Source organism: Sorex fumeus, unplaced genomic scaffold, assembly GCF_029834395.1.
Source record: "Sorex fumeus unplaced genomic scaffold, SorFum_2.1 ptg000072l, whole genome shotgun sequence".
In the NCBI taxonomy this organism is placed as follows: domain Eukaryota; kingdom Metazoa; phylum Chordata; class Mammalia; order Eulipotyphla; family Soricidae; genus Sorex; species Sorex fumeus.
In genome coordinates, this window is record NW_026606129.1 from 45,525,354 (window position 1) to 45,597,442 (window position 72,089).

Below are 72,089 nucleotides of genomic sequence, written 5' to 3' on the forward strand. Positions count from 1 at the left end.
CTGTAGTGATACCTCTTTTCCAAAGCTGATATTATTCATCTGTTCTTTTTTCTTTCTAAACATGTTTGCCAAATCATTTCCTACAGCAAAATGTACTCTGGAAAGCCGGGTATGCAAGTGCTATTTGGAGAGGGTTTAAATATGCCTGATCCATTGTTGGTGGTTTAACTTACGTCATTGTTCCACCCTGGCAAGATGCTGAGACATTAAGTAAGCAGCAAGGCTGGAGAGTTTAGTCCTTGGGGTCGGGATGCTTTCTTTCTTTAATTTTTTTCTTCCTTCCTTTCTTCCTCCCTTCTTTTTCTTATCTGCTAGCTAAGATTTTATCAACTTTATTAATATCAAATAACCAACAAATTTGGGGCTCATATTTCATTAATTTTTCTTTTTTTCTTGCTTACCAATAATACTCTGGAACTAGACATATTCTAATATACAGTTTATATACATAAACTTTATTTTTCTTAATTGATGCTATAGTATTTTATATTATGGAGTTACCCAAGACTTATTTAATAATGATAAATCTTATTAATTTTATTTATTTATTTAGCTTTTTGGGTCACATCAGTGATGCTCAAGGGTTACTTCTGGCTCTGCACTCAGGAATTACTCCTGACAGTCTGTGGGGGACCATATGGGATGTTGGGGATTGAACTTCAGTTGGCTGCATGCAAGGCAAATGCCCTCCCCACTGTGTTATCTCTCTGGCCCCTATTAATTTATTTTTTATATTAGAAAACTCAAGGAGACTTCCTTTAATATGTCTCTACATGTATATGTGAAAGGTCAGATCTTCAGATGTTAAATAGCGAGGCCAGAAGGTACACTCATTTTATGTGCTTTCAAAAAAAATAAACACCACAATTTACAAAGTTATTGATTGTACAGTTGTTCAATCATTCAATGGTTTACAGTTGTTCAGCATTCAATGTTGCAACACTTATCCTACCAGAATAATATTCCCTACACCAATGTACTCAGTTCCTTCCACCCCCAGCTTGTCTCCTTAGTAAGCATAAACAAATTAACTTCCTATTCCTTGTTACAACAAAATGGTAAATAGAATTATGAAATAAAAGAAATAAAAATTGTTAGGATCCGAGGTTGATAATTTCCCTTCTCCGAACCACACAGAGTCCAGCCAGAAATGCAAAACACAAACAGAGTTTATTCAAGCCAGCTAGCTGGGGTCAAGCTCTCAGGCACTCAGGCCAAAGCAAGACCTTGAGCAAGGAAGAAGCTGAAAGTTTAATTTTCATTTTTCATTTCATCATCCTGTTAATCGTCGATTGCCTCGAGCAGGCCCCAGTAACGTCTCTTTCATCCTAGCCCTGAGATTATATTCACGGCTCTTTAGGAGAATGAGACCCATCATTGTTACTGGTATTTGGCATATTTGGTATGCTACGGGGAGTTTGCCAGACTCTGCCCTGTGGGCAGGCTACATTCGATAGCCTGCAAGTTTGTCCAAAGTAGGAATGAGATAATAAGATGTCATAAAAAAAAGTTCTGATAAGATGTCGCGCGGCCGCATTTGCGGCCACGCGGTTCCGGTATCTGGATTTTATAGTCTCTGAGTCTTGGCCGCTGATGGGATTACACGGTGCCAGGGGGCCAGGTGGTGGGTGTGACCCCCGCCTGCTGGAATTTGGAGGATTTGGATGGAAGATGCTCGACTCCAATCTGAGTAGGCTTGGAGGTCTCGGCCCCGGAACCCGCGTGGCTTTGTCCCTCTGCCAGTACCTTCATGTGTGCGGAGAGTGGTCTCAGCATGGTGGTGGCTGGTCCTGGAAAGTTTAATAGTCAATGCTTAATCATCCTATGTACTCACATGCACTCAGTACAAGAGAGCATTCACAGGGAAAAGGGGTTACAAGAGGATATCAAGACAGCAAATACTACATTGTTCTTGTCACTTTTGCAAGTCCAATGCTCGCAGCCTCCAAAGAGGAATCCAAGGCCAAGCAGCCTGGCAACATGAGCTACAGCCCTTGCACCTAGAGTGATAAGGGGATGTGGGAGAATATCTGCATTCCAAAGCTGAGCTGGATTAGGGATCTGTGAGAGAGGGAAGATTGCTCTATGTAACCCTAAAAGCTAAAAAGCAGCCAAGAGAAGAGATGCGAACCCTTTCCAAACTAGTTTGGACATACAAATCATGGCTCGCCCATTTCCATGGGGCCTGTGCTCCTGCCCGTTCGCAGGTCAGTCTCCAAAGGCTCATTCTAACAGTATGGTTGGGCACCAACCATGTCCAACATTCATTCCCCCCCCCCTTTTCTTTAAATTAAACTGAGGAATCTTCCTCAGCCACAGGGTCATTAGTAGTATTGTCTGAAAACCATAAGCTGTACTATATTTATTTCACTCTTAACAAAGACTACTATCTTGTTCAGGATGCAGAGCCCATGGTCAAGGGCAAAAGTAGGAGTACTAGGGGTCCCAGGTGGGATGGGATCAGGGTGACAAACTGACTTTCCCAGTTCCCTTCTATTACAAGATGCCTGTAGCACAATCTTTACCATTAAACACAATTCAGGAGTACTGGAATTGGCAAGGTAGGAGGGGCACAAGCAAGGGGTTATGGACAAGCAAGCCAAGTATTATTGGGTTGTTGGCATAGGAGCTCTTCTAGCTGACCTATGGTATAATTGCTGGGAGGTCACTCTATCGTTCTGGTTACAATAGGCACGGTAGGTCCCTGAACAAATACATGTCCTAGAGTGGGTCATAACTGGCAGAAATCAAGGTCAGTTTTACCTGTCTCAACATCAGAATGTATCCAGTGCCAAAACTGGGGCAGGTACGGAGCTTGCTCCACAACTGTCACATAGAGCATACAGAAACAGAATAACTCATGCTCTTCCCACGGTTCCTTTAAGTCCTTTTCACCAGTCTTATCTTGAGGGGGTCGTCTCCCGTTAGGACATGCCTCTGGTCAGTGTCATTCTATCTCCAAGGAGAGGCAGCTTTTTTTCTTTTTATTCTGTCCTCCTTCAGATTAGTTGGCGTGGTCAGGATTATAGTATAAGGTCCTCTCCACCGAGGTTCGCCGGTGGCAATCTTATGTCACCTGATTCAGATTAGATCTCCCAATGTGTATGGATGAGGAGTTCAGTCTGGCAGTGTGCTCCAAGCCCTGCGTGGAGCTAGACCTTGCTTGATGCCTGTGAAAACTAGTAATAACTGGAGAAGAGAGAGATCATACATTCTGGCCTACACTTCCTTTTCAAGGCTAAGTTGGAATAGTGGCAGTTGGCTCAAAAGAATTTCAAAGATAATGGAGTGTCTCCATAAAAGGGGGTTCGCATTCACAACAAGGCAATCGAAATGGATTTTCAAGGCAGGAGGGGCTTCCTTAATCTATCCACCTATATCATGTTCCCCTAGAGATTTCACCACCTTAAATCTTTAATGGGAAAATGGTCGAAGTTCCATCTTCTGGAGCTGCTTCCTGCTGACACAGGGACGCTGACTTTGCCTGCACAAGGGGTGAAATCTCAAGCTACTTAGTTTTTAATAAGCCCCCGGCAATGAATTTGAAAAATAAAATTTGTTAGGCTAAGGAATGCTACTTTGAAATGACCAAATGCTGGAGGCAGAAAAACAAATGGCAAATGCTCAAATGCTCAGGGTATAAGAACCAATTATCAATGGCATAGGAAGTCCCATTCTGAGTTATTTCCTTCTTACTGCCCTATTCATTCCTTTCACTATTTCACTGTATTAGTATAGGGGTCAGTAATTTTCAACTTCCCTTTGGAAATCTCACTCCAATTCCCATTTTTCCTCTTCTACAGGGTGCTCTGACTTCTGCTTTACTGGCCAGATAGAAAGTTCAACATTGAGTTTCTCTATAGGCTAATCAGCTTACTTACTAAATTACCCAGTTATTCAATCACCTTTGTAGAACTAGAATCCAATTCATACTAAAGAGGCAGATTACAGAAACATAGTTATCTCTCCTCCTCTATTTTAAGTTTGCCAGACAACTTAACAAATCTGGCTTGCTCCTTTGGATAAGCACAGCAAGATTGGAGAACTCTCCATCTGGGATCCCTCGTTACTTACTGAGAAGTGCTGGGGATTGGTCAAAGACAGAGCAGGACACATGCCAATAAGGGCATTTAATATTTTACATCACATCAGGGCTACCCCAGGCTCAGTCATAGGATATGATAATCAGGTCCCACGATGAACTAAAGGTAGAGCCTTCAGGTTGAACTGGGCTCAGGCCTCTCGCCCTCCGTAGGAATGTCCTGGCAGTCAGGAGTCCATCCCATCCCTTCTTCAGGGCTGGGAGAGACCTCTGCCTCCAGTTTCAGTTTTTGACACTGAGGGTGGGGCTCAGCCTTGCAGACTTCCAGCTTCCTCACTTTTCACGGTATAGACAATGTCCAGTCCTTCCTTGAACCTGCCTGACTTTAGGGTCTCCCCGAGGTTTGTAGGGTACTTGAAACAGCAACTGTTAAATACCTGCTCTTGTCATTTAGACCAATCCCCTGACTCTTTCCCTTGAAGCGGGCTTTTGGGGACCATAGCTGGTTTTCCGTCTGAACCAGGCATAGACCCTACTGCAGAGAGGAAAGGTTTTTGTATAGGTTTATGCAAACAAACTCAATGCCTTAATGCTTCATGGCACTGAGGAGAGAGAAAAGCAAATATTTTACCCAACTGATTTAGTTCGGTGTTGAAAACCTTGATATCCAATTATCTAAGAACACTGTAACAAAATTCTGGATACTAGAACAATTCTGCAGATAATTTAAAGAATTTCTTATAACAATACAGTTTGCTCACAGTTTTCTTTCTTAAAACACAACCTCAAAACTACACACACATTTCTTCACATACTCAAGCCTTCTATACATTCCTTTATGTTCATTTTGTCCTGTTTCTCAAAACTAGTTTCACTTTAACAGGGTTCCTTTCCTTTTTCCCACTAATGATATCTCCATCTATCATCCTTTTTACTCAAAATTCACACTTACATTTCCTTCCTTATAGTCACATCTTACAGGTTTTTTCCTGAACTTAATATAGTTTGATCTACCAAGAAATTTGGAAACAAGTTGCTAATGATTGTCTCAATTACCATGACTAAGCTGTACTCTGCAGAACTTTTTTAAAAGCATTATGTCAGTCCTATAAATATTGAAAAGATTCATAATTAAAGATTTTATAACATAGGATTCCGAATTCTAATTAAAATACTCACAAGATTCATATATTTCATTTACCTACATATTCCTTGAATCTTTGCCCACTTCATCACTTCCAGTGGCTGCGTTTTGTATTTTATCTTATTTTTTTAATGACTCTAACCTCAATTTTATTTTCTTCTTCAGCAAAAGGAAGCTGATCTGGAGCCTCAGCAAGAAAGGCTGATATCTTTAACTTTTATCAAGGCATAATTCTGTTGTTTCAGTAGCTCCTGAAATTTAGGTTACCAACAATCTCAGAAATCAATAAAACAGTGGTAGGGTATGAATTTTGTAACCAATTCCAAAACTTTAGAAACTCACATTTAACCCATTTCTCTTTAATTTTATTTTCATGTACCACATTAATTTCAACTTACATTCTAATAATCCAGTGCAAATACAAATATACTTCAACATACCAGCATAAGAAAACCCTCAAGCAATCATTTTTATAAGAAATAAGAAAAACTTCTTTGGCTTAATTTTAAAGTTCTTAATTATCACAGATCATAAGATTTTTACACCAGATACTTTCACAATTTCACAATTCAAACATGCTTTCAGACACAGAAAGAGATTATTGGTACTTACCAAACTTTTAAGTAGCAGCATTAGAAAATAGTCGGACTGTCAATGTTTATGAAAGCATGAGAGAATTTTGTTTTGATGTAGCCTAATTTTATCTTTGCACTGTTTCAATATACTCTTGTTTTTAACCAGGCAGGAGTCTTTCAACCAGTTCTTGCCAGACCAAGGTGTAAGGGGTTTGCTCCGGATGTCCTCCCAGTCCTGGAAAGAAAACTTTACCCTTAACTTTTCAGAATGTTCCCCAGATTAAAAGTACCTTCTGCCATCCAGCTAACGATGAGGGCTGGTCATTCTGCAGAACACAGTTATCAGTTTACCTCTCTTCACCTCTATCAAGAGTTTGTTGCCTCTGTACCTGAAATCACTGAAATGGTCAGTCACAAGAGAAGGTGGGGTCCACTGACTCTGACCCATGACCAGATGGTAAATTAAGGGACCAACGACATAAAGACTCACTAGACACAGGACAAATGACAGAACAAGAATATAACACTCAGACATCAAACATACAACGGCTGTAAAAGACTAAACTTTGTGCACTTCAGATTCAGATTCCGATTCAGGCACTCCAAAAGTTTCCTTATAGAACAGCACCCACCGTTCTCTGGGCATTTCAGGAGTAGTGGGGACGCCTCCATACTACCGACGAGCGACCTTTGGGCACGTCGCCTAGGTCCTCTGCCAATCTTCCAGATCAGGCCCTTCCGCTAGTCCCCCTGACTAGTGTCCTGCCAGGCCGGTTTTCTATGCAAGAAAGAGCCGGCACAGTCCAGTTTTCCGAAACTGGCAAATCTCTGGTTTTCCGAAACTAGCAAAACTTGGATAAAGTTCCTATATCGTATGTGAAGGGATCTCAACCAGTTGGAGTCACTTTCCTGAAAGTCAAGGTTATTAGTGGGGAGGAGACAAAAGATATCAAAACTGTGATCAAGGCGGCCCACAAACACAATTTCAGAGGAGACACATACATGCTTACACTTGGACTTATCTTTCACTTCTCCAACATTCACACACACTCCCTCCCTTTCCTTACTTGGAATCAGGCTGAAGGGTGTCCACTGAGACTGCCAAGACTTGTTTGGGATGTCTCCACAAATGTCAGTAATGGAGTCTCCAGGATTAATTCTGGTATCCAAACCGTGCCTAGGTGCCAGAAAAGGAGCTAGTTCTCCCAAACCAGAAAAGGAGCTAGTCTTCCCAAATGAGGACCTCGTCCTCCCAGAAGAGAGCGGCCAACCTCTCTCACCATGGTCACAGAAGAGAAGCTAGTCCTCCCAAACCAGAAGAGGAGCTAGTCTTCCCAAATGACCCAGTGGCTGGCTTGTGGGTCCTAGAAAGGTTGGGGGGGGGAGATTAATGATCCCAGATGAGCCCTGAGATGTTAGGGTCTGAGGTTAATAATTTCCCCTCTCCAAACTACACAAAGAGTCCAGCCAGTAATGCAAAACACAAGCAGAGTTTATTCAAGCCAGCTAGCTGGGGTCAAGTTCTCAGGCATGTAGGCCAAAGCAAGACCCTGAGCAAGGAAGAAGCTGAAAGTTTAATAGTCAATGCTTAATCATCCTATGTGCTCAAATGCACTCAGTACAAAGAAAGCATTCACAGGAAAAAGGGGTTACAAGAGGATATCAAGACAGAAAATACTACGTTGTTCTTGTCACTTTTGCAAGTCCAATGCTCGCAGCCTCCGAAGAGGAATCCAAGGCCAAGCAGCCTGGCAACATGAGCTACAGCCCTTGCACCTAGAGTGATAAGGGGATGTGGGAGAATATCTGCATTCCAAAGCTGAACTGGGTTAGGGATCTGTGAGAGAGAGAAGATTGCTCTATGTAACACTAAAAGCTAAAAAGCAGCCAAGAGAAGAGATGCGAACCCTTTCCAAACCAGTTTGGACACACAAGTCATGGCGCACCCATTTCCATGGGGCCTGTGCTCCTGCCCATTTGCCGGTCAGTCTCCAAAGGCTCATCCTAACAATTCAGTTGGGCACCAACCATGCCCAACAAAATAGATTTGTGATACCTGTTGTATCTCAAAATGGTGTTGCTAAGGTCATTAAGGATTTACTGAGCTGGCTAGCCTTCTGTTTGTTTTTCTTATTGAGCGTGGTGGGCATTTATGCAAGTTTCCCATCCAATTTTCTGTACTCCTACTGAACTGTCAGTAACTGTGAGATTTGGAGGTGTCATATGTGTAGTCACTTGCCCCAGGAGCTGTGAAACTGGGATTATTCAGTTTAAATCATTGGCAGTTTAAAGAGGTTCAGTTGTGGAGCTAGGCCATTTATGAGGATACATGTGTGTTTTTGTGGAGTGTAGGTGGGCGTGGAGGGGGGGGGGGCGGCAGCTGCTGAGCTTTCCAGCAGGGAGGAGAAAGCAGCTTATCCCCATTCTGAGACAGCTCCAGAGTTCTCAGCCTGGAGATCAGTCTACTAAGGATGATTTGTGGCTGGAACAATTCGCAGCTTCATGGTTTTCTCTTAATTTTAAACAGGTAACTCCGAAACTTTTTCCAAATGATGGTTTTCACTTGTTACTCCTGGCAACCAAAAGAAACAATGATCCAGGTTCTTGCAAATTCTCAGTACAACAAGCCATCCTTATTTATGTCATTATGGTTCCAATCTGCATTCTCTTGATCACAGAGGAGTGTGAACATCTTGTGTCTGATTTTAGCTCAAGAAGTTTCTCCTCCTGGAAGAATTTTAAATCATTTTCTTCTTTATATATATCGAAGATATTATACCTTGGTTTCTTAATATGCCCCACATAGATTTCCCTAGTTTGTTCCATATTTTTACATTGGTTTATCCTTTTTTCATTTTCACATTTACATTTATTTAAATTACTCTATTCCTTTACAGCCTGATATTTATAGCTCACTGAAAAAGACATCTTACCTGGTGCTGAGAATTCAGCAGACACACGTTGGTTTGTGAGTATAGCTTGTGTCTGGATAACAGGAAAGTCCCCCACCTGATGAAACTCTCAGTGGGCCTCAGACTACTTCCCATTTTCTACCATATACACCATAAAAACAACTTGGAACCATATGATGTCAGAAGGGACCTTGGGAATGATCTTGCTCAAATTCTCTTTTCTATAGATGAAGAATACGAAATCTAGACCTTGGAACCCAATATGGCAGCCATAACCACATTTGCTTTTTAGATTTACATTTTAAGGTCTAAGTCACACTAGTTGATTTTGAAAATGCTCCATAGCTACATGTGGCTCATGGGCACTAGACTGGACAACAGAAGTTTAGAATAGTTTTAGTGGGCAGGGCAGTCTTAAAGGGCAGTTTGCTGGCTACTTAAAGGACAATCTGCTAATCAGAGGTAGGAACATAGTCATTACTAGGAACCAGTTAGAAATGGAGAATCCCTATTAATTACTTAATAATCAGGTCCTATCCAGGCCTGCAGAGTTGGAGTCTGCAATTTAACAAGATCCAAAGGACATTGGTCTGTTGTTTGGTCTGAGAACCCCTAATCATATGATTTTCTTTCCTAGCTGATTGATGTCCAGGTTCTCTCTCTCTCTCTCTCTCTCTCTCTCTCTCTCTCTCTCTCTCTCTGCCCCCCCCTCCCCCCTCAGTGGTGGAAGGTGACACAGTTGGCTATGCTCAGAGATTACTCCTGGCTCAGGGATCACTCCTGGTGTTCTGGTGCGGCTTGGGCGGTGCTAGGGATTGAATTTTGGTCAGGCATGTATAAGGCAAAGACCTTATCCATTGTTCTCTTTCTGTCCTGCAGGTCCTTCTATTAATTATACTACCATTTTATCAGCATTTATCCTCCTATCTCTGTAATCCTTGTTTCTTTCTGTTTAATTACAGCACTTATAAACATTTATAGGCCTCCCAGACCATTGAAACTTTTAGAAAACATTCTGTGCTGTCACTCTCAATTTTATTTTTAGATGCAATACAATTGGCTTGTGATAAATGTTAAGACTATTACAATAACTTTTATGTTGGCAGTATTTTCACCTGGAGAATTACTGTTTGTAGGGGCTGAAGAGCAGCAGGTTAGAAACTAAAACCAAAACTTTGAAATCTGTGAGATACCAGTTACCAACTTGTGTGGTATAATTGGGCTTGGTAATGTAAAGGCAGAACTTATTTCTTTGGATGGAGGCTGCAGAGAAGAATATGAGAGCAGGTTAGGCACTTGTATTCCTGTGTCATACCTGGCAGTTTGCTTGGAGAGCTCAAAAACAGGCTTAAATGAACTATCACCATAGCACTACTCAATCAATGTAACTGGTTAATAAGACACTAAAAGGAAGTGAATTTGGAAACAGATCTCTCTCTCTCTCTCTCTCGATCCCACTAGAAAAGGACAGTGGTGAGAGAGAAGGCAGAGATTGGGGTTGTGAGAGGTGTAGTCCTTCAGGTGGAAGTTGCAACAGCTAACACTGGCCTCTGTCTCCTAGGAAGAAGGGCCAGGAGGGTGTGTAGCATTCAGGACAGGGCTGCAGGGCTCCTGCACTTCTGGCAGCAAACAAGGACTGGGCAGATAGATGGTTGATTTCAGCTTGAACTTCTTTCCAATAGACAGGAATATCTCTTCCGCAGATAGCAAGGTGAAATCCAGGCCAGAGTTACCCCTGAACTGGGGAAGATCTGGAAGCTTTGAAACCCTATGAACTGTTAGGGAGTGATAGTACAGCAGGTAGGCTGTTGGTTTTGCACGCTGCTGACCTGTGGTTCAATCCCTTGTACTCCATAAGGTCCACCTGGAGTATCCCTGAGCACTGCTGGGTGTGACACAAAAAGCAGGAATAAAAAAAAACACCAAAATCCCTAACAACCCCTCTCTGAACTGTTGTCATCAACTTCTCTCTCTCTCTTTTTCTCTCTCTCTCTCACTCTCTCCTCCACCCACCCCCCCCCCACACACACACCTTCCCTGTCTTCCTTTCTCTCTCCTTGACTGCACAAGAGCAAGGTCCAAAACTTCTCTGAGGACTTACGCATGTCAGTAGGGCTTTCAGAAGGATCAGCAGAAACTGCTGCTGCATCCTTGGGTTTTGTTACTGGATTTAGTACCACTGGACAGTGCTTGTACCACAGCACAAGCACCAGTGTAGCTAACACAGACAGAGGTGCTGGCAGAGCAGATCTGATCTAAGAAGTGGAAAGCCGGGAGAGTCAGTTTCCATAGATATACAAGGAGTCTCTGGCAACATCATGAATTTCTGGAAAAATGTTTTGTTTATAAGTTTTTTGTTTTGTTTTTTTCCTGAGATTATTGAACTAGACCAAATACATATTTGTTTTTGCCCTTTCCGAGGACATATGCATGACTTCCCCCTACCATTCTCCCCCCCCCCCCATCCCTTCTTATTCATAAAAGACCAACATCCTGAACTCACAAAGTGATTGTCAGGATAGTCAATATGGTGCATGTAAAGGCCATTGCAATTATACAAAGGTGAGAATCTGCCTGCCAGATGGGGGCTAAGAGTTTGTATTTTCAAGATCTCGGATGAGACTGACAGACACAGAAGTTAGGAAAGGAGCGCCACGAACATAGGTATCTACAATCAAACACAGAGATATTTTTTTTGCGTCGTTTACTATAAAGGCAGGCTCCTGATTTCAATGCATAGTTTCTTCGCACCCAGAACAGAATGAAGCAGAGAATCTAAGAACATGGAAAGTTGGGGGACTGATGACAAAATCAGGTAATGTGTGCCGGTTTAAGAGAGCTGGGGAAAGGTTGGGGTGTTAACACTGACGTGAGTGACTCCCTCTCGATACCCAAACACTGAGTCGCCACGCACAGTGCGGGGTGAGGGAGGGGCGGCCACGGGTCATCACTACTGCCCAACGCGTCAGCGATTATTGATTGACTGAAGGGTCCCAGGAGTCGCCGGCTCCCTCGGCCACCTGAGGTCATTACCGCCTCTATCGTAGAGCTTCTCCGCTCTTCCAGAGCAAAGTCGCGCACCCACGCCTCGGGGACGTGCCCAGGCTCGGCACCTGACCGTCCACCGCAGCCGCGGATGCCAGTGCAGAATCCTTATGCAAATGAGCCAAGACCTCACCAGCTCCTCACCTGACCCACCCGCGCGAGGCGACGCGTGCGCAGCGCGGCCGGCGCGGCGGGGCCGAGGGGGGCGGGGCCGGCCGGTCGGCTTCGCGCAGGCGCGTGGCGGCGCCGCCGGGCGGTGCGATTGGGTGAGCGAGCGACGCCAGCGCCGGCGGCGGCGGCCTTAAGGGAGGCGGCGGCGGCCCGGGACAGTCCAGTCGGCCTGTCAGCCGGCTCGGAGGCGGCCTCCGGCTTTCGCGCCGGCACGACGGCCATGGCGGCGGAGGAGGAGAAGGTGGATCCCGCCGACACCTGCGAGAGGTGAGTGTGGCCGGGGCGGCGTGGGGGGCGCGGGCGCGAGCTGCGGGCGCGGGGCCGGCTCCGGGCCGGGCGGAGCGCTCCGAGGGAGGACTCGCAGCCCGGCGGCCGGAGGAGAAGCGCCGGCTCCGCTCTGACCCCGGTCGCCGCCGAGGGGCTCGGGGTGACGCGACACCCGCACCCGGCGGGAGTAGGGGGTACATGACCGGGGGGAGGGAGCTGTCCAGTCCGCGACCTCGGTTCGGCCCCCGCGGCCCGCGCAGCCCCGCGGTTCCCGAGCCCGGCTGCGAGTCGCGGCTCAGCGCGCTCGGCCCCCCCCCCACCCCGGGTCCCTTCGGAGCGGGGCTGCCGCGGCCCGTCCGGCGCCGGGCGGGGAAGGAAAGTGCAGCCGGGGGAGACCCGGTCCCGGAGGCCGGAGAAAGGGGGCGGCGCTTGCCTCGCCCCCAGCCGGCCGCCGCCGAGCCCCGAGTCAGCCCTGGAAGCCGGCTCTGAGGAGGGGGCGCCTCGCGCCGGTGGGCGAGGAGGTCGCCCCCAACCTCAGGGCGCTCTGAGACGTGCCTGGTTTCATTTTTATTTTATTTTCACAAGACCTTCCTTTGCTGACAGGGGATTCTGGGGTTCCCCGGACAAGGGCTGTGGAGAGTGTGTGTGTGTGTGTGTGTGTGTAAGTGTCCCTAGTCCATTTGGTTGGTTAAAAGTGGGGAAAAAGAAATGAAAATTGCCGGGAACATTCCGTAGTTCTTTATAAGGGCGGGGGGGGGGGGGAGGGAAAGAGAGAGAGACAGACAGATAGACACGCCTGCTGTGACTGTTTGCAAGTGTCTCTAGTCCAGTTGGTTGGTTAAAAGTGGGGGCGGGAGGGAGGGATGAAAATCGCCGCGAACATGCCGTAGTTCCGAAGGCTGGTCGTTGGAAAGTACACCTGCACCGGGCTTCTTAACCTGTCCAGGTTTACTGCCTCTCTCGGGCTGTCGCTGACTTGCTCACCGCAGTGTTGGAAGATGCTACCGAGCCCCACCGGAAGACAGGGTTGCTTGAAAAGATGCCTGCCAGACAGGACAGGACAGGACGCGTTGTGAAATAATTAGACACCAGATTTTGCCCTTTTGTTTTTATTTTCCTATGATGAAATGAGTGTCTTGTTGATGGACTTCTTAACAGGAAGTGAGATGCAGAAGTTATAATAATCTCGGGGCAGTGTATTCCCAGCTCATTTGTCACAAACTTTGTGGCTCCTTTCGGGGACTCTTGTTAGGTGTTTGCTTTTTTGGTGTCCTTCTTGTTGTGGCGCTCTGAGGTTCCAGGGCCCAGCTGTGAAAGGAATTTGGATCAAGTTCCAGGACGAAGGTGAGCTTCCTTGGACTGCTGACAGTAAACTTGAGCAGCATCTCGCGCCCAGATTTGTGTAGCCTTTTGAACTGTAGCAAGTGCTACCTGCTCTTTCTGGGTATTTACTTCCTAAAAATACTGGGATTGAAAGTAAGGTTGACCCTGTGTACTAGGTATTACTCTTCCCATTTATCAGCTGGAACAGCAAAGGAGAACTGTTGACTCCTGCCAGTGAGTGGCTAGACCAGATTGGCACCTCCTGCCTCCACCCACTAAAGGTATCTGGATTTAATCTGAAGAGTTTTATTCTAATTTTTGCTTTGGGATGGGGACTCGTGCGAAGTTAGGTGCCTTTGCTTTCTGTACTGACTCTTCATTATTTAGACCTTACAGTAGCACATAGTTTACTCAAAAAAACCTTAGAACCAAGTAAATTATGGGAAAATATAAGTCTTGAATTAAGTTCCCAATTCATAAGTCATTTTAGGCTTAGATGGAGAGATGAGATTCACAACAAAAGCATGATTAAAAGTCACTGGAAAGTTTTTGGGAACACGTGGATTTTGTTTTTTCCTTATTTTGTTTGTTTCCTAATGAAGAGGATAGGCATGCTTGGGAACCATTTGGCTTTCAACATCATCCCTCTTCGGTGCAATACAGTTGAAAAAGTTGAATGTAGTAAGAATGGCATCTCTGAACTGCTGTAAGGTTGTCTGAGAGAAAAGTATCAGTTCAGTTTAAAAGGAAAGGTGTATTGCAGAGTACTCCATAAAATAGGTCGTTTTCAGAGGCTAAAGCAATAGTACAGTGGTAGGATGTTTGCCTGGGATGTGGCTGACCTGAATGCGATCCATGGCATCCCATATGATCCCCAGAGCCCTCCAGGAGTGATCCCTGAACTCAGAGCCAGGAGTAACTCCTGAAAACCACTGAGTGTAGCCTCCAAAAAAAAAAAAATTGGTGGTTTGTGGTTGTATATTTGAATTAGCTTTTATGGGCAAGCTGTTGTAATTTTCCAGGGATTTTGCCAATTGTTGACAGCTTGAAATCAGCCAGGAGAGTAAGTTTTTACACTGTCCTCCCGTTGTTCATCGATTTGTTCTAGAGGGCCCAGTAACGTCTCCATTTTGAGACTTGTTGTTACTGTGTTTGGCATGTTGAATACATCACGGGCAGCTTGCCAGGCTTTGCTGTGCGGGCAAGATACTCTCAGTAGCTTGCCAGGCTCTCAAAGAGGGCGGAGGGGCAGAGGAATCGAATCCGGCTGGACCGGACTGGCTGCGCGCAAGGCAAACACCCTACCACTATACCATGAGAATCATAAGTGGTCTAAGGGAGATATTTTTCCACCTTTCGGCCTCTGTGGGGTTCCCATTACCCTACTGTGTTTACTTTAGAATTTGTCTAGTTCTGTCTTACAGAGAAGAAAGTGAATTTCTCTATCATAACCTTAAATACTGGTATAAGTCCTCCCTGTTTTTCCATCTCTTCTTTCTAAACCTTTGCCACTTGACAAAAATCAGAGAACTCCACTTTGTACTTTCGTTGGACTTTTACTATTCTCGGTGTTTTTCTTAAATCATTCTCAGTTTTTGACACTGTAATCTATGTCTTGTTTATTTATTTATGTTGTGCTGGAGGGTCAAGTTTTTCATATTTAAGCAGTCAACAACATGACCGTCAAAACTCTTTTAACAGGAAGCTCTTAGGATATTTTGCTTCTTATGTTACTTGAAATTTATAGTCACTTTATTGTTAGGCTCTTTTCTTTTTTCCTTTTCTTCATAATTTTACCTTTCCTTCCTTTCCTTTCTTCCCCCGCCCCTTACTTCTTAAACTTAATGTGTGTGGATAGGCCTAAAATCTTTCTGCATATTCAGTATCACTTGAGTGATGTTTTTAACAGTGTGTCAAATGTTGTGTGCCAAGTTTCTCAAATGTACCATGATCAGGATCTTTTTACCCCTTTATCAGTTATCAACTTTCCATTCCCACTGCCACTAAGAGCCACCTGATCCAGTCCCTGAGCCCTCTTCCATATTATTGAAGGTGTTCCTAACACAGCCAGATCCCAATATAGTTGATGTCACTAGTTACTTTTATATCCACAAGTACCCTCTGATTTGTAGCATAGCCACACACAGTGACCTTATTATATGACCTCATCCTAACTTCAAAGTCCTTTGCAGGGAACATGTTTCTTGTCTATCTTTGGAGGCTTATTTTCTCTCTGTGCACTGGGCACTGGCCAAACTGTATCTTTATTGTTCCCTATATGTTCCTTGTTCACTTCTGTTTCCCCTAGCTTGATTTCCTCCGACACAGAACAGAATAGGATCTCTCTTTTTGAAAGTCCTGTGGTATTTTCAACTTGCTTTATGGCATTTACACTTACGTATTTACACTATTGTAGTATAGTTGTTTGTTTTGCCATCTCATTGAGGATAAAGCTTTTGCATTAATCAAATATCTGTTAGGGTGTAATAGGACTTTAGAAGGTTAAGGTTTACACATATACCTTAATGAAGAGTTTTACAAACCAAAAGGAGGGCTTTAATAAAAGTTTATTGAATTCAAAACTTTATTGAGTTCGTCATAAGTGTATGCTATCACATTAATGTAAAAAAAACTCCTAAGTGTATTATTCATGTTACAGTGTGTGTCTAATTTTTTTCATCCTGTTATTCAAGTATCAGGAGATAAATTCATAAGGAATTTAGAGTTTGCATTTGACTAAGAGGATAATTGGGATCATAAACTTAAATTTTTATGAGTATGTTAGGAATAAGATTTTATTTATTGACCTTATATGTGCCAACCCATGCTTTACTCTTTTACCTATTCTCCAAAATTCTAATCAAAGATGAGCAAATATAGATTTCAGTCCTGTGACAAAGAACTCAACAAGGTTCTAAGGCCCTACAGATATCTTACTTAATCTTAATAAAAACAATACTGGATAATAATTTTCCCAGTGACAGATATCCATGAGTCTTTAAAGGTTTGATCGCTTGTCATAATAACTGTTCAGATACATTGTCAGATTCTTTTAGTCAAATCTTGTGGTTCTAAAATTTCCCACTCTTGATTATGAATCTTAAAAATTGCAGTGAACAATGATTTTATTAAAAAGTATTACTCAATTTGAAACCAAGGGTTTTATAACTATTGGATGATTTTCTTTTTTGTAGAATTCACATGAAATATCACTTGGATTTGTTAAACTATGTAAATCTAATTCATCATGTAACTTCTTTATGTTCAGTGATGTTATGTTTGACTCAGAATCATTTATTTACTCTCTGAGGGAATGCAGGGAACAATGAGGAAAAATATTACCAGCACATTAAATTTACAACACTGATTCTCAAACTCTGTGACTTTTAAAATTACAGGTTAGAAATTTAAAAGAAAAGTTAAAAAGAATGCTAATTATTGTGTTAAGTGTTTTAGAATGTCTGTGTTGTCATTTAATCTAATGGTTAGTGGTAATTTAGATCATTTAAATATCATTTATTTAAAATTAAATGACATTTTAGTCGCTAAGATTGTGGTTGTATGAGGCATAGTTTTTAAAATGTCCTTCTAAGCATAGAATTTTAGTTCCCAAGAAAAAAAGACTACCCAAATGTTATAATTTCTATTTTGGAAATTTTTAGTCATTGGCTGGTTGAGGAATTGTTTCAGAGGAATGTGTATAATCACACTTTCAATACATTTGAATAATTATAAGAGCCAAAACTTCATAGTTTTTCTCAGTGGGATATGATACTGTGCTTAGAGTAGTGTATAGAGAGCATTAATAAACAAAAATTTTCACTCAATAATACTAGTATAGGAATGGATACCATTTGAAGCAAAATTGTAATATAAAATGAAATCCTCTTTACTTATAACCTAATTAGAATTTTTTTTAAAGTGGCCAACAGTATGTGGAAATTGGCCAGACTTCTGTATATTTTCTTCAGAATACTTTGAAACCTTTTTCACGGTTTCACAATATTTATAGATTGTGCAATTTAGATTTAGTAATGCTATAGATAGTCAGATGTCTTAGAGAACAAAACAGAAATGTCAGAAAACTTAAATGTTGATGCCATAGGATATAATGACAATGTCAATGATACCTTAACAAACAAACAAAAAACCCAAGCTCCAGATTCTTAAAAATCAAATTCTTAATTTAATAATATACTAAGTACATCATATTTGGCTTTCATTAAATTGTCACTTCTAATGTAGTCTTACAACTTGTCTTAGAAGTCTTCTTACTAAAAAGATTATTTCCTTGGGTTGGAGAGATAGTACACTGTGGAAGATGCTTGCTTTTCATGTTGCTGACCTATGTTTGAATACAGCACCACTCAAAGGCCCTCTGAACACTGCCAGAGCCAGGAGTAAACCCTGAGCACCACTGGGTGTGACTGGGAAAAAAAAAACAAAAAACAAAAAATCCCTGACTCTGGGATAGTGGTAAAATTTCTTTAATTTGGTACACTAATACGTAATATTGTTGGTAAAGCCTTTGCTCAACAGTGTTCTATAGAAAACCTTTTGTGCGTATTAGTATGCCTTTGTGTTGTCATAGGTAAATACAACCCCTATGGTGAATGGCTTTTGTTTATATTTTTGATTGGTATTTCTGAAGTTAACACCTCAATTACAGAGATGGGGTTAATTATCTGCTAAAATAAAAGAAAGAAATCAAGTTTTACTTTTCTGTTTATTTTCCAAAGTTGTGAAGGGACAATCTTGTTTTCAGTTTTTCAGCTAGATCACATGAATTTAATTTTTACTCTGGATTTTGTAATCTCAGAAGAATAGAAGAATGGACTATATATCTGCTCAGCATCAGTTTTATGGCCTTGATTTTTCATGTCTTCAGTTCCAGTATTCCATTTATTAAGCCTAGAAATGCAGAATAGCATAATAGCAGAATAGCATAACACATAGGAAGTCTTGTGGAATGTTCATAGACCCCTGTAATGATATTGATTTATTCTCAAGACTGAGATGTGGTTGGATCATTGTGTTGGAGCAGGGCTGCTTAACACATTGATGCCCACACTGCAGTTTGTGTCACTTTAACCATATTCTTCAAGTATGAGCCACCTGTAGTGAGTGCCAGCATTAATGTATTAAACTTTTCCCATTCACTCTTGGTTTTTGCCCTAGAAATTTGGGGGTCAGGGGTGTGGACCTCACCCAGTTGTACCCAGACCTTAACTCCTAGCTCTGTGCTCAAGAATCACTCCTGGCAGGGCCTGGGGTACCAGATGTAGTGCTAAGGATCAAACCGAGGTCAGGATCAACCCTTACTGCTGTACCATCTCTGTGGTCCTGCCCAGACATTTTTACACAGCCTCAGGTACATAAGATAAATATACAAATGAAATATTTTCTGAAAATAAATAATGTATTTTTATTTCATAACAAAATTTCTTGACTTCCACATTGTGCTACATAATCTCATATTGGGTCATGACCCACCATTAAGTAAGATAAATTTCAGAGTTGAAGCAATAGAGGTGGCAAATCTGTGTGCGTATTCTTGAATAATGGATAATCAATTAAAAGGTGGAAATAATAGACCCCTGCTTTTCACTCCTTAGAAATATTTACTTTTGAACTTATTAAGTATACTTATTAACTATAGCATTCAATCCTGTCAAATATTTCTAAGGAAGGAGTAGAAGCTAGTTTCTCTAAAATACTTTATCATCTGATTAAAATTGAACATATATCTGAGCTTAGAAAAGTGAATTCTATAGTTTATTTTAGGGTGAGAATAAAGTATTTTATTGTGCCTTGATGAATGTTATTTTTTAGTTTAAATATACTTTAGAAGAACTTTTTCTAAAAAGTTCCTACTTTGATGAAAAAGCCGGTTGTGAAAACGTGAAGAGTGTTAGGGACTCTTGTGGTTGAACTCTAATTTTAATACCTAGATTTGAAAACATAAAGATGTGATTTTGCTTCTTTTCTTTGAGTTAATAAGCTCAACACTAGGAAGTGTAAAAGCATGCACAAGAAAGCCGTGTCCTTTGAAAGCTGATTTTTTGTAGTAAGAGATTGGTATAATTCAGGCTGCTATAAACATTTTTTCCAATATATAGTGTATAAACTGTAGATAATTAGAAACTGAATTACTTTGAATGCATCCAAAAAAAAAAAAGAAATCAACAACTGAAAGATTGCATTCATGTTTTCTTTGCTCCAACATTCTGTGATGTCATTTGGAGCAATAGTAGATTATAGTTCATTTCACTTTAATTTTCTTTTTTTGTACTGACCTCTGATTCTCTCTGGCAAAGAGCTTGCTATGATTTGAGGGATATTTGTTTAAGAAAAGTAATGAGATTGAGTTGTCAGAAACTCCTATTGGTACTAGTTCATATTTTTGTAGCCAAACATAGATCTCAACGATCGTTTCTGGTCAAGGACAAAAGAGTTTCAGCACAATAATAGTTTGATTTTTTTTATTAACCCTTAACACTTTAAGATTCTTTTAATTGCTTGTTGCCTTTTTTGACAGTTGTAAAATTTATTGCTGAAGTCTTGAATTGGTTTTTTTTTTTTTTGGTAATTCATAAGTAGGTTCGTTTATTTACAAGTTGACTTATATTAATGACTTATTTTGTTATGCTTACACTTCAATAATAAGCTGTGTGTAATGTTTATGAGGAATGCCTAAAGGCCTTGTCATCGTATCCTGTCAATGACTGACAGTAAAGAACATTATAATAGAGCTTCATTATAATTCAGACTCTTGTGTACCATTGTTTCCACATTCATTTTTTCATGTGCTAGTCATAGTCACCACAGTATAACTGTATCCTTTAAACACCTGATGTAACATACCTTCAAAAAATTTTACTAGTTTTTTTTGGGGCCGCACCTGATGATGCTCAGGGCTTACTCCTGGCTCTGTGCTTAGAGATCAGTCCTGGTGCTTGGGGGACCATATGTGGTACCAAGAGACAACCCTGGCCTGACATGTACAAGGCAAGAGCCTTCCTCACTGTCCTATTGCTCTGCCATCACCCCTACCCTATCTTTATTGTACTGTACTTTAGTACTTTCTTTTTGTGTTTGTATACCTACACATACATACATAGATACATATAGACATATATAATGTTGTTGAACATATGGGTAAATTCTTATGTATAAAAATATAGACAAGAAGGTTTATTAGCACAGAAGAGCATAATATGCTTATGACTTTATAGTGTACATTTATATGAAAAAAATGGGTTACTATACTTCTGTTAGCCTTCCCATATTGTTTGTACTGTTTATTATACTTTTCTTGATTCACTCCTTTGTATTGATACTCATCCACTTGTTTGGGGTATTCAGTCCCTTGTCCTACCCAAATCCTATCTCCTAGTTTCTGTTAAAGCATAATTAGTACTCAATGTGTTCTCTCCCTATAGAAATGAGTGTCATCTACCATCTTTCATTCACTTATGGTGTGTTTTATGACAGAGATCTTCAGTCCATAATTATCAAGGTTCCAACTAGTTAGTGTGTTGGCATTGGCAGTATAGAGTGGCTTTTAGCATGTGTTTTGCATTCACTGTGCTCACATTGCAGAAGGATAGATAGATTTGCAAGCAAATTAATCATAGCAGTAGTAACTGTATGTGTAACAAGGGCAAGAGGAGTGATTAATGACCTCTGCCCTTGGCATCAAAATTAGGAACAGTATCTCAGAATAAGTGAGGCAAGACATTCTGGGCAAAGGGAAGAGCTTTGTAAAGTTATGGAAGCATAAAGTAGTATGAAGTTTGAGGAGTTAAGAAAAGTGCTATGTATAAAAGATAAGATGGGGACAGGGTAAGCTATGAATGGATTATAAAATAAATACCTATGCGGGTTTAAGGACTGTAACTTTACAGTATAGACAATAACATAATAATTCTTCAGATATTTAAAGGAAGGTAGTCACCTGAGAAAATGATCTTTGAAAGCACTCAAAAATGATCTCATTTCTCTGCTTAATTTCTTTTGCTAGCTCTATGCTTTTTGGAGCTGGTTTAACATTTTTGGACCTCAGTTTTCACATCTATGAAATGAGGATCACTTAAACTGACAATTCTGTGGATTGTGAGTTTAGCAGATATTATTTTTTGCATGCCTGTTAAGTGTAATCCCGAGGGAAATTCTACATGGGAGAGAACTATATATTAATAAAATGAACCCACAAAGCTTAGGAAAGTTGGAGACTTGCATCCATCCAAAACTTAGCACATTTCCCGACTCGGACCTATTCTTGATTATTTTTAGAGGCACCTAACATAAAACTGGGAATAAAATCTTGAGTATAATCTAATAATTATATGGTTATATCAGCAAAATGTTTGATATAAGAGTTATAATGAAGCATGAAAAGAAGAGGACTATGTTCCAAATATACTTAGGATCAGGAAGTAAAGGGGCGGGAAATACATAACTAGAGAGCTAGTAGTAGCCTTACCTTTGAGACAAGGAGTGATACAAAATTATAATTCTTGTTAATTTCGATCTTTGAATTCCTTCTGAACCTTAATTTAAAGCTCTTGTTTTAATGTCACATAATTGTTATTGAATCACTTATTATCATCAATTGTTATCAACCACTGTGTATTGAATGTTTCTGCATTTGATGAGAAGGAGCAGTGTGGGGTGAGGGGCTGAGAGATTCCTAAGAGGTGCTTGGAGAGCTTGGGGGCCACTTCCAGTTTATCCACACATTTTACCTAGGAATTTCTTGTTTTACATTTTGTAATGTTAACCCCAAAGAATAATGGTCACCAAAGGTACACACAATAGCACACAAACAACTCAATTAATAAATGGCTTAGTGCCTGGAAGACAGCTCAAAGGGCTGGCACACATGCTTACTCTGTGGAGACTTGAAGTTCAATCTCTAGTACTGTGAAATCCTCTGAGTGTGCCCCACTAGCCCTGCCCTGCTGGACCCAAGCAGAATCGCATTGCTGATGCATAGCTAGTCTGAACATTTTCAAAAGTGCCCCCAGAGCACTGTTTGGGATCCCTGTCTCCCCCGTCCCCCAATAAAATAAGAAAAAAATGGGCAGAAGTTCTGAATAGACTTTTTTCAAAGAAGCGATATGTACATATGATCAACAGGCATACAAAAATAATGTTCTTTATCACTTGTTAGCACTGTCACTGTCCTCCCACTGTTCATCGATTTGCTCGAGCAGGCCCAGTAACGTCTCCATTGTGAGACTTGTTGTTACTGTGGTTGGCATATCGAATATGTCACAGATAACTTGCCAGGCTTTACTGGAGAGATACTTTGTGCGGGAGAGATACTCTCCATAGCTTGCTGGGCTTTCCAAGAAGAGCGGAGGGATCAAACCTGGTCCGGTCGGGTTGGCTGTGTGCAAGACAAATGCCGGACCTGCTGTGCTATTGCTCCAGCCCATCACTTATTAAGAAAATGTAAATCAAAACCACAATGAAATATCTCAAACTTGTGAAAATGGCTTTTATAAAAAAGAAAAGAAATTTAGATGTGTTGGTGAGAACATTTCTGGATATTTACTCAGAGAATATTAAAGCACTATTTTGAAGTGATGTGTGCACTCCAGTGATTATTATTTTCAGTAACCAAGATATAGAAATAACCATTATGCCCATTGATGAGGGATGGATAAAGACCATATGGGGAATATATATGAGTATATATACATATTTGCATATACAATATTATATTGTTCAGCTATAAAAAACATAAAAGTTTCCATTGGTAACAACATGATGGACCTAGAAGGTGATATGCTAAGTGAAAAGCTTAGTGATAGGCTAAGTGGAAAATATGTATTATTTAACTCATATGGGGATGATAAAAAGAATAACCAAACCAAACAAAACAAAAAAGTAAACTCTATGATTAGAATAACCAGAGGCCCAAAGTGGGTGAAGGGGAGACAAAAAAAGGTAGAGAGAATCAGTTTATGCTGGTAGTGGATGGTACTAGAATCTGCCTTCTTCGTGGCAGTCAAATTATAATACTGTGCTCCTGAAGCCTATATAATGTTTGAAACAAATGTTACTTTAATAATTAGAAAAAATTCAAAACAATTGTGAAATGATCCTGGGTGGACCCTAAATGCAATCACTAATGTCTTAAGTGAAAAGCAGTGAGGACTTACACTCAGAAGAGAAAAGGGCAATCTTTCATAATTCCAGGTTCCATGCTGCCACAGAGTAAGGGATATCAGCAGCCATCTGCACCTAGAATAGACAACCACTGGATTTTGGTAGTATGGTCCTACTGACACCTTGATTTCAGCTCAGTAATGCGGATTTCAAGACATCTGATCTTTAGAATTACAATAGGGTAAATTTCTTTTGTTTTACGCAATCAGTTTTGTGGCATTTTGTTCAAGTGACCACTGGAATCAATGTGCTTACTATCTCAGAATATTCTTTGTGCATTCCTGGTACTCGTACTCTTTCCTGCGTGCACCACCATTCTTCTGTTTGAATAATCCTGTTCACCGATGAAGCTCAAGCTCAGAATCAACTTCTCAATTTGTTATTAAAATGTGATTATCACTTTGGCTTTGGCTAGCACCTAGATCATTTTTTTTTCATGGTGAGAACATTTAAGCTCTAGTCTACATTTTTGAAATGTGTAATACAGGAATTTTAAAAATAGGTGCCACTGCTTTTGATGCTTGGGTCTAGCAGTGAGCACTGATCAGAAGGTCCAGCCTCACTGCTGAGGAGGCACACCAGAGCCACATCTGGGGGTGCTCAAGTGTCTTGAGGTGCCAGGGATCAAACTGAGACCTTCACACATCTGCTGCTTGAACTATATCCCTCAATATAGTCTTACTGATCATATTTGTTATGCTGTGCATTGATCACTTGACTTCCCGTTAATGGGCGATTTGCTCGAGCAGGCGCCAGTAACATCTCCATTTGTCCCTGTTGCGTGCTAGTGTAGCCCAGTGGTGTCTGTTCGCTCTAGAAACACAAAGAGCCTCAAACCGATCGTTCATGATCTTGATGAAGAAGTCTGACCATCTGGTAGGTGGGCGGCCAAGCGGTATTTTGACGTCCCGTGGAATCCAGCTGGTAACAGCTCTAGTCCAGCAGTCGTTTCTAAATCTCATTACGTGACCAGCCCATCTGATTTTTGACACCTTGGCAAACGAGACAGCCTCCCTGAGTCTTGATATTCTACGAAGGTCTGAACTCCGGATTCTCTCTCTCATTTGAGTGAAACGTGATATTCCAAGCATAGCTCTTTCAATTCCTCTTTGGGAGACCTGAATAGTGAATAGCGTTCTCATCCTGTTTGCATAGGGCCCAGGTCTCTGAGGCATATGTTAATGCAGGAAGAACAATGGAATCAAAGAGATGTGCCCTGGAGCCTGAGGTTCTTCGCTCTGTTAGCTATTTCTTTGACGCTCTTGAAGGCGTTCCAAGCCGCTCTCTTCCTCCTGCGCAGCTCGGGTGCCAGGTCATTTGTCATGTTGACTTCTGGACCTAGGTACACATAGCTGTTGCATTCAGAGATGGTCATTTCGTTGAGAGCAATGGGGTGTCAGGAACGAGGCTGTTTCTCATAAACATTGTCTTCGTAAAATTCAGCTGTAGTCCGACCTTTCCACACTCATGGTCAAAATCGGCCAGCATTTGTGCTGCTTGGCTAATGTTTGGTGTTACTAAATGTCATCAGCAAAGCGGAGGTGGTGTAGTTGCCGACCATTTATCTTCACTCCCATTCCTTCCCATTCCAGTCGTTGCATGATGTTCTCGAGGGTGGCACTGAAGAGTTTCGGTGAAATGGTATCACCCTGCTGAACCCCTCTGTGCATTAAATCTCCAGAAATTTATCATCTTCTAGGTTGTATCTTAAGCCTATTTTATTTAAAAATATGTTTTTGCCTTGCCTCCTTGTCTCCGTCTCTGTTTCCAAACATTGGCTCAGGTCAAAGCCTCTTTTCTTATCCTTCAATAGTTAATCTCTTTTTTACCTCTGTCTAATTCATGTCTTTTTCATCAAAGTCTCTCTTGAAATAATACGGTTTTTGTGCTGTCAAGTGTCTGCTGACCCTCATCCTGATCTTCGATGATTGTGATAATTCTGGGTTTGCAATGAAGGCTCACTTTCTCCTTGGTTGGCAAAATACCAATAGTGGCCTCACCCCACTTTCTCACCTGTTTCTTCGAGCCTGCTTCCTTGTTCTTTGTTCAGCTATGTTCTGCTGGATGTTTGACTCATTCTTTATTTTTACTCTTGACTGGAATTCAAAGCTTTACCATTGGGGTCTGTTCACTATTCTTACCAAAAGATTTGACCCTTTGGAAAAAAAAAAGATGACATTTTAATAAGATTTTCTTCTCTCAGTCCTCAGAGCAGGTAAGGTAAAGGTAAAGGCCCTCCCGTTGATCGTCGATTTGCTCGAGCGGGCCCAGTAACGTCTCCATTGGAGACTTTGTTGTTACTGTGTCTGGCATATCGAATACTCTCGGTAGCTTGCCGGGCTCTCCGAGAGGGGCGGAGAAATCGAACTCGGGTCGGCCATGTTGGCCGCTTGTAAGGCGAAAGCCCTACCCGCTGTGCTATCGCTCTTAAAAATGAACATACAGTATTTCATTGCATAATTGCTACAGATTTTTTTTTGCAAAGAAATTGCTTGTTACCATTTCATGAAACTTTTTAAAACTTCTTAAACAGTTTACTGAGTAAACAGGGTATAATGATTATGCAGTTGAATATGGGAACTTGTGATCTTTACCTTTTATTGGTATTTTATTCTTCTGTGCTAAGATAAAAGACTTGTCTTTGCACTGATTGATGAGGATGCATTTTTTTTGCTTGTTTGTTCTGTACAAATTAAGTCTTTATTATTTGAATCTTGCCAGCCATGAAGGTAAGATGGACTTAGATTATCTAGTTGTAAGTCACAGTCTAAAGACATTTGTGTATACTAGTAGCACTGCTTCCCGTTGTTCGTCGGTTTGCTCAAGCGGGCCCAGTAACATCTTCAATGTGAGACTTGTTGTTACTGTGTTTGGCGTATTGAATACGTCATAGGTAACTTGCCAGGCTTTGCCGTGCAGGTGAGATACTCTCGGTAGCTTGCCAGGGTCTCCGAGACAGGCAGAGGAATCGAACCTAAGTTGGCCAGGTAGGCCGTGTGCAAGGCAAACACCCTCCCCACTCTGCTATCGCTCTAGAATTGTAACACAATGCCTTGTCCAGTTCGGTGAATTTTATTACATATAGACGACTTCACTAACACACAGAAATTTTCCTTGTCCATTTTTCTTTTTCAAATACAATAGTTGGAAATTGAGTAAGACCTGTTAACTGTTTATATTTTATGTTTGACACTCTAGGTCAGGATGGCTAACTGGTTGGCTTCCCACATGGTGCCCTACATCTACATCACATCTTAAAGAAGCCGAGGAGAAAATTTTAAAATGTAAGGCTGTCTTCTTGTAAGCTAATTTTACTAAGATTTTCTTAGAAATTGGAGATGAGTTCCGCGGTGTATTATTTGTTAGCACAATCTTTTTTTTTTTTCTTTTCCTTGTCATCAGCAAGTGTACAACTATGTGGGGCAGGAGTTCTCAAACTTTTGGTCATGGGTTCTTTTTATACTCTTAGAATTAGTAAGGAAACTAAGAAATTTGTTCAAATGTTTCCACTGTCAACGTTTACCATAATAGAAATGTAAACTCGTCATTTAAGATATATTAATTTTAAATAATAGAAATAATTCTACAATGGATTTCAGTTAATGACAAGTTTTCTAAAATTAACTGCTTTCCAAGCAAAAATGTGGAAAGAAGTGGAGGATCTTTTTTAGTATGTTTGTAAATGTTTTCACTGCCTGGCTTAGTAGTCTCATATAGGATTCTTATATCTGCTTCTCTGTTCACATGATTGGTGATCACATACGTTGTGGTTTCTGAAAAACTCCATTGTATATCCATCAGCAAATGACAGTGAAAAGGGTAGTGAAAAGGATAGTAAAAATATTTTAAATAAAGTATTTCATTTAAAATATTAGTATTTGGTTTGGGGGGGTCACACTCTGCAGTATTCAAGGCTTAATCCTGGTGTGCTCAGGGCTCACCCCCGGCAGTGCTCAGGAGATGATCTTGTGGTGCCAGGGATCAAACTCAGATCAGACACATGCAAGGCAAGTGCCTTACCCACCTGACTCTATCTCTGTTCCCAAGTCTTAGAATTATTATGAAAATATTTTTGGTTTTATGGACTACCTAAAATGGTTTTAGGAACTCTGCAGATATCTCTAGACCATGTCTTGAGAACAGGCTTTCATTCCCAAACAGGCAGTCTTAGATAGCGGAACAAGTACTATACCAGAACCAGGTAACCTGATGTGAACTCAGATTTTTCACTTAGGTCATTACAGAATCTTGGACAAGTTACTTTTCTACATATTCTGTTTTATTTACTTATTTTTAACCTATAGAATGAGGTGGTCAGATGACCCCTAGAATTCCCTTTGGTACTAGTATTTTAGGATTTTTTAATTCTATATCTGTAGTGGTGTAGAAACTTAAGTTGCTAAGAAGCACTGAAATTTACTTACTTGTATGTGAGATTATTCTCAGGTATCTTTGGGTATACTTCTTTTTATGTAGTGAAGCTAAGCAAATTTTCTTTTATGTTTTTATTAGGTGTTCCCTGCATATACAAAAAAGAACCTGTTTGTATATCTAATGGAAATAAAATATGGACACTGAAGTTCTCTCATAATGTTTCAAATAAGACTCCTCTTGTCCTTCTCCATGGTTTTGGAGGAGGTCTCGGATTATGGGCACTGAATTTTGAAGATCTTTGCACCAATAGACCTGTCTATGCTTTTGACCTTTTGGGCTTTGGACGAAGTAGTAGACCCAGGTTTGACAGTGACGCTGAAGAAGTAGAGAACCAATTTGTAGAATCCATTGAAGAATGGAGATGTGCCCTAGGATTGGACAAACTGATCTTACTTGGACACAACCTAGGTGGGTTCTTGGCTGCTGCTTACGCACTGAAGTATCCATCAAGGTAAGAATGACAATGACAGAAATGAGGCAACCCAGTGCTGCTCTCTATTTACCATCTTTGGTGGTTGTTGCTGTCTGAATTTCATGAAACAGACAGATTTTTAGAGGAGCTTATAACTGATGGACAGTATTTAATAGCCTAAATGATGATGTTAGATTTTTCTGTTTCACATTCTATACATTGTAGACAGTTTTAAACAGGACTCTTACTTGTTAGACCTAGAGTGTATACAATTTAAAGCCTAGATAAAAATCATTGTGGTGCTTTTATTATTCCTATCATTAGTCATATGATACTATCAAACTTTCTCTAATCTTTCCTAGGTTATTGTAAGTTGTAATGAGAGACCAGAAGTTAGAAATTTAAAAAAGTAGGCATCAGTGCTCTTTGTGGCTTAGAGCAAATAACCCCCTAAGATTTATTTTCCTTATTATTTATGAACTATTGAAACCAATATCTGCCCGATGTATTTTATGTTTTTTAAAATTTTACTAAACCATAACCTTTATTATTATAGAATTATTTTTCAGTGGCACTGAATTAATACGTGCTTGCTTCAAAATCTTTGTTGTATCTCCTCCTTTATTTGCTTATGATTTTTTCCTATTATTTACATGGCTTTTCTGAGGGAAGGTCATGTTTGAGTATTAAGAAAATAGAAGAAAAGTTTATTTTATTTTTGCTTTTTTTTTGGAAACACAAAAGATAGTATTGGCAATTCTTGGCCACTCAGGCCAACAATTCAGTGCAAGCCTGAGGATGTGGTGCTGCTCAAGTCCTGCAGTGCCAGTGTCTACCTGGGCCTATCTGACCAGATCTGCTGGTGCTCAGGACCTTCAGGGATGCTCCCAGCAATGCTCAGGGGACCATTTGGTGCTGGGAAATGGTTGGCTGCAAGCAACCCCTAAACTATCTCTCTGACCCCTGTACTGATTTTTAAATCCAGAATTGCAACTGACTTTCACACTGAGGTACACCTGGACAATGATCATTTCTGCAGTGAATATAAGAAGTGCCTGTTAGCTTGTGCCCCATTATGTAAATCCAGATTGTGGAGTTGTGTTGTGAACACAATTTAATGTGATGCAGCCCTGTGTGTCTGAGGACTTCTTTCTCTAGTACAATCACCCACCCCCTCTCCATTTTTTCCTCCTTTGAGACTCTTTACCTAAACATTAGTATTTACAGTGACTTTTTTTGGTGCTTAGTTCCACATCTTAGCAGACCATGAGAATCTTGTCAACTTGCAAACATTTTCTTTCAAAAGAAATGCAAACTTTTACTAGTTGGCCCTTGGGGATTACTATCTTTTATTGTCCCCTGTTCTCAGCCACAAATCCTAGCTGTATTTCTAGGGAAAGGAAGAAAATATCACTAGTATAATACAATTGAGTTGTGGGAGGTTGGCTTCTTTTATTTCTTAAGTGTTTTATGTATCTTTTTTTGTGTTATTTGTTCTTGGGTCACTGTATCTGTGGGATCCTTTAGTTAAGACATCTTTTATAAATCCTAACCTTTGTATGACTATTAAGTATTTTGTCACTTGATAAGATAGTCTTGTAAGACCAGGTTGTGAAATACTCTTAGGAAATAAGGGAGTTCAGGGATTCTAATGGGGAATAATCACTTAAACCAACTATAGAGCTAGAGAGATAGCTCAAAGAATAGAGCACATTTTTTTTGCTTACAGTAGCTCTGGGTTGGATTCCCGGCATCTCATGGTGCCCCAAGTACTTCTAGGAGTGGCCCACCAACACTAAGTCAGGAATGGCCACAGAGTCCCACCCAGTGTGACTTCAAACCAAAAATATAAAACAGAAACCATCTATAAAAGAGTTGAACTACTTATGTGGGGGGTCTCAGTATAAGTATCTGAAACAAAGCCAGTGACCCTAATTAGGATGCTGTATTTTAAAAATGTTTTCTGAATGGTTATGCCTGATTTTTTAAATAAAATTACTGGGTCAGGACTAAGTGCCACTAAGTGGCTCTGTTACCAATAGATGAATATGAGAATACTTGACATAATTAACATGTTTAAGTTGGCTGATTTGCTAGCAAATACTGACTGGAACTCTGGAATGTGTTTGATATTCAAGCCTATATTCTTCGCTGCATAAAACCTAAATTTAAGTCAATTTCAAAATAATGAATTTCCGGTGAGATAATACAGAGATAATACATAATAAGGTACTCACCTTGCATGTGGCCAACCCAGATTCAATCCCCAGCACTCCATATGGTCCCTCGAGCACCACCAGTAGTAATTCCTGAGAGCAGAGCCAGGAGTAATCCTTGGCTGGGTGTGGCCTGAACCCTCCCCCAACACCCCTGCCCCCAAATAATGAACTTTCTGAATTTTCAAATATCCCAAATCCTGAGCGAACTCAGAGTGCTTGGCACATTATAGGTGCCCAGTAAATATTTTTCGATAAATCTGAAAAAAAAATTGTTCATTAAACCCACTTGTCATCTTATAACTTTATGTTCTGTTTTCTTCTTTCATTTTCCACTTTACATAAATATAATCAAGAAATGAGAATTGGTTATGCTATATTTTTCTAATATCTTTATGTGAGAAAAACAGGTTTCAGATATGTACATATGAACAGGAAAAAGTTTTTACATAATTCTTTAGACCATTTAGTTTACATCTTAAGTGAGTCATTAAAAAAAGTTGCAGTAGAAATAAAACTAGGATCATTTTGGGTGTGTGTGTAAGAAAAATAAAGTAAAGTAAAGGCCCTCCCGTTGATCATCGATTTGCTCGAGCGGGCCCAGTAACGTCTCCATTGGAGACTTTGTTGTTACTGTGTCTGGCATATCGAATACTCTCAGTAGCTTGCCGGGCTCTCCGAGAGGGGCGGAGGAATCGAACTCGGGTCGGCCATGTTGGCCGCTTGTAAGGCAAACGCCCTACCCGCTGTGCTGTATATGTTGGTGAAAAAATTTTAACATGCATAACATCTGCATGTTTTGAAAACTACATATAGATGAAAAAGTACCCCAGTGTAGCATGAAGTATGGGAATTCCCAGCAAGAGTTTGCACTGTCTTTGGTCTCTTCTTTTCTCTGTTATTTTCTTCCTTTGCTTTTCAGGATAGCTTTTCTCAAACTACTTTTCTTTTAATGGAGAGAAAAGTGATAAAATAATAAAATGCCCTGTTGGTTCCTGTTAGTGCCTTTGTTGCAGATGGCTCTCACTGCCCATATTCAGAGTATTATTGATGCTCTTCATTTTTGTTCATTACCCACCTTGGAGAAACTTTTTCTGCTCAAATGGTGAATTCATTAAATGTACATAGATGATCTGATGTTATGGTTAATGAAACTGTCCATTCAGCTCACTGTTCCAGACATTATTAGAATAGAACACTATTGATTACTGCAAGTCATATATTCAGTGAGATTTAACATCAGCAGTTTCTCCAAGTTGTACTCAATACTAGGTAGTAAAGATGCTTCTCAGTATAGCTGTGTATGTGATATGGAATGTTTTACCTGATCCAGAGAGATACCTTTGTTTTATACATACTTTTCTGGTACAGTTAGTCTGTGTGTTACTAGCTAAGCAGTTAAGGGATTACTACAGTTAAATGTCTCTTACCCAACTTCTTCTTTAAGTACCTTTTTTTTTTTGCCCCAAAGTATTTTTTAGAGTAAGTTTAGGTTTATAGCAAAATTAGGAGGTGCAGAGATTTCCCATGTAATTTCTGCCATGCACAGAAAATCTCCCCCACAAGTCCCTTTTGTGAGGGCGGGGCAGTGCTCAGGGGCTACTCTTGGCACTTTACTTGGCCTCATTGCTGACAGTGCTGAGATATGACCAAACCTGGACCTCCCCCAGGCAAAGTATGTGCACCAGTCCTTTGGGCCCACAATACTTTTTTTTTTAAATAATGCTATCATAGGAACAAAATGTATCTTTGAATTTCAGAAAGTTTTGGGGTTGGAAGGGTGGTGAAAGGAGACAGGGAAAATTGGCCCCCCAGAGAGCAAATGAGATTCTATTCATTTCTTTCACTCACTATATTTTTTCTGGTCTGTCTCTCTTTCTCCTAATGGATTTGGAGAATGTTACTTTTTTCTTTGCTCCCTCAAGTATAACATATGAAATCTTTCTTCTCTCCTTTTTGTGTCTCTTTCTCCCTCACCCCATACCTATTTCTGTCCTTATTTTTGTAATCAGTCCTGTAATTTCATTCTTTATTTTTAATAGAACAGTTTGAGATGAGTGAAAGATGCCTAGATTCATGTGTTAATTTTGTAAGCATTTTTATTTGTAACAACAGAGAACAAATCCAACTGATAATATTTTTCAAGTTTTTGGTACAAGTCAACCTGATGCTTCATCTCTGTGAGCGGCAAGGTGCCTCTCCGTAAAATGTGTTTGAGAGCCTAACTTGTGGCAGCGATCCAATATTTAACCAGATTCTTGACACTGACTAAAATTCAGTAAATGTGATATTTTATGTAAAAGTGTCTGGGTGAGTCCTCCATTTGAAATGTCAGTGATGAAACACTCTAATATGTTCTAGCCTATTGTGTGTGTTTAAATTATATTTAGAACTTTTTTATACATTACTGGGGGAAGAGTTACAAATTAAATGCTACACAAGCAATATTACCACTGTAAAGAACTCTGTGAAAGAAAAGGTGGGCAGTGCTGTGAGAACTCCATGAGAATCTCACCCTCTCTCTCAGGATCCTGTGGCCTATAAAAGAGAAGTACAGCTAGAGCTGAGGTTGAGATCTTGAAGGGTAGTAGCAGTAGAGCATTGTACAGACGCTACAAAGACCCTGGGCTAGGTAGATGTGTGGGTCATCCTAGAAAGGCTGGTATTGGTGTGGCTGGTGGGTAGAGATATCATTAGTTGGTTAGTTAGCAGATTCCTCCATATGGGACCACTTCCCCCATGCACCTTTTTCTCAGAATGACCTTAGCTTATTTCAGTTCCCTTCCTACAGTGTGTAATTAGAGATGCTACCTGTGATGAATGTGCTGCATTAGAAACAGTAGGGCCGTCGTTCACTGTGGAGGCTTGGATGGCCTGTAAAGCCATTTTCATGGGTCTCTCTGTCTAATTGGTAAAGTAAAGGCCCTCCCGTTGATCGTCGATTTGCTCGAGCGGGCCCAGTAACGTCTCCATTGGAGACTTTGTTGTTACTGTGTCTGACATATCGAATACTCTCGGTAGCTTGCCGGGCTCTCCAGTTCCTGTGTGCGATAGCACAGCGGGTAGGGCATCTGCCTTGCATGCAGCCAACATGGCCGACCCGAGTTCGATTCCTCCGCCCCTCTCGGAGAGCCCGGCAAGCTACCGAGAGTATTCGATATGCCAGACACAGTAACAACAAAGTCTCCAATGGAGACGTTACTGGGCCCGCTCGAGCAAATCGATGATCAACGGGAGGGCCTTTACTTTACTTTACTTTACTCTGTCTAATTGATTGCCTTACGGTGGGAATAAAGGGAGAGAAGAGTAAGTCATCAGTAATACCTAAGGATGATGTCTCCTTTTATCTCTGTTCTCACTTTTTTTCTTTCAATTTTCTTTTTCTGCTGTACTAGGGACCTGAATCGAAACCGATGTGTTGTATAGGTATTTGTAAACTAAAAGAAAATACTACAGAACATTTTACTTGGAGTTTTGCAAAAAGATCTATATCAAGTTAAAATGTAATAGGTTAAAACTGGCCCTTCTCCATTAAAAGGTTTTTTAGATCATCTAACCTTTCCTGACGAAACAGAGATGCACTATTTCCTGTCTGCCCCTCTTGAGAAGAAAGACTGTTGTGTAGTTGCAAGCATTTAGTTTGTTTTCCTTTGGATCTGTCCCATTATCCCCTCTAGTGGTTGGGAACCAATGGAAAATATGTTGGGATAACTTCATTATGGGAATGCCATTGACTCAGATGGGGGCAGGGAGAATTCTTTCTGGTCCTTTCTTTTTTTTTTTCTTCTTGTTTCCAGTTCTGTAAATAGATCCTAAAGACTCCATTGCAAATATATAGTTCTGGATATGATAATATATATATTTTTTCACTTTTTGAGTCACACTTAGTGATGCTCAGGAGTTACTCTCCTGACTCTGCACTCAGGAATTACTATGGACTGTGTGTGGGTGGTGTGGGATGCCATGGATCGAACCCAGGTTGACTGTGTGCAAGGCAAATTTTTTAAACTATTGCTCCGGCTCCTGATAATAACTCTTTTATTGTTTCTACACATCAGAGCCTGGCAAGCTCCCCGTGGAGTACTTAATATGCCAAAAACAGTAACAATAACGGGTCTCATTCCCCTGACTCTGAAAGAACCTCCAATATGGCAGCTTTGGAAAATGCAAGTAAGGAGAGGCTGCTAAAATCTCAGGGCTGGGACAAATGGAGATGTTACTGGCGCTCACTCAAGTAAATCCATGAACAACAGGATGACAGTGATACAGTGATTGTTTCCATGTCACAGCTGACGTGTGTTGGAGCAGGTGTTTTCTATTGCATTGTTCAGGCACTAATCTGTTCACCATCTCTAAACTCAAGGCCAGGGAAAACAGGGCCTAGGAGGACTGGTCAGTAGTTGGAATCTTACAAGTGTATGTGGGGCAGAGGGTAGATAAGATATAGAAGGGACCAGTATGACAATAATAGTGGAAATGATCACACTGGGCAAAACTGAGTGTTAAAAGAAGGAAAATAGGTAAAGGAATATACATGATAATCTTTCAGTATCTATATTGCAAACCAATTGCATATGCCCAAAAGAGTGTCAGGGAGAGACTGGGGAGGAGGAGAAGAAAAGTGTTTGCCATATAGGTAGCCTGGGGTGGGGTGGGGGGGATGATGGGAGGAAAACTATTGACACTGATGCTGGGAAATGTACACTGATGGAGGAGTGGGTGTTGGAACACTGTATGACTGAAACCTAATCATGAATAGGTTTGTATGAGTCTATCTCACAGTGATTCAATAAAAAAAATCTTTAAAAAAATAAAAGACCCACTCTCATGACTAGCTTGGAAAAGAATGGAAAATATCTTTGTGTTTAGAACTGATGGGCTGACAAAGATATCAGATGCTGTCTGGCTTAGCTCATTTTTTAACTCTGGATATGAACTGACACTCAAATAAAGTGATTCTATGTGGAATATTAGAGGGTAGGGTCTGGAACATAAAAACTAAATCATATCAAATTAGGAAAGAAATCTTTCCATTAGAAAAAGAGCCAGAAAGATAGTCTGAGAATTGCAGGTACAGGAGGACAATAACCCTTGAGCAAAATCTTTAATCAGTCTTTCCTTGCCACTCTCATGCTTCCAGCCAGTTTTCCCATGCTCCCAGGGATCAATTCCATTCCAGTCATCTTCCTATTTTTGTTACAAAAACTAGCTAACATTTGTTGGATAATTATTATTTGATAGCCATCCACCTTAGACTTTGCATGGTCTCAGAAATTCTCAGATATATTGGGTCTACTGCCCGCTTTTCAAAAAATAAAAAAGTGCTCACTGGAAATCTACTTTAATGGAACAGAGTCCTTTCAAATTGTACCTGAGGCTACTATCATCCCTATGGATCATTCTAGAACCCACCAGGGGGTGGTCCTTCCCACTTTGGGGAATATTGGTTTGTCTCACCTTATTCTGAGCTTTTTTACCGCTGCTAGAAGCAAATGCTATATAATTTAGACATTGTTACAGAGCTTTGAGATGTTTTTAAACCTTGACTATAACCATCAATAAGAATCTTGTGTTTCAAGCAATGATATTCTCTGGAACATTATGTTTATTATATGATAATTTTTCTATTCCAAATTATACAATGTTATTAAAACCAGACTCCCTGGCTCTCTAAATGATTTTACTACCCACTAAAGAGTAATGGCCTGTAAGATTAATGAAAGAAATAGCAGTGATATTCTGATGTCATCTGGAGGACCAGAAAAATCCAGACTATACCCTTTTTTTTCCTTCTTCATTTTTTTTTTTTGCTTTTTGGTCCACACCCAGTGATGCTCAGGGGTTACTCCTGGCTCTGCACTCAGGAATTACTCCTGGCAGCGCTTGGGGGACCATATGGGATGCCAGAAATCAAACCTAGGTCGACTGCGCGCAAGGCAAACGTCCTACCTGCTCTACTATTGCTCCGCCCCCCAGATGTTAGTAACTCTTATGCTTACTTTATAATTATGCTTCTTTAAAAAATTGAACATCGTTATAGACATTGTCTGAAAGGAAATGTGAAAAAGCAAAATACTCTGAATGTTTAGTGAATATCTGTCATGTGATAAATATCAGGGTAGACTAAAGATACAGGTTTAAGGACAACTGTGGAGCATTTTACAAACTCTTAAAAAAAAAGACCTAAAAAGTTACATCCTCTAGAATATGTATTTTTGCCTGACTTGTTAAATTGGCATTTTTACCTAAAGGAACATATTTTGAAGATCTGTGTTAAATACAGTGAGCCAAAAACTGAGCGAAACAAACCATCATTTAACTAGAGGTAGATGAGAGTCTTTTGTCTTGTCTCTCAGGTTTTTCTTTGTCATATTCCTTGTGTTAGCAGGTCAGTAAAACCCTGGAACATGCTTGTCAAGTTTCCATGACAAATTTGTAATGCAATATCATAATCTTTTAGGACAGCATATGTTTTAATAAAGAGTTTACTTTTTTCTTTTTAGATGGGGAGTTAATAGACTGTTACTTCCTATTTCCTGTGTTATTTCCTAACATAAATCTTTGCTGCTTCCAACTGGGTAGTGGTTTCATTCATTCCTTTCATTTCTCTTTGACTTACCTCCTCATCACTGAATCTCAGATGTCACTGTGGGTTATAATGAGGGGAATTTAGGAGGCAATCAGAATGATCAGACTGTCCTCTGTTCAGAACACAGAGCCAATTTCCTGCCTTCCCCCTTTATACTCTTAGAAAATATTCTTACAAAACTTGTCATCTATAGGGTTTAGAGGTATTTCAGAGCTGTAGAACGTGTACCTTGTATGCATGAATCCGACATTCAGTCACTGGCATTGCAGGCACCTCTGAGCACTGCTGTACATCACCCTGGTGGCCCTGCCCGCCATACTCTGAACTCTCAGGCCTGCACTGAATATGTCGAACTTTGTATCACTGGGAGTGCCCTCAGGACCCTTAGCACAAGTTTTAAACCATGAGACAAGTAATTCCTTACAGATTCATAGTTACAGCCTACAAATCTTGATGCTATGAAATGTAGAATATAGCATTGGGACTGGACTAGAATTAATGAAAGTTAAACTTTATCTTTACTAAAATGCTTGTCATGTTGGTCAGCCTATTATTCATCTTACTGGCATGTATTAGTAGAGTGACTTTGGGAAGTAAGGGTCTAGCCCCAGTTTTTAATCAATATTGTTTCCCAGAGTGGATCATTTAGTGCATCTCATCCTCTATATCTCTGTGATGAAAGATTGGGATGAGTGTTTTCCAGGGGCCCATCAAGTTCTGGTTCAAGGGTCTATTTGAGAAATTTCAGTCAAAGTCAAGGACTCATTACAAATTCATCCTTACTTGTGTTGACATAAGAAAGTTTTTACTATCAGGACTAATATCCACTGATGTTCATGTTTAATTTTCTTTTCTGTTTTGGTTAGGACTTAGGAGATCTTAGAATCAGGACAGAAAGCTCATAGGTGATTTTTGCTGAAATGTATTGGTTGTCTTGGTTACAGCTGAATCTTGTGTGTGGCAGAAATGCATTTTTGCTTTGTTTTGGATATATCTGATACTTCTTGTAGTTATGTTTTGCTCTCATCATAGATAGGTTTCATAGAATGAGAAAATCAAAACTCTTAGTTGATAAATGGGGGTGTATCATGATATGGGTAGGAAAATGTGTTCCTGTTTATGAAACTCAAACCCCACTTTAAGGTGCTTACTTTCAGCCTGTATTATTTAAACATTATATTCAGTTTGTAAAACAGTTCATTAAAAGTCCTTTCTCACCCTTAATTGTAATGTCTCAATTATTTTGTTGTTGTTGCCCTTGTTTTGTCAATGAGAGCAGTTACCGGAAGGAATAGAAGAGGAACTTGTTTACATAGCTGCTCTGGCTCTGCTGAAATCAGCTGTTCTTTCTTTTGTGGTTCTTTAAAAAATTTTTTTATTAAAGTATTGTGAGTTACAATAATTTTTTAATAATTGGTTTACAAAAGAAAATTATGTTGCCCAAAGTTATTTTATGAATATAATACTAACTTGCAATCATTTCTGCAGAGCTAACCTTGAAATACATGAACTTTGATTTTTTTCCTGATCTGCCATCTCTGTATTCTGCAGAGCATAATTTAAATACCACCTTTTTCTTATTTCTCAAGAATAGTCACAGTTGTTATACACCCTTCCTTCACATTTTGTGATCCACATTTAGATGTAATAAAAGTGAAATCCTTATTTTATCATGCTCTTCTCAAATCCTACTAAATTTTAAAAGCTTTCCCATAAGAGTATGCTGTAACCTGATCAACTATTACTCTTCTTTAATGTTTTAAAAATGGTTTTCTCTGGTGCCAGAGAGATAGTACAGTGGGTAGGGTGCTTGCCTTGCGCATAACTGATAATGTTTGATCCCCAGCATTCCATGTGGCCTTCTGTGTACCACCAGAAGTCATTCATTTCTGAGTGCAGAATCAGGAGTGAGTTCCGAGCATTGCTGGGTGTGCCCCACCTCACCCATGATTCCATGATTTGTTCTAACTTTATCTTATAAATCAATCATGCTTGTACTTTTATTTGTTAAGTGAATTTGCCAAATGAACTGAAATCTGTTGTTCTCCCAACAGAGTTAATCATCTCATTTTAGTGGAACCTTGGGGTTTTCCTGAGCGACCAGACCTTGCTGATCAAGAGAGACCAATTCCAGTTTGGATCAGAGCCCTGGGTGCAGCATTAACTCCTTTTAATCCTTTAGCTGGCCTCAGGATTGCAGGACCCTTTGGTGAGTGCTTATGTCAATATCCTAGGAAAGCAGAACGTTTATAGCAGAGTACTTACTGATCACTACTGTTAGTCAAAATCATAAAAATGCATACAGAAAACTGAACTTTACTTTTTCTCTGCTTCATCTAAATAGTAGCAGTCCACACACAAAAATGAATGATATCAGACTTTTGGCCTTAAGAGGAGTTTCAGTATGTAGGATTCTGAAATAAAAAAAAAATATGGATCCTGCTTGATCAGAGTTATACGTGTATCTACTGTGGAAAAAGTAGGAAAAGTGATTAGGAGACATTGAAGGGAGGAGCAAGGATGCCTGGGGGACCTTTACAGCCATGTTCTCAGTCTCCCATTACTGCTTGTATGTGGTGATGGTGGGGCTAGGTGATGGAGAATATCAACTGCCTCATAAAAATTCTTTCTGGAGTTGTTTAATTTCTTCAGAGAGAGAAAGGAGGGGTCATTAAAATAGTGAGACCTTGATAGAATAATGAGTAGCGATATTAGAAAGGGAAACTGGCCAGACCTTGTGACCCCAGAGGGAAAAACAGTAACCAGACAGGCTGTCACGTCTTTCCTTGGGATGGAGTGGGGAGGAGTGTGGTGTCTTATCCTTGCCATTCATCTCAGGAGTAGGTCTTTGGGTGCCTTAGCAGGGAATATTGCTAGAATTGCAAGTATAAACACCTACAGAAATATTTCTATATTGTACTTCATTAAGTTGCATAACGTGGTGTTATTGTAAAAGAAATACAATTACAGGGGGTTTTTTTGGTCTGATCTGCTTTATTCACCTGCACTATTTAGTAGAATTAATTATGCTACCAAAATAAGTCTTAGAATACTAAGTTATATGTAGTCTCCTAAAGCAAGTAAGTCAGTCTATACAATACTCTTTTAATTCTTACTTTAGTTTTAGGGAGCATAAAGTGAACAGCTTTTAGGATATTTGCTTCTATATACCTAAAACATGTGCTGAACACATACATGTAGGTGTGTGTATATAACACCCATTATATAAGCAGACACTAAAACTTTCTGTGTTAGTATGTAAGTTTACTATGATTTAAAGTACATGTATAATTTAAAACAATCATTTCCTATTAAATAGGTTTAAGTCTAGTACAACGTTTAAGGCCTGATTTTAAACGGAAGTATTCTTCGATGTTTGAAGATGACACTGTGACAGAATATATCTACCACTGTAATGTACAGACTCCAAGGTAAGAGTTAAAATTCTAAATTTACTTTGATTTAACTTTAGACTCTTCTCTTTTTAAAGTAAGTGAGTAGTCCCAGTCTTTATCAGTAGTTAAATGACTAAATATAATACTTTCTAATGTATTCATTTGTTCGTGGAGTCCCTACTGAATCACAGTGTAAAACATTGTATTTGATTCTGACATGAGATTGAACTATCAGGCTTTCTTCTTTTAAAGTGCTTCTGGATGAACAAAGGGGAATGCCCTGCCACAAAGGCAGGGTGGGATGGGGGGCATAGAGGGTGGGAGGGGTATTGGGATCAGTGGTGGTGGAAAATGGGCACTGGTGGAGGGATAGGTACTCCATCATTGTATAATTGAAACCCAAGCACAAAAATTTGTAAGTCTACAACTGTACCTCAAGGTGTTTCACTAATAAAATAAATAAATAAATAAAAATAAATAAAGTGCTTCTGGATAAATTGAGCAAGTCTTGATTTCTTGGTCATCTGTAGGAGGTGGTCAGAGTTAAGAGATAAAGAACTTCAAATTAAACCGCATTCTCAAGCTGAGTATAAATGTTCTCTATGGGGGGGAGGCAGTGGAGAGGAATAAACAAAAGTAAATGGTTTTCTCAACCATGGATCTTAGAAACTTTTATTATGCTGAAGGGTATTAAATTTCCCAAGTATTTGGAAGGTGCTGTGCAATATTTTTCAAATATATTTGATAATTGCATCCCTCTCTTACCGAGTGACTCATAATAACTGAAGATCAGATCAGCATGAGAAACACTACAGTGGAGAGAAGTTAGGTGGGAAGAAGGATTTAGTATATGTTTTGAGAGTGAATAAAGGAGATTGGGTGTTGTAGTCAGAGGGAGCCAGTAGGCCAAACAAAATTGTTTCTTAATTATGAAAAGAATGTGACTATGGGTATCTGGAGTTTGGGTACATGGCATCACTGTGAGGAAACAAAGCCTGGACAAAGGGGTGAGGAGACCTTAGAGGAGCCTGAAAGACATTACTCTGTAGAGTTGTTAGGGAGTGGATCAAGAAGAGCATGAAGGTGAAAATTTGAATTTTCATTGTTTGTACTAGAATTGTTGGGGGGGGGGACTTGTCAAAAATATAATTCTTGAGCCCAGTTTCTAAGACTGTGATTCAGTGGTTTTAGGACTACATCTTCATCGAAATCTTAAATGATCTGAGTGTAGGTGGGCCACGAACTTCTCTACTTAAGTTCAGTAAGTAGAAGTGGTCCCTCTTTTCTGGATTGAGATTTGGTTGAAAGACTGGATATAGAAACAGTCTGAGGGCAGAAACACTTAGGACAGAGAGTATGTACACCTATTTTATTAAAAAGACAGATCATGGAGACTATTGCGGTAGAGCAGTAAAAGAAAAATGTATGGTAGTGGGGCCAGAGTGATAGTACAGCAGGTAGGGTATTTGCTTTGCACAGGCCTGACCCAGGTTAGATCCCCTGAGCCTGCCAGGAGAGATTTCTGAGTACAGAGTTAGGAGTAAGCCCAAGCATCATCAGGTGTGACCTAAAAAAAAAAAACTAAAACAAAAGTAAAAGATGGTAGAGATTCTCTAAAGAAAGAGGGAAGTTGGAGAGGTCTTAAGAGATTGATTCACTGAGTAATCATATTTAGTGAATTAGGCCAACATACTTCATTAACTAGTTCCAACAGCTTTTAATTGTCTATCCCAGGGACATCATCCATTTTCTCGCATGGTCTTTTTTATTCTTCACTTACTGACAACTCATAATTATATGTGCCATGTAGCCCCAGCTTACTGCCTCTCATGTTGTGAAATGATTTATTCAAAAAAGATAATTCAGAATGGTTCTATCCTGGGAGTTATCAAAATGTTCTTTGTTCTGTTATGTGGTAGACAGTCTGTTGAGGCCACGAGGCACAGATATTCAAGAAGACATTGATTATACCCACAGGTCCTAGAGAGGGGGATACTGAATGCCATTGAGGGTTACAAGGTCACAGGAAAGCTACAGATTTTGATCAGGTGGCAGAAGACAGTAGTGAAGAGAACATCTGGCCAGAACTTTTATTGGCCTATACAGGGCAGACTGAGAAGTCTAAGAGGAGCTAGTTGAGTAGTTTTGTTAAACCCTTTAGATATAGCAGTGGTCTCTAGTTGCCTATCTCCTACTCCTGGGGTGATTAAAGCTGAGGAATACTGCCTCCTGGTATGTATGGGTGGACTGAATGAAGAGACATTGCTCTGGATCGGTTTGTTTGCATGTCAGAGGCATATCCCCACATGCCTTAATATGAGTCCTTTGCTATCTTGCTGTCTACTATTTCTAAGACGTATTTTTTTTCTCTGCCAAGATGGTTTTGGGACTACACCTGGCAGTGCTCGGGGATTACTTCTGGCGCTGCTCACAGAGATCACTGCTGACAGTGCTTGGGGGACTATATGTGGGTGCCAGGGATCAAACACGGGTCAGCTGTGTACAAGGCAAACACTTTACCCACTGTACTATATCAACCCAGTCCCAAATTGGTTTTTTAAATGCCAAACATCATAATATGCATACAAATTAAAAATAAAGGTCACACATCAAAAATAATATAATTTCTTCTTGTCACAAGAAATTTAGTAATTTAATAAGAAGGGAATTTGCTTAGGTTGTGTTTTTTGATTTAGAAGGTAACTTTTTTGTAATAAGCTAGAGTTTAGAGCAGCCTTGTTCAATTGACAGAAGTGGTCTCTTCTGTGGGGTGATGTTTTCACTTTGTAGCAAATGATTTTCTTGGCTGAGTTTGTCTTAAATGGGGGAAAGTTAAAGTATGAGTCAAAATGATAAATGTGGAAAGGAATGCATTTTCCTCCCCAGGAGTCATATATGTTACTTTCTCCCTTATATTTAAGTGGTGAGACAGCATTCAAAAACATGACTATTCCTTATGGATGGGCAAAACGGCCAATGCTCCAGCGAATTGGTAAAATGCACCCTGACATTCCAGTTTCAGTCATCTATGGCGCCCGGTCCTGCATAGATGGTAACTCTGGCACCAGCATCCAGTCACTGAGACCACATTCATATGTGAAGACCATAGTAAGTGTGGTTTATCTGTGCTTTTGAGTTGTAGGTTAAGTGTGTTGTATTATTTTTGTCTTCAGAGAGGTCTCAGGTCATCCCTGTGCATTCCCATCTGAATTATACCTGCAGACTCAAAGGTCTACGGGAGGGTTTCCCATCACATACCTTCCCATGCAGGCATTGAATCTCCTTTTTCAGATGTCTTGCCTGTCCCTCAGGTCACAACAATTCCTAAGTGGCAGACACTGAAAGATGGATAGGTAGGTCCCTAGTAACCTTCAGGCAAACTTCTGTCTCATAAGGCATCACGTTCTCACTTCTTCCATGGCCCTAACATTAGTGGTTAAATTTAAAAAGCGTTTGGATATTAAAATGTATTTTATTTTTGCCTCCCCAGCAGTATAAGGATGTCTCAGGGACCACTCCTAATAATACCAAGTCCAGCAATATTGTTTAGGCCTGGCAGTTCAGTGCTGTTAGCAGTGGAGTGCTGCTTGGGGGCCACCAGGACTATGCCCAGTGGTCTTGCTGCAGGAGGTGAGAACGTGGGAGGTAGTACCAGGGATCAAACGTGGGACCTAGAGCATACCTTGCATCTTTGAGCAATTTGAGCCATTTCCTGAACCCTGCTTAGTAAAGTTTAATAAGGTCCACTTGCAAGCATAAGACCTAGATTCAGTTCAGTTTGCATCTCACACATATACACATTGTATGTTTCAATAGACTTTTTTGTTTATATTTAGATACTTTCATTTGATAAAAATTTATAATACTTACTGAAGATCATTGTTCTGTATTCTTTCATATTTTATTTAATGATAGTTATCCTCATTTTCATTGTGAAATGTCTTTTTTATGTCATGTGTCATATTGAAAGCAATTTGCCAATCATCTGGCTGCTTTTCTTTTTCAGGCTATTCTTGGTGCAGGGCATTATGTGTATGCAGATCAACCAGAAGACTTTAACCAGAAAGTAAAGGAGATCTGTGACACTGTGGACTGAGCACATTGAAGATGATGTGGGAAAACCTGCTGACCGATGCAGTTCCTCAGCAATCATTCACAGTCACAATGAAGAGCATGGAACACAATGAAAGAAGCAGGCAATCTTCTTGACTGTTCTTTGCACTTGTTTTCTTTATGAAGTCGCTTGCACTTTTAAACCAGTTAGTGCCTTCTAGAGGACTGGGTTTCCTTTCTCCTATACAAAATCAAAATATACAAGAGTCTCCAAATCTAATAGCTTTAATAAAAGGTTATTTGTCCTTCTGTTATACTGAAAAACTGTAATTTTTCAATTGAAATTTTTCATCTCTAACTTTGCTATGTCAGGCACTTTTTATATTGCCAATTTTTAAAGTAATTTCTGGATCTGTTTTATATAATGTAAAGGTGCACTTTATTTTCTTCGCTTGTATTTACCATGTTTAATAACTGGTATAGGAAATCAAAACTCAGTGTTTTATGTAAAAATTGTCATTTTAGAATATTTCACTTCATTTTTGAAATGGAGTAATTACATTTTAGTGAAAAAAAAATGGGAGTTGATCACTAGCCGTACTTTTTCTGATTTTCTTATCTTCTTGATTTAAGGCTTCAAAACCATATTTAACACTTTAAATGTGATTCATCCTGACATCTGCAACAACATAACTGAAATCTACAATGTATGGCATAATTCTGCATTTTCAGGGACACATGACACAAATATTTAAATGATTCAAGTACTGAAAAGTCTTTACACCCCCCACCTCATTAATACTGTTATTTTCCCATGAGCCAGACAGGATGTAGCAAAAGGTACATATTTTCCCAAAGGTAATATCAAGATTGTTACCTTCCAGGAGTTCACATCCTCTGTCTTCATCAGTATCTAACTTGCAGATGGGTGCTAAATATGGGCTATATTTGTACCACTCAAATTTATTTTGTATTTATACAAAAATAGGGGTGCTTTTATATCCCACAGCACCAGGAATGAACAAGCTTTTGGATTTATTGTTTTCTTTTGAAAGGGTTTGTATTGACTTAATAAAATACATACTTGAAGCTATATTACAAGATTTCTGAAAAGTTGATTGAACTATGTAACAGTAACTACTGTAAATTGTGGCACTTTCTTGCTTTTATAAAATGAGGGAAACTTTCTTAAACCTGTGGGAAAAACTCTATAAGATAACTGGCTGCTGGAGTAGGCCCATTACAAGAGAAAACTGAATAAGATTATTGTTATCACCAAAAGACATCTTTGCCTTAAGTTTTACTAATGTTGCTTGCCTAAGAGAAATATGTTTATATAAATAAGAACCCTGAACTAGAACAAATAGTGGTTTAATGGTTTTGACTGTTGCATTTTTAAAGTGGTTAATTAGGAAATTTGTAGGATTAGGAATTATAAAGTGTATCACTATTGATTAGCTTCCAGAAAGACTGTATGTTCTATTTTTAGCACTATCACTACTATAAGAATAAGGAGAATATATGAAAATAGAACAAAAATCTTTTCAGTGAACTCCCTTGTTAGGTTAATGCAGTAATTACAAGAAAGTAATATGAGATTTGTCATTTGTCAGATTTCTTAAGCCTACAAACAAAAGTAGGCCTTGATTTTTACATTAAAATGTCTTCTTGAATGGCTAAATTCAAACTTACAAGAGGGAAGGTAATTAGGGCAATACGTGTTTGACTATTCTCCAGTCCTTCTGAATTATCCTTTGCTAGTTGAGCGAGTTTTCACTTGATTAGGAGGTTTTCTCCACAGGGAACATAGTCCCAGTTCTTGCAGGGATATTATATATTCTCCAGTGAATGGCGGGTTTATGGCCACAGATGCACTAAATGAGACAGGAAAAAAAAAAAAGATTACCTGTGTCAAGTGGAACTTTTGTTTTCTACTTACTGATTTTGCTTTATTTTAAAAATATGCTAATAACATTTTTAAGGTGAACTTTTACCTTGGAGTGTGGAGTATGAAATTTTGTGGAAATTGAGCCAGCAGAAAGGTCAAAATCCTTGAATTCTTGAATATCCCATGAATGATGAGTGTTCTTAAAAATAAAATCTGTTACAGCACTTGATCTTTGCTAAATTATAATAGTGTATTTGAACTTTACTTTAAAGATAAATTTTACTGTGATAATCACATGAGAGTTGATGTATATTTTCTGGCATCTTAATATGGCCCAGTGTTGTTGCATTGTTATAGACTATGAATCCAGTCAGTTTGACTCTTAAGATTGTTGGCATTTTGAGAGAAGGCTGCTTTGTGGTGTTGTAACTTCCATATATGGTTTTACCTGTGTCTATCCTTAATATGTTTTCTTTTATAACTAGTTTTCAAAACAGGCTTGCCTGGTTTTGAATTATTATGAATCAAATATTTTTGCAATATGTGTATGTTTTTATTTAAAGGGCATACTAAATATAATAGAACAAGAAGCTTTTTCCCCCTCAACATGAAGTCATTAGAAAGAATGAATTGTAGTAGCTAGCACCCTAGACAGTACAGTGGGAAGGAGATATAGACCTACCAGATATGTAAAATAAACATTATAGGAAAAGCCCAGGAATTTAATATATAATAAAGGAAGACTCTTACTGATGGAAAAAGACCTTAAAAATGGTTTGGAGACAAAATTATTAACCATACAGAAAACAAAATAAGCTTAATTCATCATTCATCCTATATACAAGGTTACATATCCAATTGAATCCAAGGCCCAATTACAAAAATGAAAACTAAATAACTAGAAGAAAACGTAGGTCAGTTTCTTAGTAATCTTTTCAACATTTTTATGACTGAAAGTTCAGAAACCATAAAAGGAAAAGTTTGTATGTCTACCTGAAAATGTAGATTATTTTTCCATGATAAAAAAAGAATGAAATAAATAGTAGAATTGGGGATGGGAATGTATTTATCAGAAGGTAATATATAACCTAATTGTGAAGAATTCCTAAACTTTGAGAAAAACCTCAAATGATGAACAGACAGTTCCCAGAAAATAAAATGCAAGTGACTTTAAACATGAGGATATGCATAGTAAGAGAAAGGCAAATTAAAGTCACCAAAATATGATTTCTTACCTGTCAGATTAGGGAGAAGCTAACTTATACAGTATACTCCATTAGTGAAACAGCAGGGAAACAGGTTTCCTGAAAATTGCAAATTACTGTGGATGTTAATAACTAGCCAAGTTACATATGACTTTGTGCTTCAACCTGACAGTCTTATTTCTAAGAATCTGAGATGACTGACAAGATTATGAAGTGGTGTATGCACTGAGGTCTTTGTAGCCCAGTTTATAAGAGCTAATGATAAGTATCCACCAGAGTCTCCTTGGACAGGAGATTGATGGAAGAAACTCTGCTACATCCATCCAGTGGAATTCCACACAGCTCTAAAAGAATGAGAGCAGTTCCTCTGAATTTTCTGCAGTAATGTCCAGAGAAGAAGCAAAAGTAGAAACTAGAATGTAGAGAGAGCTGCCTGCTGTATTAGAGGGGCAGATACCAAAGACAAAGGTGTGGTTTGTCTTTTTTTTTTAATGCAGTTGAAAGGATTTGTTATGCCAATAACTTATAAATCAATTCTTTGGTGGTAATGGTCGAGAGCTGTCAGGGAAGGCTTATAGTTCGGATAGTTTGCTTTTTCTTTATTCATTCTGGGACTCTTAATGTTTTCTGTTAAAAAACCCTTCAAACTAAAATTTAACATCAAATTCCTTCAAGTGACTTAAAGCCTAGCATTTTTTGGCACTAACCTAATGTGATGTAGTCCAGAGACTTAGAAAGATCACAAAAAATATTAAATTACATAAAGTATTTTTATTTTCAGATTTGATATTGGTGTTGTCATTTTGAAAATGTGTCTTTATCTATGGCAAAAAATATATTTACTTATGTCACTGGAATTGAGAGTTAAGATTTTCAGCACAAGAGATAAGAGATGAAAGAATAAAATCAAGTGAAAAAGAGAACAAATCCTGTCAGTGTATATTTTAATTATTTTAAATTATTATAATTAATTATATTTTAATTAGCAAAATAGTGATTTCCTTTTCTGTTGATGAAATATACATGTCTTATAGTTTGTTCCACTGAAAAGCAATCTTAACCCACATGTGGGACCCATCCTAACACTCTGTTAGGGACTGTCCCAAGAAAGGAGCAGAGCAATGGCAAAAGAAGTCTGGAACATCTTGCATCTGAAAGCAGAGAAGCAATCAGAGTAAGATAATGATAGAATGAGCCAGGAACTAACTTGAAGGGGTGCCCATTGGCAAAGGTGGAGCAAGATGAGTATCAAGAGAATAGTGGGCTGAGGAGAGAGACAGCTTGAAGAGCTGGAGCAGCCTTACATGCTTGGGTCTCTCAAGCTTCTCCCAGGGTGGCCCTCATGACATCCAGCAGTGCTGGGCCCCAGCAGGATCACCCTGCCAAGGTCTGAGCATGAGACTGACCAGTTTGCAACTTCCTGCCAGGAAAGACCTCTTAATCCTCTATATGTTGATTGGGAGCCTATTCCTAACCCTCACTTCTCCAAAATGAATAGTGAGTTGAAACATGATTTGTGTAAAGATTATGAAGTCACATTGATAGTTTAAATGAGAGTTATTGGGGTTTTAACTCATTTTTAAAATTGTAAAATTGTCAATTTGGGGGCAGTGGCAAATGGTTAATTTTTTTTTTTTTTTTTTTTGCTTTTTTGGGTCACACCTGGCGATGCTCAGGGGTTATTCCTGGCTTTGCACTCAGGAATCACTCCTGGCGGTGCTCAGGGGACTATATGGGATGCTGGGAATTGAACCCGGGTCGGCCGCGTGCAAGGCAAACGCCCTACCCACTGTGCTATTGCTCCAGCCCCTGGTTAAAAAAATTTTTGCTAGGAAAATGAACTCTGATTTCTTTTTATATTCCTTTAGCCTGGAAAGGTATTCACATCAGAATCACAGCTAAATATCAAGATAATAGGGTTTAAAAAGGAAAAAAAAAATCACCTCTGGTGAATTTGTCTCTTCTAGTGAAATAATAAATCATTTTGTGAAAAAAACATGAGGTATATGGTAGACAGCATGCTAGCTCAAGAAGGTGAGAAACTCCACAAGACAAATAATCCAATTTTTTCTAACAATTGGACTTGGCAATACTTGAAGATTAGGAAATTTAAAAGAACTCACTTGAAACTTAAAGGATTCATTTGAACAAAACCAGCTTAAGCTTATTTTGAGACAATTATTTTTAAAAATTAAGGTGGATTGTCTATCCCATGATATTAATGAATCATTTTGTTGAGTAAAAGAATAATGATTCATACAAGGGCTAAAATGTGGTCAAATCAGGATCCAGCTATATCTGTGGTTGGAATTATGGCTGGAATTTATCTGAAAACATAGGGGGAAAAGACATGTGCATTCGCTCATGTTTTAATTGAAAAAAAGAAAATACATAGATAAGCATCTCAGTACAGAACAGGTAGGAGAATTATCTTAGAGGCTCTCTAATCTGTGTGGCTAGGAGAGTTGGATTGGGAGCAGAGGGGCAGGTGTTCAGAGTATGGGTGGCTATTAATCTGTAATTGAATTAAGGAAACTTGAACTCCAAACTGCTAGTCTGAATCTGTTTCAAGATGGAAATATGGTCCCAGTGTAACAACACCTTATTCATTTGTTCCCTTGTGCTTAAGATTGGTAAAAGGGACACCTGAATTGATGCACATTTCTTTCTATCTACTAAACTCTACCTATATGTCTCCATTATTTATTCACCACCATATCTATTTTTTCCTCTAAAAACTTTCCTTAGAAAAAAGTTTTAAGAATTGGTTAGAACTTGTCTACTTTCTAGTAATAGGTAACTTAGTTTAGCATCTTTATTTAAAATCGGAAAAACACTCTTATTGAGTTATTTTCTAAATGACACAGATAATTTTACGCTAGCAGACATTTTATTTTTTTTATTCATTTTATTTATTTTATTTTTTTGCTTTTTGGGTCACACCGGCAATGCACAGGTGTTACTCCTGGCTCTGCACTCAGGAATTGCTCCTGGCGGTGCTCAGGGGACCATATGGGATGCTAGGAATTGAACCCAGGTCGGCCACATGCAAGGCAAACACCCTACCCGCTGTGCTATCATTCCAGCCCCTCTAGCAGACATTTTAATCCTTTCATGTGTATTAACTTAGATCTTGACAGTTTTGTTGAAATTAATTGAAATTGTAGAATAACACATTCCTAAATTTTCTTTAGTAAAAATTTCATACATTTTGAGAGACAGTCCCTGGATTGAGCCTACAACGACTGAGGTCTAAATCTGTTTCGCTAACAGGTAGAAAAAGCAGACATGACTAGATGCAATTTCTCCTGGTAAAATCAGACACATTCATGACAATGACCAAGGTGGGGATATGGCTATATCACAACACTGCTATGTCTGTATGCTCATTATGACCTGGGGCCCAGCTTTCGATCAGTAGGTTTCTATAATTGGAAATGGCAGCAGGGGAAACAAATGTTGAGACCAAGATGCCAGCTAGGAATGAATGATACTTTGCCTTCCTGTGCTCATTGCCTTGCATTGTTTCTGCTGGTTTGTGAAAATCCACGTCTGTATTGTGTTATCTGTTCATGACTTGCACTGTTCCCAGTGGGGTGTGGACGGGGTGGAGGTGGGAAGGATGATGGGCTAGGGATATGGAGAGTCAAAGATAGTTGAGGAGGAAGGTCTTTCGGTGTGACCTGCAGGAGATCTCTGTGGAACAGCTGTGTCCTCTCTCTAGCCCCTTTCATATCCAGGTTTCCAGTGAAGATCCTGAGGAGGGAAGCATCTGTGTGTCATCTGAGCACCAAAGACATAGGCAGCAGGCATAGGCTTCATGGCAAAAGACAAAGACCCGAGGCCTGAGGGCTGCTTCAGGAGGCGTCTGAGCATGAGATGTGCACTCTGCACCAGCCCAGAGCAGAGGGCCTCAAACACAGTGCACCTGTGTTTTTTAGGCTGCTTTGCAAATGCAGAGTTGAGGCAAGACCCCTGGGAGATTCTGATTGAGCAGGTGTATGGATGGGACTTAGGAATCTGGGGTGGGGGTGGTAGGGCTATACTCCCTGAGTTGTTCAGGTGACCATGCAGTGCTGGAACTAGCCAGGGCCTCCTGCATGCAAAGCATGTATAGTAGGCCTTTGAGCTAGCTCCTGACCCAGAGCATCTGCACTTGTAACAGACACCTTCCCCAGCCCAATCCATTTAGCATAGGGGTATTGGCTTTTTGTTTAGCAGCAGTCAGCTTGGTTGGACTCAAAAAATGGCAAATGTTATCTCATGGTAGCTGGCATTTCATTTCCATCCTTAGCTGCATCTGACCCATATAAAACTGCCAGAAATTTGGACATCTATTTTACACAGATTCTGAGACTCCCTCTCTGGCTTTCCTTTCTAGGACTCTGCTGGACCCTTGCTGGGGGTCTGCTTATCTGGAATTTTACTCACAGCAGGTTTTCTAGTAGTTCTTCTCACCTACCTACATCATGGCTCACAGCACAGAACCTTCCTGCGAACTAAGAGCTCTGGTGTTGCTGTTCTGTGTCTCAAATGTCTAGTGCCTTGCAGAATCTGACTTTTTTCCCCCTCTGGTTCCTGATGCCTGTAGGTTGTCTTTCCTTGGTGTTGCCCAATTTATGGTTGCTATCTGGCAGGAGGAACTTCCTTAGCTGTCTTGAAGTGGAACTCCAGGAACGAACATGGAGATCATTGTTGGCTAGTGTTTCTCTCATAAGCTTGAGACTTGACTAAGCAGTGGCTGGTCTTGCTGGGAGACACATTTGTCCCATTTTTGTTCTTACCATAAGCTTCCTGAGACCACATCTAACAACCCACGGAAATTTTACTTTGCTGTAATAATGTAGACAAGAATCAGCCAGTGCAGTGTGAGCAGGATGGTGTTTTTCTCTGTCTTTGGAGAACGAGGCACCAAACTAGCTGAGATGAGAACTAAATATAGTTTGCAGTCACTCTCCGTCTGGAAGCAGCCATTTGGGCCTCCTCTCTCTAGAGGAGCTTCCTTTTAAGTCTTTTCTATCTTTAGCTTCTGCTGGCCACCCAGGCCTTATTTACCCTTCCCACGGGTGGTTCCAGAAGCTTCCAATATGCCCTTTATCCCATGTCCCTAAAGCTTCTGCCCTCTCTAGAATTATCTTTCTCATAGTCATGCTTGGAACCATGCAGGACCATTATAATAAATAACCCAAGTCCTGTAAAGGCAACAAAAGCAAAATGGATAAATTCTTGAGAAAGAATAGTGGGGAAATTAATACATAGACGTCCTAACCCAGGATGAGGTTGGTGAGCACGGATGCAGGATGGTGGGTAGTGAACTGAGCGTGGTGGTGAGCACTGGATGCCAGTTTTCCCACTGCTCAGATTAGGAAGATTCCAGAAATTTCAGCTACCCCAATAGCCTATCACTCAGAACCCTAGGGCACCAACCTTAGAATAAGATCAGTGAGCAAGTCTGGTGTCAGCAAAAAGAAACAGGAGAGGGAAATGCTCTCAAACCTCTGTGTTTCTGATGGGTTTGTGGGTCACTAAAACCCATAAAAATCCCTCAAAGTTGATGTTCCCTGTTTATTTTTCTCTCCACCTCCAACCTTTCAGTGCTGGTAAAGAAGGAGTTGGAAAATAACAAGCTGACTCTAATAAGGGATTGTTGAGAAGGTGGGGTTTGCAACTCATAGTCTTGCTGCTCTGACAACTGCCTCATCATCCATTTATCTTGGGCTCTGGGGACACCTGTCATTAAGTCAGGTGTCACATTCCGATTGAGCAACCTCTCATTCAGCCTTGCTCACAAAGCCTTGCTGGAGGAAAACACATCCCCTCCCTTAGCAGGTCTTGTCTCTGTGGTTCCAACCTGCTCTTCAATGTTTTTTTTTCTTTTGGGGGCCCACACCCACCAGTCCTCAGGGCTTCTTCCTAGTCTGAGCTTAGGTATCACTCATGGTGGTAGTGTGGAACATAGGGGTTGAACCTGAGTTGGCTGTGTGCAAGGTAAGTGTGTAAGTGCATTAACTATAGTACTCTCTCTCTCTTTCTCTCTCTCTCTCTTTCTCTCTCTCCCTTTGCCCCTCTCTTTCCCAGAAAATAATTCATTTTGAAGAATTGAGGAGTCCTCCAACAATAGTGGGGAAAATCATACATAAACATCCTAACCCAGGATGAGGTTGGTGAGCACGGATGCAGGATGGTGGGTAGTGAACTGAGCGTGGTGGTGGGCACTGGATGCCAGTTTTCCCTGTCTGATAAGAATTCCTGGAAATAGGCAATGTGGGTACAGCTGTTCCCCCAATGACCTAGCAGAAACTTTCTGAGAACTGCACTGCTGTTTGAGAAACTTCATTCCATCTTTCCTTCTCCCCTCCAACTCGAACCCGCTCCCCTGCATTGGCCTCTCCCCACAGTCACCATGTCTTATATATGTAAAATGTCATTGCAACCAGTTGCCGCTCCTAGTGACTTAAACCCCAGCTCATTTATTATCTCAGAATCTTGTAGGCCAAGAATCCAGACCCGTTGTAGCTGGCGCTTCTGCTTGAGGCTCTGCTGTAATCAGGGTGCTGCTGGTCAAGGCGGGGGGCTTGTCTCAAAGGTCCAGTGAGGTTGAATCTGCTTTCTAATCACACCTGGTCATTGGGAGGCAGCTTTGTGAAGCCTGATGGGTTAAGGCTTCCATTTCTAGCTGGCTGATTGCTGAAGGTCACTCTCTGTTCCAGATCACTCTCTGTTCTCTGTCTCCAGTGGTCACTTCCTTCATCCAGCTTATAGGTTAAAGAGGCAACAGAGTCAGCTAGTAAGAAGAAGCTATAATTTTATGTCATGTTATCACAGAAGTGAGTGTCTTCACTGCCTCTGCCAGATTCTCTTGATTAGAAGAAAGGTATCGGCTGAGCCTCAGGTGGCAGAGGTTAGTGGGGCTGTATCAAGACCACGGCTGCATTCACAGTCAGGCCTGTCAGACATGAGAGACTTGGTGCCACCCTCATTTGCATAAAATCTTACCTGTTCTCACTGCAGCCGACAGGGGAAACATCATAAGTATCAGGATGCGACTTTCCAATGCAATCACACAGTCACTTTCTTGAATGGAGATATCAGTTTGCTACAAATGGAAGCAGTTTTGAAAAACAGGCCCCATTAATTGATGTCTTAAATTTGCTTAATAAAAATTGATTTGGCAGTTTTTCATAGTGAAAGGGTAACATTTCAGGCTCTGCAAGGTTGGGGGGTACAGGTTTAACATTCCAGAATCATATTTTCCTTTCTCCTCTGGATGATGAGTGTCAAGGTCCAGAGTCCAGGAGGTTCCTCAGCCATTTACATTTGAATCATATTTCCTTATTGAAGAAATAATCAATAGTCCTTCTTTTTCAATGTCCCTTACTCAAGGAGAGAAAAATATTTTAAAGTCTGTAATCACTTTTCCACCAGAGTAACTCCATACCTTTTAAAATTTCGTGCGAAAAATGGGTCATGATGACATCTTGGTATCTCCTCAGCCTTTAGATAACATAACTGAGAAGGGTAAGGGTCAGGCCAGTGCTCATCAGCAGGCCGGGGTTGAGAGTCCACAGCTGGGTTCCTGACAGGGCTCCACCCCAGAGTTGCTGACTGGCCTCAGTGAGTCACACACATGCGCGCGCACACACGCGCGCACACACACACACACACACACCACACCACACATTCACACCATATGACACTCCACACCTCTTCATACATATAACACAATACATACACAACACACTCCCCACACACATCACTACATACACTTCACACACCATGCACCACACACACACACACAACACACTCCCAACATGACAATGCACTGCACACACATCACAGGCCTCACAGCACACACACATACACATATACACACCCCACACTCCTCACACACACCACACTCTTCACACACCACACTTTCCACACATACCACTTCGCATTTGTATCTTAGTGTTTTGTGTGTGGAAAGAGGAATTTGGAACCTTCTCTATGCTACACAGGGTGCTACTTCTGCAGTGAACTCCCAGGGACTCCATGGTTAGGTGTCAGATACTCTGCCCAGCCTTTTATGGGGTTGGTACCACTACCCCTAACCCTTGGCAGAGGGGCCACAGCAGCAGGGAGCTGTCTCCTCTGGAGTGTTGCCATTGATCATCAGCAGGCCGGGCTGAGTGGGATGTTAGGGTTGCAGATGCCCATCCTGGGGGTCCCCTCAGCAGGCAGCCACCTCCTTCTTTCCACCACCACTCTCTTTGTAAAACCATATTTGGAAACTCAATGACCGAAGCATCTCTCTGACTTTAGTGGTGACCTCTGCTCTGCTTTCTAGTAAAACTTTTTTGGAAGGACTGAGAACTGGGGACAGTGTCCTAGGGCCCTTTGGGACAAGGCAGGGCTTCCTATACTTGTTGTCCTATGTGTCACATGCATTCTTGGCTAAGAAATGAAGTATTCCGGCCCCACACCCAGCCTTCCCTGGGGCTCTCAGCCACCCCACTTGTTTATCTGCTGACCTCTCCATGATCAGGAATTCCTTCCGGTGCCTCCAAGTAGATGGGGAGTACAAGGGGGTTAAGGTGCTAAGCCTGAGTCCTTTCTATCCCTGCTCTGCGCATGTGGGGACAGTCTGAGAAGTCAATGATTTTGCAAGATGGGATGAGATCAGTATTGAAGAACAAGTTCAGGTGCTTCTGGCCTCCCCGGCACATTGGGAGAACTCTTGGTTCCCAGCAGGGGAAGCCTATGGTCAGGCATTTCCTGGAGAACTGCTGCCTGGGGTTCTAAAGACTCGAAGCAAGAACTATGGTAATGAGTCCCTTCCTTTTAGAGCAGAAGCACATGTCTCCCTGTGAAGGGCCAGAGAATACATTTCTTTGTGGTTGCCCCATCTCTGCCAGAAGAATCCAATTCTGTCATTTCAGTGTGGAAGTCATCCCAGACAATATGCAAATCCATGAGAGGGTATGACTGGGTGCCAACACAACTTTATACAACCAGGCAGCCTCTCTCTGGGTCATGATTTATCAACTCTTGATTGAGTCACATGACCAGAGGAGTCAGGTAGGATAAAGGGCGAGACAAAAAAGTGTGAAGGATTCCTCTGAGCAAGGCACAAGCCACATCACCCAGTCAAAGAGCAGTTTGTGGAGTTGTCTAGTGCACAGACTGACCAGCTTTGTATGATGGTCCTTGGGGAGGTGTGCAAAGAAAATGAGTCTTACATGCCGGACTCTCCTAGCCTGGAGTAACAGAGTGCAGCATCCTGCTCCTTGGGGCATGGATGTGACAGGATTATAGGAGGACTTGGGGAAGTGGTGGTGGGGTCATTTACCCAAAGGCAGTGTACCCCCAACATACTCAGACTCTTGGTCATGCAGACTAATCCAACTAGTGACCTTCCTTGCTTCCTGTGCTTGTCCAACTCGTCCTGAAAGCATGACGTCAAGCCAAAAACTCACAAGACTGACCCCTACCTCTCCGAGATGGCACCCCTGAGCTCATGCAGCACTATGTGGCTGGACAGAGCATTGAATTGTGGAGCTGAGGTTCACAGGATTGGCTTCTGAATCCCAGAGCACTGTTAGAAAGGCCCTGTTCCAAATAAAATAATTAAAATAATAACAATAATAATTGGCCTGCTGACTCATTGATGCTGGTGAAAATCCAAAGAGCCATGTCATGCCACTCTGGTAGGCAATTGTCACAGAAATCATTTGCTTTCATCTGCACATGTTAAATGTTATCAGCAAAGTCATAAAATACAAAGAGAAAGCAAAGCACCGAGCACAGTGGCTTCCAATGGAAGAAACTGGAGTGTGCTTGAGGATGACGTGGCCACGGGGGTGGACTAAGACCTGCCAAGGTAAGGACGACTCATTCACCAGCCACATCCCAGCAGCCAACAGACACCGCTTAGAAATATTTCTTAGGTTAAAATGGAAAATTGTGAACATGAAAGGGAGGATTAAATCTAGAAAATCACTTGGGCAGGCCATTTTCTAAAAGACTCCAAGTCACAGGACTAGTAGCTTTTCTTTGTAAGGAGCCTTTCAAGTACAAATTCAACTTCTTTAATAGTTGAAGTGCTCTAAGGATTAGGGACATCGGCTTCAGGATTTTAAAGTTCTTGAAAAACTTCAATAGGCCAGAGAGATAGTACAATGGGCAGGGGTCTTGCCTTGCAAGCAACCGATGTGGGTTGGGTCTCTTGGCATCTTATATGGTCCTCAAAGCCCTACCAGGAGAGATCCCTGAGTGCAGAGCCAGGAATAAGCCCTGAGCACTGCTGGTTGTGCCCCCAAACCAACACCAACAAACAAAAATACCATTGCAACAATAAATTCTCCGTTTCAGCTTGAATATGGAAAGAACTTGGAAATCATCATTTCTAGCCTTAAGCAGGAAAATCCTGAAAAATCTAAAAAACAATGACATCTCTCGGAACCATCACAGAACTGAGGTCACAGGTTGAATTGTTGTACCCAAATCTAGAGAGTGAAGCAAATTCAGAGAACCCCAGTCAAGATCTAACTCTCCAGAGCAAAAGTGAATGGTACACTGGTTCATAAAGGGTTGACAGAGACAGAGATGCTGTCTTAAGAGCCCAGGGCTTATTCCTGGGTAAAGAGATGGTGCAGTCTTCAAAGAGAACATGGGCCAGCACTGCCCAGGTACAAGGACAGGGGAAAACATTCACGATCACTAATGAGCAAAGAGAAATAAAGCCGACAAAACAAGTTTCCTAAATCCTTGCCAAGAAGACTGGAGTGCTTATGTCAAACTGGCAACTGGGAGGGTACTTTAAAAATATGAACACATTTTAAAAACTAGATTACAGTAGTAAGGGGTGCACAGTCTCAGGTGACCACATTACATTCTTACAACTTCTCTAGAAAGCGGTCTGGCAGCTGCTCCAGAGAACCTTAAATACTTGTATGCCCTTTCCCTGGTAACTCTAATTCTAAGAAACTTCCCCGAGAAAAAAAAACATGGCTGGAGTAAAAAATTCACATACCCAGAAGTTTGCCTCATCACACAGCTGTGAAGAGAGAACATGCCTGGGGGAGGAGCAGGTCTGAACCAGTTGTGTTTATTTTTATTTGTTTCGGGGCCATTCCCGCAGTGCTCAGGGGCTAGTCCTAGCTTTGTACCCAGGAATTACTCCTGCCAGCGCTTAGGGTACCAGACAGGATGCTGGGGATTGAAACTGGACTGGTCATATGCAAGGCCAATGTCTTATCACTCCAGCGCCATGTAATAATCTGTTTTTCTTTGTCAATGATACCTCAATAAAACTGGGAAATAATAATAAAAAATAAATGAAAGTTTGTATCCACTAAACTTATTATGCTCAGAAGGGATCCTTCATGGTAAAATAAAATGCTTCTGGTGCATAATTTGCTTTAAAATTCTTAATGTAAAAAAAAATACCAGAATTTTGTATAAACCATATTCTTTCACCTGTATTTTAAAGAAGCTATCTGAGAGAACAATACAAAATCGTAAGAGTTTATGTCAAACTAATGGTTGGTAGGGTAATTTAAAACATGAACACATTTTTTTAAACTAGACTCCAATAGTAAACATATATTTTAATATTGTTGACTTCTAAAAGATCTTTTTGGAGCTTAAAAGCCTCTTCTGGCAATGAAAATAAATCTCAATGGAAGTTAATTAACATGAACAATGTGTTGAAATAATTACTTTGATAAGAAACACTGAAATTTTAAAAAGCACTAAGACTACTTGCTGTGATTATATAAATCCTGCATGCAGAGAAAATTATTTTAGTGATGAGAGGGGAAAGGAGTAAGGGATGGGAAATTAGTATATATAGGAACATGAGAGGGAAGATTCTTTTCTAAATACATATCAGAGAGCAATATTTTTTCCATTTTCTTAAAGGTAAAGGTAAAGGTAAAGGCCCTCCCCTTGATCATCGATTTGCTCGAGCGGGCCCAGTAACGTCTCCATTGGAGACTTTGTTGTTACTGTGTCTGGCATATCGAATACTTTCGGTAGCTTGCCGGGCTCTCCGAGAGGGGCGGAGGAATCGAACTCGGGTCGGCCATGTTGGCCGCTTGTAAGGCGAACACCCTACCCACTGTGCTACAGCAGTAGAAGACAGCATCCATTTTCTTATTCTTAAAAAAATGTGAGAATACTATAACTCCTAGATTCAATGAAAGTTAGCCTTTTGCCATAATCACATTTGTTGTTTTTCAGAAACAATATTATGGACAAATTTGAACACCCTCATCCTCACCCCTCCCATACCCCAGTTCTCCTCTCCACCCCTCTTATTAATTTTTTTATTAGTGAATCACTGTGAAGTATAGTTACATACTTACAAACTTTCATGCTTGCATTTCAGTCATACAATGATCGAGTACTCATCCCTCCATCAGTGCCCATTCTCTACCACCAGTGATCCCAGTATCCCCCCCAGCAACCCCACCCAGCCTCTGTGGCAGGGCATTCCTTTTTGTTCTCTCATTTCGGATGTTGTGGTTTGCAATAGCAGTATTGAGTCTCCACCCCTCTTGCCACATCCAAAATGTCTTTCTTGGTTCGATGCTTTCCTCTTTCCTAACATGTGGGTGAATAAACTGCCCACGGTCTGACTGAGTGCGCCCTTTACTTGGGCCTCTAGTATAGTGGGGGAGAAGGGGTGAGGTTCAGAGTGGCTACACCCCTCAGCCCCACCCTCCGATCTTCAAGCAGCTCAGTCCGCTGAGGGGAGCTGTGCCCTGAGACCCTGTGATTCACCGGTCACCCTAATTCAAGCAGAGGCCCTGGAAAGGCTCTTGGCTCCACCCCCTGGTCCTTTGACCTGAGGAATCTTCTCACACAGATCAGCCTGACCTTCTGTGCCAGGGGCATGTTTTATCTTCACAGAGCAGCCCTCTGAAATGTTTTCCACATGTCTTCCTGGTGGAACGGAAGGTGCAAGTCCACAGAGGAGAGGCCGTGAGGATCTGGGGGCTGGGATTATAACTTTGGGACTTTTGGTTCACCAGTGTCTGTCAGGTTCACTCCTTCTTCAAAGACTGAGTCCCTACTAGATGATCAGCACTTCCTGTGCCCAGACATGTTACTGTGCTGAAGGCACCCAATCCACCTCTTCTCTGTCTCAGCAGCCTCTTCCTGCTGTGTTACACCCAGAACCCACATCCTTGAGGTCAAAACAACAGAAACAGTGAGGCTGACACACATCAGAAGGAATAAAAATAACCAGTGTTGGCATGGATGTGAGGAAAAAGGGCCCCTCATCCACTGCTGGTGGGAATGTTGGTTTGTTTAATCTTTATAAAAAACAATCTAGGGACTGGAGGGATAGCACAGCAGGTAGGACGTTTGCCTTGCACGCAGCCAACATGGCTGACCCAGGTTCGATTCCCAGCATCCCATATGGTCCCCTGAGCACCGCCAAGAGTAATTCCTGAGTGCATCAGCCAGGAGTAACCCCTGAGCATCGCGGGGTATGACCCATAAAGCAAAACAAAACAAAACAAAAAAACAATCTAGCAACTTCTTTTAAAACTAAGAGTTGAATTTCTGTAAGATCTAGAAATTCCACTTGAGGGCATATATTCCATTGACCATTTATATGGGCATATGATCATTCCATAGAATGGTCAAGCATTCTACCCAGAAAAGATATTTGCACTCCTCTTTTCATTTACTTTATTTTTGTTTCATTTTTGGGCCACAAATGACAATGCTCAGGGGTTTCTCTTGGCTCTGCACTCAGGAATTAATCCTGGTGTTGCTCAGGGGACCACATGGGACGACAGAGATCAAATGTGGGTTGGCCATGAGCAAGGTAAGTGCCCTACTCCTGTACTATAGGCCTCTGTCCATTTTAGCATCGGTCTCAAAAGCCAAAATCTCAAAACAAGCCAAATATCCAAGAACAGATGACCCAATGAAGAAACTACGGTGCATATGCACAATGGAATACAACTCAGCTATCAGAAAAGATGAGATCATGCAATTTGCTGCTATGTTGGCAGATCTGGAGGGTATCATGCTGAGCAAAAAGTCAGCCGCAGACACAGAATGCTCTCTCTCATATGTGGAACATGAAAACCAACTGCAAGGGAACAACAAATGGCTCAAAGCAGCAGAAGCTGAGAACTGGTTTATAGGGTGGAGTTTAATGGAGGACAGTGGGATGGGGATGGTAAAAAGGAACAATGATGGTGGGGGGGGGGGGGGGAGCAACGCAAAGACAATGTGGAGAGTGTGGTGTTGAAATAGTGTATGCATAAAATCCTACCATAGACAGTACTGTAAAATTGTAAATCACTGCAGCTAAAATAAATTTAAAACAAACAAACAAAAGTAGTGTCTTGCCATTCTGGAAGCCATGCATCTAAAATCAAAGACTTGGCAAGGATGAATCCTTTGGAAGCCGGAGGGGAGAATGTGTTTTCTCCCTTTTCCAGCTTATTCCCAGACTGTATCTCCATCTTCTGTTTTCAAAGTGTGTCGCTCCAAGAGGAGAGTTTCTCCAATGTTGGGGCTGGGAAAACTGCACAGTGAAGGAGTGAAAAGTAAACTACTCTATAACCCCATACATAAAAATAAATTCAAAATGGGTTAAAGGGGAACTGGAGAGATAGTACAGCTAGTAAGGTGCATGCCTTGCATGTTGCAGACCCAGGTTCAATCCCTGGCACCCCAGATGGTCTCCTGAGCCCCACCAGGAGTGATCCTTGAGCACAGGCGTCAACCTTGATCACTGTCAGGTGTGTCCCAAACCCTTCCCAAATTTTTGATTTTTTTGAAAAAGGGTTAAAGACCTTTATATAGGATCCAGGACCACAAAATATATAACAAGATGGGTGAAATATTTCATGATCATGATATTAGTGTTAGAGATGTCTAGGTTTTCAATCCCAAGGCATAGGAAATGAAAGTAAAGAGAAACAACTAGAGTTACACTAAATTTCAAAACTTTTGAACAGAAATACACACACACACAAATACACTGAAAAGACAGCCTAATGGATGGGACAAGATATTTGTATATCACACACCTCAAAAGGTTAACATCAAAGCATATAATGATCTCATACAGCTCAACAACTAAGTAATCAAGGTAATCAGAAAATGGGAAAGAGATCTGAGTAAACACGGCTGCCCAGAGCATGTGCTCATGACTCAAGGGCATAGGGAAGAGAATGCTCATTATCATGACCATCAGGGAAATGCAAAGAAAGAATGCAATAACCGTGAGAAAGACTTACAACAAAAGCAGCAGTACCACGTGTTGGAGAGGGTATGGAGGCAAAAGAATTCTTGTGTGGTGTTGGTGGAATGTAAATAGATCTGACCATTTTGGAAGATGCTATGAGCTTACTTAAGAAACTAGCAATAGAGTATCCAGTGATACTCTATTGTGACTTTATCTAGGGAGCACAAAAATATCACACCAATGTTTGTAGACATGTTCAATTTACACTAGCTAAAATATGGAAGCAACCAAGCTTCCCATCAACACATTATAGGAAAAAGAAGATGTGGTACACTTATAAATGGAATACTATCTGGCTATTTAAAAGACTAATTTTTGTCATGCACATAAAAGTAGAAGGGGTTCAAGGGAATTATGTGAAGTAAATTAAGTTAGATTGGAAAAAATCATATAGCAGATGATTTCATTTATATCTGCAACAGAAGGACATAAAATTCAACTGACAAAAAGAATAGCACAGTGGGCACTGATAATGGAATGTAGGTTATCTAAAGAGAAGGGACTGATGTAGAAAGTGCATCATCCCAAATTCTGGTTCTGTCCTCTTTTTGTTTTGCAACATCCACTGGTTCTTAGAGAACTGTATGGCTCCAGGGATCAAGCATGGGCCAAAGACACACAACATACACCTCAGCCAGTTGAGTGCTTTCGTCAGCCTGGTCCTGTCCTCCTAGCTCCAAGCTCCGATTGCTAACTCACCTGTCTTCCTCTCACCTTTGTGATTACATCAGGCTCACCTGAATAAAACCTTGCATGATTAGTTATAAAATTATAAGTAAAAGGTACTAGATACAGCATCTTGTTTCCGCTTTAAATCTGTCACTGCTTGCTTCTCTCTTTCCTCTAATGAAAGTTTAAATCCGTTTCTATAAACTGTAGTTAAGATTGAAGCCAACTAGACAAGAAGTAAAGAACAAGAAATGTTTTGGGGGCATCAGTGGCAGGAAATGTGCACTGGTGAAGGGATGGGTGTTGGAACATTGTATGACAGACTCAATCATGAACAATTTTATAATTGTGTATCTTACAGTTATTCAATTTTTAAAAAAAAGAATAAAGCACACACACATACACACAAACCATGCTGGTTTTTAAGAGTATTAGACCCCAAGATGGAAGTAAAATGAAGGTGAAGAATGTTTGTCAAGATTTTGGGGGTGAGGACAACAACTGGCTGCGCTCAAGGGACCTTTTGAGGTGCTGGTGATTGAGTCACCACATGCAAGGCAAGCACCCAACCTGTTCTACTATCTCTCCGGCAGCTTGTTCGTAAAGATTTAAGGAAAGTGGTAGGGGTTGGTGGGGTTTTGTGTGTGCTGTTGACAACCTCATGGAAGGTGAGAAGAGTCAGGAGAATGGTGCGAGCCTGTTTTGAGCACAGTGTCTTTGTGCTCATTTCATAGATTAGGAAGCAGAAGTTAAGGGCAAGGAGTACAGTAACTAGCTCAGGCCACATAGCTGACAAAAGTGAAGTAAGGATTCAAACTCTTGTTGATTTGGACTGGGAACCGATGCAACGGTTTGAGAGAACTCAGTAATGCATTGCAGGGGTTGCTGTTTGCCATATTGCTTGTTTTTCAGCAGACTGTGAGGAAAGGTCTTCCCTCTCTTGAATGTTGTTGCCTTTTCCTTTTGGCAGGTGAGACATGCTTGCTTTTGCTTGCTTGCATCTTGGCAAAGAAGGAGCCAAGCTCCTGACCAGACAGCAGAGCCCTGGAGGCTAGCTCCTCATGCCCACCAGCCCTCAGCTGCCTGCAAGTCACATGATCAAGCACATTAGCCCTCATTGTTCCAGAAGGAAACTGAAATTAACTATTCTAGGAACAAAGATTTGTCCATGTTCATTGTATCTGTCTACTGGGTCCCCTTTTCAGAAAGAAGGGAGGGAAGTTCCATCCTTTCCAAAATGGAAGTGTTGGGAAGGGATCAGCTTTAAGAAAAGCCTCCAAGAGCTAAGTGTCATAACAATAGGAATCTGGAGAGCAGCCTGGGGAACTTTTTAGTCAATCTCAGAACCCTTGTGTATCAGAAGTTCTATATGAAAGCATATTTGGCATAAGAATTTGGGGTAACTTGTCCTTTCCAGACAAACAGTGAAAAAGAAGGAAATCAAAGACTTCTTGGATCCGTAAAGGAAATCCAAAATTAGGGTGGGATAGAGGTGGAAACAGGGGGTCTTGGCATCCTAGTCTCACTCATGGGTGGAAGCTATGAAAGACCCAGTTCATGGTGGGAAAATCCCAACTATAATTGAAAAATTGCTGAAGCTACAGTGTGGACAATGTTATTAAAAATTCCAGGGAGCCCATCAAACAGGGTGGAGAGTAGGTGAGGGTGGACAATTATTAGCTGCAGGAGCTCCACCAGATGTCTACAATAAATATATCAGAAAAAATGTGCCCAGTATTCAGAAAGCAGAGAAGGAATGAATATTTTGAAAGATGCCTGAAAGCCTCCCCATACCCCGTCCCATCTCCCCACCCCCCACACCAAATCCCACTGCTAGCAGATTGGCATCCCAAAGAACTCACAGCCCCAAGAAAAGTCAGGGGTGAGTTTTAAAAAGCAAAAATCACATGCTCGTCAGACAATAATACAGTGGATAATACAGGAGCTGTGATGAGCAAAGCAAGTTACAGAAACAAAATAAGCTATTTAATGGTTAAGCTGGATTAGAAACATGGAGAACAATTGGTTTGAGGTTATGGGAACAATCACGATTGGGGTGGCATTAAGTGATTCTGGAGCTGAGCCATTTGTTTATGGACTGTACTTGTTAATGGGTTACACCTGACAATGCAGAGGCATTTCCCTCCTGGTGACAGGCTAGGTGGAGCATAATGATGGAGTCCCTTATGTCAGGAGGTCTTAGTTGAACATATGTGATGCAAGTGTTCTATCCCCTACACAGAATTCTGATCTTAACAAGGCTTTCCCTCTGGGGACTTGGTTTGCTCTGAGGAGCTTTGCCAGCTGCAGTAGTGCCACAGCCAATTCGACTTGGAAAGGAAATGACCAGTCCCACTCACTTTAGTCATTCTGTCCCATTCAGGGAGGGACAAAAACATCCGAGAAACTCTTGTGACTCAGACAGTCCAGAGGCCCAGGCTGACTGAAGGCCTAATAATAGGGCTAATCACTGCCTTCCTTCCCCGCAACTTTATGAAAGGTGGGTTTACAACACTCTTCTCCAGTACATCTTGCCCAGCTAATGAGAGAGAAATGGGGGAGGCAGAGGAAGAGAGAAGAAAAAGGGGGGTGAGGGAGAGGGAGAGGAAGGAGAGAGAGAGGAGAGGAAAGAAGAGGAAAGAGAGGCAAGTGGGGAGAGAGAGAGCATCAGAACGAGACATGGCAGGAAAGTTAAAATAATTAGTCCAGGATATCAAAACAACTAGTATTAGTATACTAATGGAATAATGTAGGCTGCATGAGAGCGCAGATGGGAATGAAGCAGAGATGAATATCACAGAAAAGAACCAGCAAAATGTTAAGAGTTCAAAAAGCAGGGCTGGAGAAATAGCACAGGGGTTAGAGGACATATGATTCCCCACACCACATGGCTCCCTGAGCATTTCTAGGTGCAGCCCTACAGACCCCCAAGTATGGCCTTATACTCTCACATTGAACCACTAACTTGGTTAACCAAGAATTTCTGGGATGGCCCCTGGGGAGTTCCTGAGCATCACCTTGGAACCTTCCTTCCCCAAAAAACCCAGTTCCCAAAGTAAAACTGATAGAAATATGTTTAAGAGGCTGGAGCAATAGTACAGCAGGTGAAGCACATGTGGGTATGTGGCCAGCCCAGGTTTGATGCCTGACATCCCACATGATCCTGAACACTGTCAAGAGTGACCCCTGAGTGCAGAGTCAGGAGGAAGATTGTGGTCCAAATAAGCAAAAACCAAAAGAATGTTTGAGGGACTGCTTAGTGGATGGTATCCTAAGTCATATCCGGTCTACAAGCTAGAGGGTACCTCAACATGATCCTCAAAAACTGAAAAGCAAAGAGAAAGAAACCACTGAGGAAAAAAAAAAACCAGAGCAGAATATTCAAGACAGTAGGGCAACTTCAAAAGGTATCGGAATAGCAAAGAGAGAGGTAAGTACCAAAGGATGAGAATGTCTCAAAATTAAGCTGAAATACAAACTTATAGAACCAGAAAGCTTTGAGAATATTACATGGAGTAAATGTCCATAGAAAAACCAAAAAATTTTTTAAACCCTACGTTTAAGCATAACAGTTTTAAATTACAAATAAGTAAATAAATAAAACCCTGAAAGAAGTCAGGGGCAAGGAGTGGAGATTCTCTTCCTATAGAAGAACAATGGTAATAACCAGTTTTATTGGGAAAAATGCATGCAAAAATTAAACAGGGTGAAAATGTTAAAGCATCGAAAGGGAAAACACACCAACCTAGAAATAAACACCTTATAGATTCATCTCTCAAAAGTAAAAGAGTACAGCACAACATCACACACCTATTGGAATGCCCCCAATCCAAACAACTGACAGCACTAAAATGCTAGAGAGGATTCAGAGCAAGACAAACTCTCACTATTGAATAGAATGCAGGAATCACTCCTGGTGGGCTTGGAGGATCAAATGGGGTGCTCAGGACTGAACCTGGTCAGTTGAGTGCAAAACAAGCACCTACCCTCATTCCTGTCTCTCCAGCAAATTCATTTTAAGTAGCTAGCATCCCTATTATCTCTTTTCAATCTGTATTTTTTTCTTTTCTTCTCTGGTGTTTATTGCAAAAAAGGCTGCAAGTTTTGATATTTTACAAATGGATTAGTTCTTTCTGTTAAAGTCTATGCTACCACATCACCTTAGAGCTTTCCAGATTCCATGGTTATAAGCATATTTTCCTATATCCCCCCCCCCCCCAATTTTTGCTATCCTCATTTAAGTCATCTTTAAACTTCTTGATGTTTTTCTCCTCACCTGTGCTCAGACACTTTCTCAAATGTGTCTGGTATGTCCTTTCACATGGCTACAGCTTCAGAAATTATGTTGGACTGGATGTGTCAGTTTTTAATTTTCATAATAGAATTTTTCTATAAATCTCATTCTGACTCCTGTTCTCACTCAGCAAGCTGTTCAGTAGATACTTGCTTTGCTTCTGAGTGCTGCTCATTATTCTAAAGTGGGTGTTGCTGCAACTGACCTGGATGCTTTCCCAGTAAAAGATGATGCCCTGCCCTCACTCTCTGGTTAGAAAACAAAACAAAACAGAAAAAAAAACCCCACCAGCAAAAATGAAAAAAAAAAAACTTCCTGAAGCTTGGGGTAAATTTCTGTGGGACTTGCATGGTTGGAGTAATGAAGTCTCTGTTTTGCTAGTTGCTGCCAGAGAGGCAGCCCCAGGTCCTACCTTTCAAGGGGATCAAATTTGCGCTCGCCTCATTTTAAACTTTTGCTCTTCTTGTGGGTGTCCTAAAACAGATTATTAGAATTTCAACACTCAGCACTGCTGACTTGAAACTTCTCTTCACCTTAAAGTTAGCTCTTCGGTCTCTCCTTCTGTGTAAGCCCCCTTTTGATGCATTTCCTTGGTATACTGATACATTGATATATTCATACAGTTACTGCTGTGATGAGGCATGGTGGATGGTGTAGTGGATCACTGTAATGGATCATTGGCCTTGGATTTTCAACCTTGCAAATACCTGGTTTGTTCTTTACCACACTAATTTTGTCTTGTTCTTTAACTAGTCAGACATGCTGGTGCAATATGATTAGATGTACTTAACATGTACATAAAAATTGAAATAAAGGTGGGGCAGAGCTGTAGTACAGCAGGTAGGGCGCAGGCCTTGCATGTGGCCAACCTAGGTTCAGTATCTGGCATCCCATATGGTCCCCCAAGCATCACCAGGAGTAATTCCTGAGTGCAGAGCCAGGAGTAACTCCTGAATATTGCCAGGGGTGACCCAAGGAACAAAAAATAAATAAATAAAATTAAAATGACTTTTAAAAAATTGAAATTAAGGCAAAAGCATGAGCTGAGCACTGGTTAACCTGTGGGGTCATTGGACTGGTCTCCCCAGGAGCTGTGAAACAAGACCTGTAGAAGAGGGGTGCAGTACACCAGGTCTGTGTGAGGCTCAGAGACTGCATTTTTGGGGGGTCGGGGGGGGAACACACTCAATAGCATTCAAAGGTCACTCCTGGTTGAGCAGGGGACCATAGTTAATGTTGAGAATCAAACCCGGCTCAGTCCCCATGCAAGGCAAGTGCCCTGGTGTACTTTCTCTCTGGCCCCAGAGGCCTGCATTGTTAAAAGGGCCTGATACCTGCCTTAGGCACCTGTTGCCAAATGACAAATAACCTCAGCACTCAGCAGCTGAACAGGCTACACCTTTTCTCCAGTTTTTGAAGGTCAAGAACCCAGGGTGACTTTGCTGAATGGTTCTCATTCAGAGCACCTCAGAAAATCACCGTCAACATGATACTCTCCAGACACATCCATGTTGCAACAAATTGCACGACCTTGCCTTTTCTTAAGGCTGCGTAGTATTTCATTGTGTATATGTGCCATAGTTTCTTTATATAGTCTGAGTGTATCATGTTGAGTGAAATCAGCCAGAGAGATGCAGAGTCAGAATAATCTCTCTCCCAGGTGAGACACAAAGAAACCTCTAAGGCGATGGTCAAATGTTCAACAGCAATAGAAATGAAGAGCAGGAGAAGTGGTCTTCAGTGGGAAGCTTGGCACTGGGGCAAGGGTTGGGGGAAAAGTTTGGGAAGGTAACACTAGGACAATGATGGAGGGGAAAAGTGCCTGCCACAGAGGCAACCTTGGGGTGGGTGGGAGGGGAACTGTAGATACTGGTGGAAGGTAGAGGGCACTGGTGAAAGGATTGGTGTTGGAACAATGGACGCCGGAAGCTCAATCATATATATCCCTGTAACTTTATAATTCAGATACTCAATTAAAAAAAAAAAAGAAAAAGAAAATCCTCAATCAGCCTGTTGCTCCCTTTTGACTGGCTCACACAGTGAGGGAACAGGCCAGTGTCATGTCCGTGGCAGTGACCACATGGCACATGGTAATGTTGTCTTGCACTCCAGACAACCTGGACACATTTATGGCCACAGACCCACACCCACGCATACATAAGCACACTTCAAAGGGGAAGCTCTGCGGATTGCACCACCACCCATATTTTGCTTCTCCGGTTCTGCAAGATGCATCACCGAGAAAACTCTGGCTGGAGGAACCCCAGGTCTCTCATTACTCTCTACAGCTGCGTGTGGATTTATGATGCTCTCAAAATTAAATGTTGCCATTAAAAATAGACTTTGTCAGGGATATTTATGCCAAGCTTTATTCGCGATTGCTTTGAACTTTAAGCCACCTCCAGGTCCCCACACCAAAGCAAGGATCAATGAGTGGAGGGTTCTGCTTGTGTGGGAGCCCAGAGGAGCAACGAAGGTGAATTAAGTGCAGCTTCAGACACAGGGAGGGCGTGACAGGCACCCAAGATGGGGGCCAGGCAGAGACGCCAAAGCAAGGGCAAGGCAGAGCAACTGCCTTTGGGTGGGGGGACATGCTGTCTGAGGGAACCTGAGATGGGGCTGATGATACCCTGAGGATGTCATTTCTGTTACTGGGTTTACCTGGCAGGTGTGCGTCCTGTGTGTGGAGCTCCACCCAGCGGTCCCATGAGGGTACGTGCACAGATGTGCTATTCATCATCCACAGTTCAATATGCAACAGCTGCTCAGGCCCTTTCCCGGATACATCCCAGGCAGTGCAGCAGTTTGGTTTTCCAGGCGTTTCTCTTATCATCCCCATTGCACAGATGAGACCAGGGATGTTAAGGGACTTTTCTAGGACTGCCTGCTGGCCCCCAGAGGGGCCCTGGAAGAAGCAACATTCTTGGTCAGACAAGCCCAAGCACTGGCAGCCATTGCTGGAAATGAATCAATTCCCTGAGCTCCAAATGCTGGTCCCTGTATCACCAAACATGGTCCTTTGCCGAAGGAAGAGGAACCCATAAAGAACACTTGTCAAAAGTGAGCACTGTATGTGTTTGAGAGTCAGGAAAAGCCAGGACCTGGGAGGAAGGTCTCCAATTAGGCTCCATTTAGCCACCAGGATTGTCCTTGACCTTGGAAATATGGCATAACCATGATGGATGAACTCATTAATGGTGTCCCTTGGTGTGGACACTTTTTCCTGAATTCCACTGGTGGGCCAAGTGGGGTTCACACATCAGGCCTGACCAATACACACACACACACACACACACACACACACAAACACACACAAACAAGTTTTTAACTGGATGATTGTCTTGGAGAGTCCCCTTCCCTTTGATGGTGACAAACTTTGTTTTAAGTTAATCTGGAAATTTTTTCTTCCTTTGGTTCTGGGCTGGAGAGCCGGGCAGGCTGGTATGTGGATCTGAGCCTGGTGGTGGTAATAAGGTGGGCATCTATCAGCACTGGTGTCCCAGAATGTTACCCTCCTGCTGTGACAGTGACCACAATCCTTGCTGATCTCCTGGGCTATTCTCCCTGTCTTGGTCACAGACTCTGCCACAACGGTACCATCTCAGGGAATTAGGGGGACTTGGCTCTCCTGAATATACTGGATGCTGTGAGTACCCCATGAAGAACCATTTTCCTGAGTCAGCACACTCATCCCTGGGTGCTTGGAAGTGAAGCATTCCCAGGGCCCTTCTTAAAAATGATCTGAGTGTGGACAAGGGAGACAGATCAGAGAGCTGGAGCACATGTCAGGCATGTGACAGCCCCAACTTGGGTCACTAGTAGCACGTGGCACTCTGCGCATTGTTTGCTGTGGCCCCAGTACTACTGGGCCCAAGGAGCATAGCATCCCCAGCCAAGGATTGAACTGGCTAGCAGTAGAGCCAGGCAGAGGATTTCTGGGAGTGACCTAATACTGCTTGAGAAACCCTCACTTCCCCCCACCCACCCCACTCCACACACATACACCCCGCCTTAAAC

General features: G+C 41.0%; 1 protein-coding gene across 1 annotated transcript; it reads left to right on the forward strand.

The window, feature by feature from the left end:
• Positions 1 to 11,999: 11,999 nt before the first annotated feature.
• On the forward strand, positions 12,000 to 46,874 carry ABHD5 (abhydrolase domain containing 5, lysophosphatidic acid acyltransferase). Its single transcript, XM_056129532.1, has 7 exons — positions 12,000 to 12,156; positions 26,857 to 26,942; positions 28,171 to 28,543; positions 39,364 to 39,518; positions 40,629 to 40,740; positions 43,626 to 43,812; positions 44,711 to 46,874. The coding sequence occupies exons 1-7, from the start codon at positions 12,110 to 12,112 to the stop codon at positions 44,798 to 44,800; spliced, it is 1,050 nt and encodes a 349-aa protein (XP_055985507.1). The 5' UTR covers positions 12,000 to 12,109; the 3' UTR covers positions 44,801 to 46,874.
• Positions 46,875 to 72,089: the final 25,215 nt, after the last annotated feature.

Bases quoted from the DNA above. Each gene is read 5' to 3' on its own strand.
- ABHD5 (XM_056129532.1), top strand. From the start codon at position 12,110: ATGGCGGCGGAGGAGGAGAAGGTGGATCCCGCCGACACCTGCGAGAG. The intron at 12,157-26,856 runs GTGAGTGTGGCC...TTGACACTCTAG, and splicing joins CCCGCCGACACCTGCGAGAG to GTCAGGATGGCTAACTGGTT. The intron at 26,943-28,170 runs GTAAGGCTGTCT...TGTTTTTATTAG, and splicing joins CGAGGAGAAAATTTTAAAAT to GTGTTCCCTGCATATACAAA.